The following is a 60,102-nucleotide window of genomic DNA, read 5'->3' on the forward strand; positions in this document are numbered from 1 at the left end:
CAGTACCCTGTTAAAATTGCTGTATTGTTAATTAAACAGGTGTAATCAGCAAAAAAAAAAAAAAAAAGAAAAAAAATCCCCTGCATTAGCAGGTGGATTCTTAACCACTGCGTCACCAGGGAAGTCACTGTGAGCAGTTAGTCCCTGTGCAAATTCCTGTCTGTCAAGGATCTTTCACTACTTTGGGGGAGAGACTCCAGCACTGGTAAAGGGAGCTAATCATTGGTGCTGGGAAGCAGGGGGACCTCAGGGTCTGTTGGGTGGGGCAGCCTGGAAGTAGTTAAGGCAGTTCTGGTAAAGATATGATGAGGCTTCTGGATGAGGGTGGGGGTGACAAACAGGCATCCAGGTCAGAATGGAAGGTGGGGGTAGATTCAGATGGATGGAAGGTGAGGGAGTGGGGATTGGGATCTTTTCATCTGAGTGAAGGTTTCTTAAGGGCCAGAGCTGGGAAGTAAGGCAGAGGGGCTGGGAAGGTAAGTGAGGAAGCCCTTGTCCCCTCCCACATATCTGTGCCCCACCTTCTGGGGTGGAAGGATGCTACCAGACTTACCCCTTCACCAAGTGAGGCTGCTGCTGGACCACGCAGCTGCAGGCTGCAGCCCCTTTCCTCCCCTCCTCCTCTTTAAGCCCCTTCTCCCTGTCCCCCCAGGATTCCCTTGGTCTGCGGCTGGGTGTGGAAGCAGGGTCCTGCCCGTGTGGGCCCCAGCTTCCAGGTACTCAGATGGCCCTGCAGGGATCCTCTGGACCAGGGAGGCCTGGGTACCAACCCCATTCCCAAACACAGGGCTCTGGGGGAGATTGGTCTCACCATCCCCCCTTTCCACCCCCTTCTACTCCAAGCAGAGGCCTCACCTCCTGGGCTCTCCTCATCAGCCATCAGTCCCATTCTCTCTCTTTGTGGCTTGGGCCATGTTTGAGGATGAGGAAGAACCCCTGCTGGGCCACCACCAGAAACCTCCCCATCTACCCCTGCTCTCCCACCCCAGGCCCTCCCTGGGGCTGCAGCAGGCCCCACGAAAAGCCAGAGCCCCTTCCCAGCCTGCAAGCTGGGTGCTTGCTCCCTCACATCCCCTCCCTCCCTCCCTCCCTCCCTCCCTCTCCCTGGGCTCTGAGCTGTGGAGAAGAATGATTTCCTGTAATTGGCCAGCAATCCGGCTGCCCGACTTGTTCTATCGACATGCTGGTTAGCTGGAAATTGTATTGGAATCTGAGCGATGGGGAGGGGAGGGTGGGGAGCAAAGGGAGGAGGCTCTTTGGGCCCCAGCTGGGTGCAGCCTCAGCTCTGCGGGTGGGACAGAGGAGCCACCAGCCACATCTCCCCTTCCCGGGGAAGGAGCAGGAGAGCAGCCCACAGAGCCTCAGCATCTCCTGCACTTTGCTCCTTTTCATCTGCCATCTCTGGGGTCTCCCCTGGCCACCCCATGTGGCCCCGAGGCCTCGGGTCATCACTGCCACCCTACTGCCTCTCCTGCTCCTGGGACTGGTTCCTCCTGACCTGGAGTGCCTTTGTGACAGCAGCCCTGGCTGTCCCTCTCCCATCCAATTTCTAGCCATGGTGGCCTGTTATGGAGTGTCCCAAACCTTCCCCTGCCCCTCCCTTCACCCTCCCAAGACAGAGAGAGACTGAACATCTGAAGAAGAGTTGACAATAACTCCTAGCTAAAGACCAGAGGCGTCATTAATGGGGACAGTGCAGGTAGTGGGAGGGGCATTGTACTGCGAGTCCAGAGCGTGGGATTATGCCTATTGGTTACTTGGGCCCCCGTGGCTCAACCTCTGAGGCTCCTGCACTCCTTCTCAGAGTTGAGGGACTTCAAGGAGATAGCTGCGGGATGTGCTTTGGAATCTGTAAGGCTCTGCTAGGTACCCTATGGCCAGCCTGGGCCTGGGGATGGGGATGGTTTTAGGGGCCCGCCTGTCCCCTTCATCCCCCCCGCCGCCGGGAGGCCGGTGCGCCTGCAGCCCTCGCTGGCGTCTTTACTGCTCCGCGCCGGGGCGGTGAGGCCCAGAGTGGGTGAACGGAGGGCAGGGCCCGAGCGCGCGGTTGCACGGTGGGAGGCCTGGGGAGCGTGCCGGTCGCCCTCGCACGGGGTGGAATGGGGACACATCCGTCCGCCCGGCGGCGCCAGCAAAGAGGACGCAGCGAGCCGCACGGCTTGTTAATTACCGCCCGGGCCGGGGCCTAGCGCACGCGCCGCGGCGGCACCGTAGGAGAGGCGGAAACGCCACCGGCGGAAAGTTAGTAACCGCTCGGCGAGCACCTGCCGCCGAGGCCCGACCCCAACCTGGGTGGGTGCTGCCACCTGCCGGCCGGAGGGGAGACCGCCCGCCCGGGCGCGGGGCCGGGGCTCCCGGGGTTCTGGCTCCTGCTGTATCCAAGGGGCTCCCGAGCGACCTAGACATGAAGCGACGCCCCAGGGGAAGTAGGATTCTTGTAAGGCCGTCTTGGGCCACCAAGCCTGGGAAAGGGAGGCCGTGGGGAGGGAGGCAAGAGGAGGTGAGTGGGAGCTGTAGCAGGACCTGGGCAAGGGGAGGACGGGATGGCATTTTCTCCACACCTTAACAGGCTGGCCATCCTCTGACATTCTGGCATCCAACTCAGTAGACTAGGTCCGGGAGGAAAATAACTCTGGAACTCTATAGTTTGCAAAGGGCTTTCGCTGTTCTCTGACATAAGCATCATGAAGTCAAGAGGTCATGTAAGTAGGAGACAAAGCCCGGTGGGCCAGAGCGATGCCAGGTCTGCTGCCCCTTCCAGGCAGGCCCAGGGACACAGCAGGCAGAGCTCTGAAGCCTGGCTCTGACACGAATAAGATCATCCCTCTGGGCCTGGAATCAGAATAATCCATGCTATGTTACCTCCGGGTGTCATACATCCAGCAGCGTCCGGCATGCCACGCCTTCACGAAGCACCATCTTCTCAGTGACTAGGGTCACAGGGCACTGGGAGGAGTCCGTACCTTTCCTCCCTTACCCGCTCTTGCCAGGTCTCAAGCCGGAGAAGCGGCTGCCCTCTGCCATTCTCATCCTGCCCTGGCCCTCACCCCACAGCCTGACACCACCTTACCAGCCCTTTGCCCCTCACGGGTTTGCAGTGAGTTAATGAGCTGCTCTGAAGTATGAGCAGCTCTGGGAAAGGGGGCACTGAGTATGGCCACCACAGCAATCGCATTTGTCACACTCATTTCTGGTCTTAATAGGCTGCTGGCCGCAGGATCAACACATCAGCAGGTCTGCCGGCTCTGGCAAGGGGAAGCTGATGTCTACATTGGTCTAATTGGGTTGGGGAAGGAAGATGGAGTATGTGGGTGTGAGGCTGCCCCAGCACCTCCACCCACCTCCCACACAGGTACATCTGGACCTGGCTGGAATCCTCCTGGGGCCCCAGAAGAAGTCAGAAGGCAACTGTACCTTCTGGGCCAGGGAAGTGAGGAGCACAGGTCTTAGTGTGGGAGGAGGCCAAGTCTAACCCCAATGGTACCAGCCAAGTCTGGGAACCTCGGTCAGTCGGTGATGCTGGGGGAACAACGGCAGCTCAGGGCATTTCAGATCAACACATTTTATTCAGCACCAATGGCGAGTCAGGCTCTGCACCAGGAACACGGATGAATAAGACACAGTTCCTGCCCTCAAAGGGCTTACAGTCTAGTAGGAGAGACTAACCAGTTTTTGGCTGATTATTATACTGTGGATTCAGGTAAAATGTGGGGCAGGGGGTAACCCAGAGCACCTAACCCAGCCTGGGGCTTCAGATGGTGCCTGAGCTGGAAGGTTGCCAGTTGTAGGGAAAAAAAAAAAGGTTTTCCAGATTGGGGAGCAGCAAGGTGAAGGCAAAGAGGCCAGAAACAGCCTGGTGCACCGCGTGCAGCCTAGCAAGAGCTCAGGGAGGTAGAGTGGTAGGAGGCGGGGAGCAGGGTGCGGAGAGTGCTAGGGAAATGCCACGGTGGGACAGTGGGTCATCCCAGAAGAGGCCTGGCCTCTGCCTCATTACAGCATCACGACAAGGGGATTGTTACTGCCTCCTGGCCAAGGGCTTCAATCTACAGGGGAATCCTGCTTGAAGGCAGCCCTTGGTCTAAACTGATTTCCCATGGTCCACACAGGGGGTTTTGGCCGTGACGGGGCACGTGCTAGGAAAGGGTTCAAGCCCAGGGACCCTCCCAGCTTTAAACACTGGTGACGTCCACTGAAGGTGCTCCTCACCCCCGCCCACAAGAAAGTTACAAGAGTCTACCACTGTTGCTTCCACAGCCCGTGATGGTCACTGTTCCAGAGGGAGGGGCACTGGGGGAGGTGGGAAGGAGCATCTGCTGACAGAGGGCTGCTTCTCTGCCTTGGACAGGATGTGCTCCGAGGAAGGGTCGGCCCAGTGCAGGGCTCCAGCCCAGATCCAGAGTGTGTGTGCTGAGGGGTTGGGAGGAAACCGGATGCATTCATTACCTGGTTTCAGCCTCTGAGGAGATGGAGACCCAGGAATTCCTGCCTTGCAGGGTCCCGCTAGGGGGAAGGCAGGAGGTAGTGGGTGAGCAGGTAGAGGAGACTGGCGATGCCGGCCAGCCCCGTGAGGACCCCGAGCCGCAGTGGCAGGTACTCCAGGGAGCGCTCCAGCTCGGCGTGCAGGAGGACCACCTGGCGTTTGGTGACGCTCCACTCGCCCGAGTTGTCTAGAACGTGGCGGGCCATGCGGGCCTTGTCCTTCAGGGGCAGCTGGGCCTTGATCCGGGCCTCTGCGTCATCGCGGTTCAGGTTGTTCCGCTGCATCAGCCGGGCCAGCTGCGTGTCTCGGTCACTAGGGACCGGGCAGAAGGGCTGCTCAGACATCGCAGGTCCTGGCCTCCCTCCCAATGGTGCGTGACAGGGGTGGACAGCCCTGGAAGCTCCTGGGCTCCCCCACCACACCCCACTCTTTGTGAGCACCCTGGTAGCACTGTGGGCTACCTGAGCCCCTTAGTGTAAATGTGGAGGGAAAGGGGCAGCTGCTGTTTCCTGCCACCAGGCCCGAGACTCCCCAGTTCTAAGATGGGAGGATTTGATCACCTGGAATCAGCTACATCCTGCATCCCTGGATGGATAAGCTTTACTGAAAGACCTGTGTCTGCAAGCTGAACACTCCCTTCAGCTCCCCTGTGGGCCTGGCCCTGCGGCCTCAAAAACAGCTTCCCGGTCCACCACAAAGAGCCCTCTCCTTGTCTCCCCACACCTAGTCCTGCACATTCAGAGCAAAAGGACTGGGCTGAGACGGTGGCCACTGGGCTTGATGCCACCGATGAAGTGGGATGCACAGAGCCCAAGAGGAGCAAGGACTTGAGAACTGGATCCCCTCGGTCCTTGGGACAGGACTGAGCACTGCACAGTAAGCCAGGCAACGCCCAGTCTCCCAACGCCACAGGAAATACAAAGGATGCCTCTCGCGCGCTCTGATGTTACCACCTGGGTCCTTCCTCGGCAAACTCCCTGTCCTGCTTTTGGCTACACAGGAACTGCCCAGCTGTCCTCTGGAATGGGGTCATCTCTGTGAATGCCTAAGCCCTCAATAGGAACAAGGCGGGAAAGGGCTGCAGCAGCTGTTTTCTGCCATCTGGGGTCTCTCTGCTTTGCCACTAGGCCTGAATTTTCCTGGTTATAAGATGGGAGGATTTGATGACTACAGTTTAGTCCCCTCCTACTTGTGGCCTAGACCCAAGGGCCTCCTGGGATGTGAAGGCAGACTTTCCAAGGACAGACATAACTGAACACTAGCCAATCCCAACGCCATTCAGAACTGAACGTGGCAGGAAGTCATTTCTGGCTGACTGATCAGGGAAGACCCTGTAGAAGGATGGCATTTGCACTAGCCTTGGAAAGTAGGTAGGACTTCTGATTTCCTTTGTTAGGAGGACAGCATACTGTCAAGGTCATGGGGCCAATCCCTGCCTGGCTAAGAACAAGGACTATAGCCAACCCTAGTCAGGGACACTGCAGATCTGTGGCTGGGAAAGTCTGGGTGAGAGAATGGAGATGGCCTGGGGCCACCAGTGAGCGCACACCCTTCAGACGGTGAGGCCGTGACCGGGGGCCTCCTGGGGTGTGAAGGCAGAACTCTCTGACAGCCCTTCCTGGAGCTCAGGGATAGTCCCAGATGGTTAAAAGACTGATGTTGTTTGTGGTAAGGGAACTTTTGCCCAAACATTTATCCCACAATTGGCAAGCTCCTTGAAAAAGTGAATAATCACATTTTGGTATAATCACACTTTGGTAAACGCCCATATTATTTCAAATGCCAATTAAAGGAGTCCATGAGGGGGTCCTTATTTTTGTAAAGCGTGGATCCCTTTTATGAAAAGCAAATAATCACTCATTCATCTCTTGGGCATCTCTCAAGAGCCATACAACCACATGTGGTAAAAGTGGGGCATGTATGGTACCCGAGACCCTGGGAAAGGCTGCTCTGGCTGGTGAGTGGGGCTGGAGGATCTCCTGGGGAGCAGGCAGAATCTACAAAGCTGCAATTATGTGCCAGGAGCCACAGCTATCTCTGCTCTTAGCAAAAGGAAAGCATAGGATGAGGAAGGTGGCAGGGAAAGCGTGGAGTCACCTGGTGACTGCAGACGCAACCAGCCCCTGTCTTGTTTACTCACCTACACTCTAATAAGACTTTTTTATTTTGAATCCCTTGGTACAAAGTTTCAATTGTATTAAAATTCCAAGGCAAAGAGAACTCTGTCCTCCTGGAGTTGGCTTGGCCTCAGTTGACAGTACTTCACAAACGGAGAACAAAGAACCCAGAGAGGCTGCAGGATTACAGGGCGAGACACGGGCCAGTGGGGGAGCGAAGAGGATGCCTGAGTCCCTGCACCAGGCTCAGCAGATTCAGGCTGCCTTTAAATGCCAACCCACAGCGGGGCGCTGGGGCAGAGGGCAGGGTGATGCTTAGGGCACTGAGCACTCCAGGCCCCGCCTCCAGTGTGCTCAGAGACTCCCCACCATTAGTCTCTTGCGAGCAACCCTGTGCCCTAAGTACCTGCAGAGCCAAGTGTCCACCTCTGTGTCTGCTGTACTTATGGGTGGCATCCAGGAAGTTTCTGGAAGGCAGACACACCCTGAAGCCTCATCTGCACTCTCACTCCGCTGGGACTACGACTCATTTTCTCTGACAGCTTGATCCTCCTCTGTTTGCCAAACCTGGATTCTGGTTTGCTTCATGTCCTGGGGGACATGAACAAAGCTCCTTCCTTAGCTGGGTTCTGACAACTCCTTCTCGGCAACTTTCTTTTCATAGATTTTGCCGATGGGTGATCCTGGACAAATTCTGTAACTCCCTGCCTTGAGTTTTCTATAACTCAGAAATATCAACTCCTGTCCTGACTACCTTATGTTGAGAGGTAAACTGAGGGAAGTAATAAATGTTTGGAAAGTTGAGAAGTGCTGCAGGAGGGAAAAGGGAACCAATGAATAAGAACACGGTCGCCCAGGGGAGGGCCCGGCATCTGGGCTGAAGTGCCTCCAAGAGCCAGCAGGGGGAGCCCTTCCCAAGCACTAGAGAGATCTGGGGGCCATCACTCCCCCACATCTACTCCCAGGCACATCTGGGTCAGGCACAGAGGTCAGTTTCTATAGGCTCTGGGCCCTGCTCCCCAAAACCTCTGGGCCTCCTGGCCACCCTGTGGGGAAAGGGCGAAATGCAGGGGGCCATTTTGCAGGTACATGCCTTCCCCCAGGGGTCCTCCCTTCCAGCCTCGGTCAGGCCAGGCCGTGCCTCACACTCACCAGTATACCACCACCGTGTGCTTCATGTACTTGAGCAGCTTCTTGGTCTCAAACAGCAGGGGGATATCCAGAATCACGTAGCGGTATCCTGGGGGGAGGCCAGGAAACCCACAAGTTCAATTCTGCAAGCACACACAGGACTATGTGCTCAGTGTGGGAACAGAGTCCAAGCCACCGCCCCCTACCATCAGGAGCTGCCCGGCAGAGGGGGAGACCTTCCGAGGAGAGGCGTAACCCGAATGCTAGCCAGTTCCAACGCCATTCAGAACACAAAGCTGCAGAAAGTCATTTTGGGGTGGATGATCCAAGAAGACCTTACAGAAGGGATGGCATCTGTATTGGCCTTGAAAAGCGGGTAGGACTTCTGATACTTGAAACTGAGCAGGTGGAGGTGAGGGTTCCGGGAAGGGGAAGAGCTCTGGCGGAAGTGGAGGCCTCGAGCAGAGTGAGGCGAAGCTGACAAGGTGGTCGGGGCAGTCACAAAGGGTTGAGTTCACTTGATCTTCAACCCAAAGAGTTGTTATTTCTGAACAGGGAGGTGACACAGCCAGAGCTGTAGGAGACTGGAGAGAGTTTCCAGGAATAAGTGGGCCTATTCTGCCCTACTTCACCCACTTTTCCTCAAAAAAAGAGAAAAAAAAAGATAGGTTCTCCACCAGGAGCCAGGTCCTGCACGGTGCTCTCTGCCGACTCTCCACGAGAAACTCCTATGGGGTGGTGGCCGCAGCAGCCCCAGAGGGAAAGCGGCTGCTTCTCGGCGTCAGAGGCCGCCTCCAGCCAAGGATTACAGGTACGACTCTGGGGGTTGGGAGCGGTTATGACTCATACTACAGAAGTAACTCCCGTGGGGTAAAAGGCACCGACTAGCCCTCCCACTGCAAGCCAAGGCCGGCCAAGTGGGTGCAGCCTCACCCACTGTGCATGGGCATGTCCCTGGGCTACTCGCCCAGCAACACCTGGGGCTCCTAGTTCTCTTTGGGCAAGTGACCGCTGTGTAAGTGTGGAAGAGCTGGCAGGGATCCAGGAGCAGTGAGAAGCAGGGGTGTGTGTGTGTGTGTGTGTGTGTGTGTGTGTCATGAGATGGGCTCAGATGACACGCCTTGGTTTGTCGCCACCACTGTCTCCCTTTGGGCCCCTTACCAAACCTCACCTGTGTGAATGAGTGAACAGATGGCCCGCTTCACAGGAAGACGGTAAGGATTACATGAGCAAATGCCTGTAAACCCCTCAGCAGCCCCTCACCCAGACCCTCACTCACTGCTCCACAGATGATGGCTGGCTGTTATTACTACAGCTCCCTGGAGGAAGGAGGCTGGCAGTGCTGGCTCCCCAACTCCTGTCCAGCCCAGAACAGGGGCCGAGACCAGGTCCTCACTGGGCCTCTTACCTCCCTTTTCTGCTCCACTCCCGTCCCTTCCTCTCCCTGCACTGTCCTTTCTCCTCGGCCCCTCTCGGGAGCTCACGGACAGCTCTATGCTTCGCTGGCAAAGGGCTATTCAGCTGTCACATCCCTCCTGCTTGATAAGCTCTGCAAACCACCCTGACTCTATTAAGACATCCGTCTGCCTACGCGGAGACCTCCCAACAGCTGGTGATCTTATCTGACGTTTGATTATACCAACTCTGACAGTTGTATTTGTTATACTCATCAGGGGAAAACTGGGACTGTGGAAGCCACAGCTGTCGTCCCCATTTTTCACCTTATCGAGCTGAAAAGAGCTTTCTAGCTTTTATTTAAGTGGTGGTGGCTGGGGAGAGGGGAAGTTGGGTGGATGACACAGCGGGAGAACTTTGGAGCGGGTGACATTATCCGATGCTTAATTTCAGAAGGGGAGAGCCACTGCTGCCTCAAAGCCCTGCAGATAGATGTACTCGCGCCTGGCCTGGGAACGAACGCGAAAGGGCAGAAATGAAAGGCAGAAGGTCTCGCTCCTGGCGGGGGTGGGCAGTGACGGGAGGGGTCTTGGCACAGATACAAGAGGCAGGACAAAGGTAGCAAGAGTCCTGAGACTGCCCTTGAGGGAGGAGGGAGGAGGCCTGCGGCAAGGTACTGAGATGGGGAGCAAAAGCTGGTCCAGCAGGGAGGATGCTGGGAGCCAGCTCCTGCCTGGCCAGAGCTGGGGGGCGGGGAAGGGAGGGTCAACATCAAGGATGTCTGTCAAGTCATCCCTTTCCTTCTGGAGGGAGGTACTGGCCAGAGGGGACAGGAGTGGAGAGAGGGTCCCCACTCTGTACATGAGAACTTGACGCATGGGAGAATTTGGCCATGATCACAGTGCAAAAGCCCGAAGAAAAGCAAGACGCCTCCCCCATACCCTCCAGGAAGCAAAGCCTCAGCCTCGTGACTGACGGGAGACAATCAGCCAGGCCTTCAACCCGGAGCCTGGGCTGGAGGCTCCAGGGCCCAGCGGCTGACAGGCCGCTCTGTAGGGGCCCTGGGCCAGCCTCTCGCCTGATCCTAAACCATTGCTCTCAGCTCTCCCCCTTCTCCTGGGGACTGACCCCATCCTGGACAGTAAAGATCAGGTCACCCCTGCCCAACGCCATCCTGAAGAACCATGCTTGGACTGTAGCGTACGGCTTGGGAAAGGCTGCCACAGACCCCTGCTTTTCAAACACTCTCCACTTCCTTCAGTCCTGCCGCATCACTTGGCCGTCCCTGAGCACGCCAGGCTAGCTCTCTCCACTGAGGCCCAGCCCCCAAGGATCATCCTCCACTTAGAACCCACCCCCGCCGGCCCTGGCCATCCCGGAGCCTCCCCACCTTACACTCTGCAAACTTACTTTCCCAGGCGGCTCAACCAGCACCAAACCTGACTGACTACGGTTTACATTGTCGTGGTGTTTGACAGTCACAGTGTAGACTTTTAGTCTCCCTAAGAACTTGCCCGGGTTGGCATTATTAACCTTACTATGCAGAGGAGGAAACAGGCGCGGGGGGGGGGGGGGGGGGGCGGTGCACTCCACAGTCACACCGCTGGAAACCGTGAGGGCCAGGACTTAAACTCAGGTCTTATGACTCCATTATTCGCCAGCTACTATGACTCCCACCCTATTAGAAAAATCAGCTTCCTGGGGTTCATGGCTCAAAAGCCTCAAGTGTCTCTTCTCATTAAACTGTCAGCCCCCTTAAGAGTTGAGGGACGTCACTTCTCTCTGGGGCTGGTACAGGGCTGCACGGAGGATGCCAATGAGCAGAGTGAACTCAACAGCCTGGATGATAACCAGCTCCTCCCCCCGCTCCCACCCCCACCCCCGCCAACCTTTCTGCAGAGGAGAAGGGCCTGGGCTCCACCCCATCCCAGGCCCCGGGTCTTACCCCGGAGGAAGAACTTGAAGGTCTCCTTCATCATTTCCTTGCAGATCTCGGGGTGGGTGATGGAGTTGAGCAGGTGCCGCCGGTCGGGCTGGTTAAAGATCAGGTCCCCCAGGACCTTTCGATCGATGTTGCCATTCTCCAGCAAGACCTCAGTGCCGAAGGCCTCCACGATACGCCGGTGGGCGGGGTACCCTGGCTGGACGACTGTGGCATGAAGAGGAGCCTGGGTCACTCGCTGGAGCCTCCAGTCCAGCCAGGGGACTCTGGGTGACCAGAGGCAAAATGATGGCGGAACCCAGGGGTTCTTCTTTCAGTTGCAGCAAAAACAAGATGAGGGGAGGGAAAGCAGAGAGGAGAGCAGAGTGCACAGAATCCCTGGTGTTGGTCATAGGGTGAGGGGAGCTGGAGGGAAGAGTGGGGGTGGGGCAGTAGGGGGCAGGAGACCAGGGCTGATGGGAAGGCCCCCCCCTCCTCTGAGGGCTTGAAGAGCCTTATAAAAAGGTGAGGCCTCATGGAAGGAAGGGAGCCCAGGGCATCTGCTGTGTACAACCCGCCCCCCCAACTCACCATGCCGGGCAATGACATCCACATCAATCACTGCACAACCCAGCTGCTGGAACACCTGGATCACCGAGCTCTTGCCTGAGGCAATGCCCCCTGTCAGGCCCACCAGGAACATCTTCCTAGGAAAGAGGGAGGTCACCGGAGGCCAAGCTCCCCGGTTGCGATGGTCCCGCACAGGAAAGCTGGAAGGACCTGCCTGTGGCACAGAGCAGGCCTGGTCAGTGTGGAGCCAAATGGCTGGGGGACAGCAAGGCAAAAGCGGGGGAGTGAGACACAGCTGGCCAGGTAGAGCCTCCCCTGAGCTCGGGAGGCTCAGGGTCCACCCAAGACAGAAAACTCTTTCAGGAGAGGCCTCCGGTGTTCTTTTAAAGACACGCATGAAGAAGGCAAACTAACACTGTATAAATTTAGCAATCAAAACGCTGAGCAGGCAGAGCAAGGTCGGGTGCTATTAAGCAAAGAGAGCTTTCTGGAGGCTGCCGTACCCCACTGCAGGCAAGCTCCCATAGGAAAGGGACACCTGTCCCTCTGGGGTGAACCCAAGGCGCTCGCCAGATGGCCCCAGCCTCCGCTTTCTAGTCTGGGACACTGAGGCTAACGGGGAGGAAATGGCCTGCCTGCCACACCCTAGCACCGGCACCAGGAGGCCTGGTGACTGGTGTACACTGAGAGTAATAATCCCTCCTTCTCATCTAAGCAGCAGCCCAGGTGGGGAGCTCAGTGAGAGGCAGTGGCTGAGTGGCCACTAAGCCTGAGGTTTAGAGAAGTGTGGATCATGCCAAGAAGGAACGAGGGAAGGAAAACAGGCTTGGTGGGGAGGTAGCCTTCAGCCTGGTGTGGTGATCTGCGGTTCTCAGACTGAGCAGTTGCAGTACAGCACAGAGGCTAGGAGCACAGACCCTTCAAATCCAGTTGCCCCACCTGCATGCTGTGCAACCCGGGGCAAGTCACTTGCCTCTCTCAACCTCAGTTTTTTTCATCCATAAAATGGGGGTAAAATGCAGATGACAGAACCTGCCTCCTAAGGCTGTTGTGCAGACTGACTGAGAAAATATATCTACAGCCCTTGGTGCACTGCCACTGACGTGGTAAATGCCCTGGAAAGGAGGTGAGGGTGCTCGTGCAGGACGGATGCTCTGAGTCAGTCATACTGCAAGGCATGGAAAGAAAAAAAAGACTTTCATGAGGTCAGGTCCCCATTCCTGCAGCCTCAGACGATCTCACAGTAGATTTTAAGCCGTGTTGCATTTTCAGTAAACATGGTTACCATGTCCTGGACTCTGTTCCCAAACTGGGAGAAATTAAATCAAAGGCCAGGTCTCTCCCATCCTTCCTTCAGCATCAAAGGAAGGATGTCCAGGACCCTGAAACCTGTCCTAGGACTTTTTTTTGTTGTTGTTGTTAAACAGCAGATTTACTGTCCTAATTACAGTTTGCTTGAGCTTATACTGAAATGAGTCTGCTTCCCCTGAGGACACACTAAACGACAGGGGGAGGCAGCCGCTCGGGTATGGGCTGAGTGGGTGGGTGGCTTGGGGCAGCGGGGGACCAACCTAGATGTTTAAATCTGCCCGCGCTCATTCTCACCCAGGGAAGCCAGGGAGGAGAGAGGAAAATATCCACCAGAATCATCATCCACATGGAGAGATCTAAATTATTAAACCGTTTACAAGGCATTTCTCTACAATCTCTCTGAGACTGGTTGCCCCCAGGTAGGTCTCCCTCCAGCTTACAAAAGAGGAATTAGGATAGGGTTCACTTGCGGGGGGAAAAAAAAATTCATCCACTCAGCTGAAGCTTTTTAAAATTTTTTTAATTAAAAAATTAAAAAAAATTTTTTTTGGCTGGGCCGCACGACTTGTGGGATCTTAGTTCCCTGACCAGGGATTGAACCTAGGCCCTCAGCAGTGAGATTGTGGAGTCTTATCCACTGGACCACCAGGGAATTCCTTATTTATTTATTTTTGGTGAAGCTTTGAAATGGGATATTCAGCACCAGCGTTTTAAATCCAAACTCTGTCCTATTGTCCCTAAAGCACTGGGTCCTCTTCTGCGGAAGACCCATCTTGAAAACAGGCCGCAGCTGAGGGAAGGGGCAAGGGCTGGTTCTCCACAAGGCCCTGACCCCTCATTGATGAAAGCAAGCCACTGTCACCTGGTCACCCAGGTTTGCCGAGTTGGGTAAGGGGGCCTGTAAGACCATGTGGCCGAACAGACCTCACCTCCTTCCTGTACACAGGACCAGGATCCGCCTCGAGACCTACTGAGTCAGATCTTGGTGTTGGGGGGTGGAGGTACCCAGGCAGTTCTGCTGTGCAACAGGGCTTGGGATGGACTCTTTGTTTACGATGGTAAAGACTGAGGACCAGAGAAGAAGGGACTTGCCCAGGACCACAACTAAAAGCAAAGCCTGGATGGAATTCAGGGCTCCTAACTCCAAGTCTAGACCCCTGCCTTAATGTACCCCGGGAATGGAAACTTAATTTACATTTAGATTAAGACAAAATAAGGATGGCACATCCGTCTGTAGGCAAATCAATTTGGGGCCAAAGAAAAATTATTTCTTGATGATCACACTGGTGTTTCCCCTCTGCAGAATAGGGGGCCGGATCTTATGGACAACCACCAGGGCACAGAGATAAATTCCAGGCTCAATTCTGCCCCAGCCTCCTTGGGTAACCCAGTGAAGAGCTTCCCTTCTCGGGGCCTTGGATGACCATCTGTGGAAACAGACTAACAGCTGCTTGGCCTCTGCCAGGAAGGCCAAGGGGATGGAGGAGCACATGCCCAGGGAAGCTGTGGGCCCCTGGCTTAAAGGGGCTGGACAAATAACAGCTGTTCCCATTTGACAAGCCCCTCCATCGCTCACTCCTTCATGAACCGCTGAACGAGTTCCTCTGGGCTTTGCAGCAACCAAAGGAAAACACAGGTCTTGCCCCACAGGAAAATTCTGAGAGACAGACAGTAACAAATGGAACCAACCAATAACAGAGCACTGACAGGTGAGCGAGAGCGATCACGTGGTACTCACCCTGGCCTGGGGAGGGTGGGGGATGGGTCTGCCCAAGAGCTGCACTGACCGAGAGCCCACTGTCCCCTTAAGGCTCATTAGGGTAACGAAGGTTTAGGTTCCCAGCTGCCTCAAAGTCAGGCACCCAGATCCACGCAGACCTGTCCCGTAGCTCCTCTGCAGGCACCTACCAGAAAAGTGACCACCTTTGATATCCTCTTCTTGATCTGGCTCAAAAATCATCGAAAAGCTCATGATATGTGTGGCGGTGCTGAGTGGGGGAGGGCATCAAGAGTGACGGGGGTCATTGTTTTAAACGAGGGACCAAAGCAGTCACGCTGAGGACCTGAAAGCAGCGAGGAAGCAGGCCACCTCTCCCGGTGCAGCCTCGTCCACCCCCCAAACCCAAATCAGGCCTCTGACATCTCTCACCACTTCATTTCCTCTCCTTCCCTTGTGCCCACTGTGCTTTGTACTTTTGTGTGACTACGTGTTAGATAAAATAAGCTCCACAAGGTCACAAGCTGTGTCCAGTTTGGACCCTTCTGTCTCTAGCATCTAGCCCGGTGTCTAGTGACTGTCAGTCGCTCACCAGGTGAGTGATATTGGTCACGTTATTTAAGCTTTCTTTGACTTAGTTTCTTCACCTGTAAAATGGAGCTAAGGACACCTACTCTGGGTTGCCATGAAGAGTAAATGTGTTAATACGTGCAAAGCACTTAGAACAGTACTTAGCACACAAGGAACCCTCAACCCTCAATGTTCCCTTCTTGTTCTGACAGAGTGTTTGATAACTATGCGTAGAATGAATGACTGAATGACTCCAGAAGCAGGAAAGGGAATGGGAAATACTTGGGGGTCACATTCTCCCCTCAGTGGCAAAGGGGAGGCTCCCACCCTGCTCCTCTTTCCATAAGAACATGCTGCTCACTGCCAGTAAATCCCTCCAGGAGAAAAGTGCAAACAAACAAAACACCCAATGGGTTCAAGCAGAATAAGGAACTGAGGGACTTCCCTGGTGCTCCAGTGATTAAGAATCTGCCTTCCAGTGCAGGGGATGTGGGTTCGATCCCTGGTCAGGGAACTAAGATCCCACATGGCACGCCACAACTAGAGAGAAGCCTGCGTGCTGCAACTAAGACCCGATGCAGCCAAAAATAAATAAATTAATTAATTAATTAAAAATGTGGGGTTTTTTACAAAAAAGAATAAGGAACTGATATGTGAATGGACACACTTTCTTTCCTCCCTCGGGAGAGCTCGGGACTTGGGTTGGAGGCGAGTTCTCTTGTTTTGCATCTCCCAGTCAACAGCCCCACACCAGCCTGCCCAGCCAGGGCCCGCTCCCTCATGAACTTCCAGCCTCTTTCCTCCTCCTTCTGCAGCCTCTCAGGATTTCACCCTGGGCATGTCTGACCAGCCACACGCTTCTCCTCTGAATTGCTTTCCAAAGGGGATGTATCCACGTTGCTCCAATGATCAATATAATCACTCATGAAAACGAGTTGTTCCCTGCCTTGGGACCCAATTATTTTCTTGTGGAAGCAGTGGTTGCAAAAATATATTCTTTTCCAATTAACTGATAAGTGCTATTTTTATCTACAGTTTCCTGGCTCCTGATCTTTCATTATTGGTGAGAGGCTGCTGTTCAAACCTGGGTCCAAGTTCTCTTCTCTTCGTCTGCTGGGCCTATTAAGTCACCACCTCCTTCTCCAGGCCGCCAATGACCTGGAGGGAGGCCCCAGAGCAGGTGCTGGCGGTCAGCCTCCCTCTCCCTCGGCCCTCACCAACACCAAGGGAAGGGAGGGAGGGAGGGAGGGAGGGAGCACGTCTTTCTTCTAGAGCCCTCTCCAGGCACACACCATCACTCCAGGGAGCTTTCATGGGTGGACAGGGAGGTCGTTTGGACTGGACTACAACACTGGCGTTGATGCAGAAAAAAGGATCACGGGGAATGCCAAATCCCAGGGGCTGTGAACGCAGCCACGTGGCCTAGGGCGATTTACTTCAGAGCTGTGGGCTTCTATTTCCTTGCATATAAAACGGGATTAATAATGACTACTCACAGGGGTTTCGTCAGGACTGAATGAGGTACCATATGCCCCCATCACCTCATCTTCCCCAACTCAACGTGTGACACGTCAGTGACTGCTGTCTACTCCCTTTCCCTGAAGGGCACCTCCGTCCTTTCAGCTGCTCAGGCCAAAACCCTCGGCACCCTCCTGGCTCCTCTCTCACAATCTTCATCCAACTCACCCGCGCCCCCTGCCAGCTCTACCTTCCAGCTTCGCCACCTAGACAGACACGCCCGCCACCCCGCCACCCCCACCCACCGTCTTGCTCCTGGATTACTGCAGCAGCCTGAGTGATCTGCTGCCACCTTCGCTCCCCGATAGTCTGTTCGTCATAACAGCAGCTAGTGTGGTTGGATAGTGTCATCCCTCTGCCAAAACCCTCCAAGGTCCCCGTCTCACTTCAAGCCCAGTCCTTAGAGTCCCGTAGGGGCCTCCTGACAGACACAGCTCCATTCTCTCCAGGCACCCACCACTCCCCCCCTCAAAGGAGACCCTCCAGCCACCCTGACTGCCTTGCTGCTCCTTGACCGTGCTGAGCACTCCCACCTCGGGCCTGTGGACACGCTGTTCCCTCCACACACAAGGTCCTTTCCCCCGAGGGTCGCACGGCTCACCCCCTTCTCCGCTCAGTTGTCACCCTATCAGAGACTGCCCTGAATATGTAAAATAGCACCGTTTCCCTCGTGTTCCACTTTTCTTCACTGCACTTATCACCCCTCAAATATTATGTCTATGTGATTATTTATTTTAATCTTCCTCTCTCCCTAGAATCTGAGCACTATTGAATTCAAGGTGCTCAAAACAGGGCCCGATGAGCAGCAGGGCCTCAGACAATATCGGCTGAATACTGCACATAAAGCACACAGCAAAATGTCCAGCTCATGGGTCAGCAGGAACTCAACAGTAACTATTTTAAAATAAGAACATATCTGTTCCAGAAAACGTACTGTGACCATCACAAAACCTCTTCCACATCACTTCCCACCCCCACATTCCTGGGCTGAGATATCTTGGGCTCACAAATGAGGAAACCGAGGCAAGGAGTGCCTAGGAAGCCGAGTGTCCCAGCAGGCAGGGACTGGAGTGTAAGAGCTGCCATCCACCGTCTGAGCTGCTCCCTGTGTGCCTGGACGTCGTGGATCCCATCTGATCAGCACAATGACCCAAAGAAGTCAGTTCTTACTTATTCCCATTCTAAAGGTGAGGAAATGGAAGGTAAAAAGTTAGGTATTTGCCCACCGTAGTTCCAAGTGGTCTTCGTACTGGAGGAGGCACGAAGATTTTCCAAGGGACACAAAAACATGGTTTAAGAGGAATAAATTTCAACTCAGTTTGCCAAGTGTCTCCCTATGAGAACAGATCAGACTTGGAACATGCTGCGGGCTGTCTTTCCCCAGGTTCCCAGAAAGGTGTAACTACCCACCCATGCCAAATTTTACTAAGGTGCATTGTTCCATGGTGCAAAATACCCCTGGCACCCCAAAGGGGTAATTCAAAATATAAGTATTCATGCCAAGAATGTGATTGTTTATAGTGACCATGTAACAAATTCTCCTGCTGAGTCCGGTGCTTTCTAAACCTTTGCCTTCAGTAAAGTTAAAGGAGGACCTAAAAGAACTGTCAGCTGACAAGTCATTAGTAATTGACATCACGGTGATTTTTTGGCCCCAACTCAAAAGATGTTCAAAGAGTTGAGTATTACTGCCACAACGAAATGTCTTCAACTCCTCTGTATTTATTTACAAGAACCAACTTTTTCAATGCTTACGGGCATGAGAGAAAAAAAAGCTCTGCTCTTTCTAGCAAATATACATGGATACGTATATGAATTTTTAAAAAAGTTCCATTTGGCTTATTAAGAGAAGCATTTTAAATAAAACTTATGTTTAACAATGATCAAAACTAGTTGTTGTGGTCAATTGGGTATTTTACAATTTTTGAACTCAATCCAAAAGAAAATGTTTAATATTATGACAATACAATTTTCAAAAGTGTTTTAATTTTTGTACGTATTTTTGTTGCAAAGAAGTAGGACAACAAACCAAAGACTTCGAGCATAAAATCGATTTTACTAGAAAAAAATTCTGTGGAGAAAATATAGTGCAAATACGAGTTCAAGGAGGAAAAAGGAACAATGTAAAATTTCAACCGTTAAATAAAAACTGGTGGAATTCCCTGGTGGCGCAGTGGTTAAGAATCTGCCTGACAATGCAAGGGACACAGGTTCAAGCCCTGGCCCAGGAAGATCCCACATGCCGCGGAGCAACTAAGCCCCGTGTGCCACAACTACTGAGCCTGCTCTCTAGAGCCTGCGAGCCACAACTACTGAGCCCACGTGCCACAACTACTGAAGCCTGCACGCCTAGAGCCCGTGCTCCGCAACAAGAGAAGCCATGACAATGAGAAGCCCACGAACCGCAATGAAGAGTAGCCCCGGCTCACGACAACTAGAGAAAGCCCGCGCACAGCAACAAAGACCTAACACAGCCAAAAATAAATAAATAAATAAATTAAAAAAAAAAAAAGAATCCGCCTACCCATGCAGGGGACACGGGTTCAAGCCCTGGTCCCTGGTCCGGGAAGATCCCACATGCCGCGGAGCAAGCTCGTGCGCCACAACTACTGAGCCCAAGCGCCACAACTACTGAGGCTGAGCTCTAGAGCCCATGAACCACAACTACTCAAGTGCGCGCACCACGATGAGAAGCCCGCGCACTGCAATGAAGAGTATCCCCCCTCGCCACAACTAGAGAAAGCCCCCCGCGCAGCAACGAAGAGCCAACGCAGCCAAAAGTAAATAAATAAATAAGTAAATTTATATATTAAAAAAACCCCTATATATAAAAAAAACTGGTTCATGTATTCTTTTCAAAGGATGAGGGAAATCAAATCACTATGGTATTTAGATTCCACTGCAGATTTAATTGCCTAATGTAACAGTTTTATTTTTTAAATGTCCATATTTACAATTAACCAAAAATCATATCCTTTGAAACTTTCAGAGAAAAATTTTTGCAATCTAAAAATGGGAGAGTGGGTAGTTTTCAAAACAAAGCTAAGCTCACTGCTACTGCTGGCCTGCCTTCAGCCCTAAAGGCACAGGTACTAAGTGAGGTTCTGAACCCTTTAACCAGATTACCCAGGAGGACACATTCAGACCTTGCTCGAAAGACAGAAGAGGATCTGGTGGGAATTTAGGGCTCGAAGGAAGAACCACCCCAACTGGCCTGTCCACTTTCTATCATCAGCCAGATCTCTAGCATTTCATCGTGTCCCCAGGCCTGTCTGCACCCTGCCAAATCCATCTGATTCATTTAGGCAAAATCTGCACAGCTGGCCCCCAAAGAAACCATATGCAAAGGCTTCCATTTCCTCAACTTTAAATCTAGGACTTAACGTCAAAGTTCATTCGGGTGACAATTTCTGCATAACTGGGAGAGAAACATCTTTGAAAACTTCGTAAACAAACTCAGCTCCAGAGGCGCCAAAGCCTCCGTTTGCGAAGCTGGGAGGCGGAGAAAAGCAGGGGGTCAGGCTGCCCTCTTCATCAATGCATAAGTGGGAACTCCATGCCTCCAATTTTTCACATGAGCAGAGTCGGAAAGGTACCCAAGATCACACAACTATAAGTGGCAGACGCTGGATTCAAAAATCAAACTTATATCTGACCACAAAGGTCTGAAGTGCAGTAGCTTTGGACTGAACCAGAGTTTGAATTCAATTTCCACCGCCTTCTAGCTGTAAACCTTTCTCGGTTTCCACAGCTGTAAAACAGGGAAAACATCACCTTACTTAGTAGGGCTGCTGTCAAGGCAATGAGCCATGGAGGTAAAATAGTATATGCTCAATAAACTGTAACCAAGGCTTGAAAGGAAGGCGCGTACTCTACGCTACACCACGCAGCACGACTGGTGCGCCCAGAGCCCGGCACCGGGACACAATACCGCCGGGGTGGACCCAGCTCTCCGGGGTGGCCTGAGCGCCCAAGAGAGCAATGCAACCCCGGGAGCCGCCGCCCGGCCCGCCCCTCCCCGGGCCCGGCGGCTCCCACTTGCCCGTGCGGCGCTCTACGTACCCGGGGCCTCTGACCCGACCTCGGAAGCCGCGTTTCGCCCAGTCCCACAGGCGTTCACTGGGTGGCTCCCGGAGGGCAGTCGAGGCCTCAGGAGCGCGCGCACGCGGACCGGACGTCCGGCCAGCGGAAGGGGGCGGGACCGGGGAGGCGGGGCGGGACCGGGGAGGCGGGGCGGGACCGGGGAGGCGGGGCGGGACCGGGGAGGCGGGGCGGGACCGGGGAGGCGGGGCGGGACCGGGGAGGCGGGGCGGGACCGGGGAGAGGAGAATCGGGAAAATGCACAGCCCTAGAGCGCTGGGCTGCTGGGGACCGCAGGGTTACTCCTCTCTCCGAGCCAAAGCCTTTCCAAGCTGGGGGAGAAAATCCGGAGAGTCCTAGCTTCGAATTCAGGACTGGCCATCACTAGCTGTGCAGCCTCTAAGCACATGGTACCTGCCAGGTCTTAAGAGCACTCTGTAGGCATTAATTATCTCATTGAATCCTCACAGTCCTTGAGGCAGATACCGTCATCCCCATTTTACACAAAAGGAAACTGACATTTAAAGGTTAATCCGTTTGCCCTCTCTTAAAATGTACGTTGGCCGCAGAGCTCATTATGTCCATACAAGCCTAGTAAGTCACTTTACCTCTCACCCTCTCTCCTCAATCAAAGTGCAAATAATCGCTACTGTGCTGCTTGTTGAAAGAATTGGAAATACATAAAAGCATCTAATGGTGCCTCACATATAGTAGGTGGTCCTTAATTAACTCCTACTCTACCTCCTTTCCCTCTCCCTTAACTGTACTTCTGCTTTCCGCTTCCTTTAAGGTAGGAATCTTGTCTATCTTCACCACTAGTATCCTCAGTGCCTAGAACAGTGCCCATCATAGTAGGGATCCAATACACTGAAGGATGAAGTAATCCAACATCTTTCTCTGATCCCTCCAGTCCCTGAAACCCTTCTCCTTGATATCAACAGCACTGGGTGACATCACCCAATAAATAGGATTGCATCTCATGATCAAAGGGACCATTTGGTCCAAACACCTGTCTAGATCATCTCTGCTACCTCTACTTGCACATGTCCAGAGTCAGCAAACTCACTGTCTTTCGAGACACCTTCATGCTATCTTTGAAGTCCAGTCCTGGCAGTTAGAAAGTTTTTCCTTAGGTAACATCTCTCCTAATTCTAATCCATAGGGTCATACTAAAACATTTCTAATTCCTATTCCATAGCGCCAGATCTAATGGCCCAGTTCCCTTCCTGGACGAAACAACTTTCAGATAACCTCGATTTGTGGTTCTCCACCTTTTCCCTACTCCTGACACATCAGAGGGGTACTCAGACTCCCATCAGTAACCATGGCTGGCCATGGCAGTGATAGGCATAGGAAGATGCCTGCCTCTCCCCCAAGGTATAAAGCTCTTCCTGGGGTACATTGTTGGAAAACCCTGCAAGATGATCCTGCTTTTCCCGGATTCTGCCTTACAGTATTGTGAGCTACTGATGTACAAGTGGGGGCTCTGTTTTCTAAGTAGGCATCCTTGTGGTCCAATCTGCCAACAGCAGATGCCTCTCTGCTCTGGGATGATCCGGGAAGAAAGGCTGAAGGGCTGCTGCAGGGGCTTCAACCCAAAAACCTCCTCTGAACTGAAGTTCCACCTTTGCAGTTTTTTTTTTTTTTTTTGGCGGTACGCGGGTCTCTCACTGTTGTGGCCTCTCCCGTTGCGGAGCACAGGCTCCAGACGCGCAGGCTCAGCAGCCATGGCTCACGGGCCTAGCTGCTCCGCGGCATGTGGGATCTTCCCGGACTGGGGCACGAACCCACGTCCCCTGCATCGGCAGGCGGACTCTCAACCACTGTGCCACCAGGGAAGCCCCCACCTTCGCAGTTTTAAGGTGTTGCCATCAAGGGCTTTTTTGGCTCAAACACATATCCTCTGTTATTCGGGATGGCAATAATAAACTTTGAACTGGCTCTGGCTGCTTACACAATCTCACTTCATCCTGACAATGACCTGCATCTCAGTCACCCCTGTGTCCTTAGCATCTAGCGTAGTGGCTGGACTACAGAGTTGCATCAAGTTGTGTTTGGTGAACAACCTTATGAGTCCAATAGAGATGACTCCTTTGACTCCTGGGTCTTTGACTCGCTTCTTAAAATTAAACTTACTTTCCATATGTTTATTTTAAATAAATATTAATATGCAATTAAATTTATACCATCCCTCACAAATATCATTAATATTTATCCTTTATTAAACAGCTTAAGAAAAGAAGTTTCTCAGCTGGGAGATAAAGTCCAAACTCTGAAGATAAGCCTGAAACTTAAGGCCTTCTGTAACCTGGCCCCTGATCACCTCTCCAGACATATGTCTCACCATATGTCTCACCATATGTTCCCCCCCTGGGAAAGGCAAAGGAGGAAGGCAATTTAGTTACTACACCAGACTTTGTGTTAAAACACCAGGTTCAAGTCCAAACTCATCCTAAGTAGCAGTGAAACTTTGGACAAATCATTGCACTTCTTGTTTTCTGACTGTAAAACAGGAATAAAACCAGCCCTGCTGGGGTTTCCCTGGTGGCGCAGTGGTTAAGAATCCACCTGCCAATGCAGGGGACGGGTTCGAGACCTGGTCCAGGAAGATCCCACATGCCGCGGAGCACCTAAGCCCGTGCGCCAAAACTACTGAGTCTGCACTCTAGAGCCCTTTTGGTCACAACAGTCACATTGCCTGCCTACCTCCCAGAAAGGCTCTCCACTGAGCAAAAACTGCTCAGTTTGCAGTGAAATACAATGCAGAGTGTCTTACTTAAGCTTCGAATTGCAAGAATGGCAGGGGCCACAGACACCAGCACCGTCATCCTCTACAATCACTCTTCATCAGTCATGTTTCATTAGCCTTTGTTTAACCTCTACGAATCTGTGGGAAAAGAAAATATAGGGCTGGGAATTAGAATAACAGAAGTGGGTTCTGACCCAAGGTCTGCAACTAGGTATTACTGTGATTTTTTTTTTTTTTTTGCAAGCACGATTTTCTTCAAGTCTCCTTCACAAAGTCGCATGAGCTATAACAGGTGAAACACTTAGAAAAGTTAAATCCATCTGACACATGTAAGGCTTTATTATTATCTCTGACCTCCTCCCTTTGCCTTCACTGCATATAAGGCATCGCAGCAGTCTTGGCCCTGGAGAGATGAGTGTGGGTAACAGCTCTCAGCCTGAGTGGGTGTCTTTGCCTCCCAAAGTTAAATATAAATGATTGGGGGCTATCTGCTGCTTTGGATCATATTTACTTCTGCTCTTGCCACTGATATAAAAACCAAAAGTTAACTATATTTAGCTGTTTTATTTGTTTTGTTTCCCTGAGTCAGATGGGAACTATTTCTTCCTACTCTATTCCTCTTCCCACGTTGAGAGTTTCCCAAAGGCAAAGATTATTTCCCTTTTTGGCCATTGGAGCTCTCTGATGATAAGAATTTGTCCTTCCCTCACCACCCACCATAACCCAACCTGAATGGGAAATCTCTAGGAATGCGACCCTTGTCTTTGGGCTTTGCTTCAAGAATCAGGTGCGATTATTCAGTCACAGGAGTGAGACCCAAGGGAGTGGACCACTCAGTCAAGGGTAAAAATAGCTTAAGATGTCAAAATTACCTTCTAATAACTGATTTCCTTGGGTAGATGTATCAGACAATGGGACTCTTGTGGTGGTGAAAAATTCAGAGGGCCTAAGACAGATCCATATTTGTACACTGATTTTGCCACTTATTAGCTATGTGATTGTGCAATTTACCGACCAATCTGGGCCACATTTCTTGTCTGTGAATAACGGGAACAGTGCCCACATTCTAGGCTTGTTGACAGGATTAAATGAGATGTACTAAAAGCCTTACCACAGAGCCTGGCATGTAAGTGCTCATTAAGATTAATTGTGAAGGGTTGCTGCGGAGAATGAAAGGACTGTGGGTGTGTAAGAGCTTCAGTACCTTCCGGCCAATTAAGCAGCAAGGCCTGACAGAGCAGTCAGATGTCCTTGCTGAGGATCACTGTTCCGCACATCACAATTCACCGCCTCTCAAGAGGCCTCGAGCTACCAACGACCATGGGCTGCCCAGAGTCCCGAGTGAGGAAACGCGGCCAGGAGCCAACCTGGCTTCTTGCAGTAAGGGCTCTTCAAGAAGGCCCTATGCATTTGGGATCCCAGTGGGGCACTGCCGCGGGCTTCAAGGCCTCTTACTTACCCGGGAATGGTAACAGTCCTTAACGGCAGCCAATAACGGCTCACCTGCGGCCCAGACACTAGCAAGGGCGGGATGAGGTCAAACCTTGGATTTTGGAGCCCACGCCCCAAACCCTAGACCTGCATTGAACTACAATTCCCAGCATGCCACGCGGCCGCCCGGGTGGCGGAGCATGGGCCTCGCCAACCTTGGGCCGTTCTTTCTTCCCGCGCGGCCGAACTCCCAGAACTTCCGGGTAGTGCTGTCTTCCCACCCACGACAGCCTCCCCTCTTGATTTCTGGGTATTGTAGTCCATCTTGTTCCGGTTTCCTGGGAATGACCTTCTCCTAGCTACGGATACCTTCGCCACAAAAACTACAAAACCCAGAGTGTCGCGCGAGTTCCCCTCGTCCAATAGGAACCCCCCATGTAGTGAGGCGCGGAGGCCGGCTCTCGCAACTCAAGATGGCGGACGAGAGTGATACAGCAGTGAAGCCGCCGGTACCTCCGCTGCCGCAGATGATGGAAGGGAACGGAAACGGCCATGAGCATTGCAGCGATTGCGAGAACGAGGAGGACAACAGCTACAACCGGGGGTAACAAGATCCTCGGAGTCCAATTCCCATCCAGTCCCCCACAACCTGGGTCTCTGGGGTGCGGGGAAGTCATCGGGAGCTTAGTGTATCCCCACCCCCACCTTCTTATTGGCTGAGACATTGGAATCCTGCCTGGCGATTCGTTGCTGTCTTTGTCATTTATCAGGGGTGGGTGGTTAGTATATTAAGACCCAGAGACATTCAATACTTTTATTATATAAAAGTTCTTCTGTGTAATGTTCCACTCGTGTGGCTCAGGCGCGTCCGAGGAAAAGAGCATGTTGGACGATGGTCTTCAGTGGCACAACACAGGTCAATCTAACAGTGCAGTTCAAAAGGAACGTTTCTTATAAGGTGTGTGAACAACGTGATTAGCAGTAAACGAATAATAAAACGTTTCACTGCAGTTCACCTTCAATGAGGAAATTCATCAGGCTATACCAACCATAATTATGTTGTAAAATATCACTACTAGAGAATCCCAGGATATAAACTCACCTTATAAACCCTGCGTTATTACTGTATGATAATGTTTGGATGTGTACCGTGTGTGTTGCTCCAAATAATCCATAAGTTTCCTGAACAGCACATAATTAGGTCTTCCAGTATCTTTGCTCTGTTAACTTTGCGAAGTAGCCTGGCGCTTCTAGAAATTGAGTGATGGTGCTTCCTTGGACAGTGTTTGGAAGTGGGTTTAATACTGCATCTCCTGTACTTGAGGGTCTTGCCTACTGGTAACTGTTCCTCGGGTAGAAGAAATGCATCAGGCGTTTGAGTGTTGAGCTTTCAAATCAGTGTTCAGTCTTGCAAGCCACACCCTATCATTTCTCTTTCTCCATATTGTTAACAGTGGCTGGCGCTGACGCTTGCTCTCCCTATCTATATTTACATATGTGTTTTCTAACGGAAAGTCATGAGAGACTGTTTTGGATGTATAACTTTGGCTGAGACTTTGGTAGTCTGATTTTCATAGCCATCCTGTCATTTGCTGTATCGGTTGGTGGTAGTTCTGGAGGAAAAAGTAGAAGGTTGAGACCTTTGGATAAACTTTAAAGAGAAATTCTGCTACCTTAAGGCAGCGGGAGAACAAAGGATTATTTAAGTGGTTTATAAGTGGCTTGTGATGAAATCTTAGGTTAAAAGATCTAGCTTTATGTTCTTCAATCAGCTTTAAAAACCACAAGAAGAATGTAGGGGAAAAGGAAGCTTGTCAAATTTGGTTTTTATAGGACTGTGTTCTTTTGCACACAGATCTCATGTAATGAAAGCCTTGTTTGGAAGTGTGAGATTCCTGAGAAAGGAAGAGCTGAGAAAGAGGAAGTAGGAACAGGAAGGAGGGAAAGTGCAGCCCTTCTGAGTAGAGATTCCAGTCATGTGAGAGTTCTTGAATTTGAAATTCGTTTCAGAAGTGAAAGTATGGCTTCATCTTTGCTGTGTGTGTAGTTGCTTTTAGTTTTCAATGCTAAACTGTCGCCTTAACCAGTGTCTGTAGCTCGTTAATTGGTTTATAGTCTATGAATCACTTTGCAAGACTGTTTGGCGGAAAGTTCTGTGTTTTATTTAAAGTACAACAAAGTGGTAACCTAAAAAAAAACCCTTGGAGGTGTGTTGTTGTTGTACATGGTTATGGTCTGGGTGAACAAATTCAGTTTTTTAGCAGCCTGAATCTAGATATCTGTATAAATAAGTTTGGAGGTGGCAGGTGAAGAACAGAGGACCCAGCCTGGAGGACAGGGTCTAGTTCTGACACTTAGAATCTGGGATGGAGTCAACATTTTTCCATCAGTTGTCAGAGGAGACAGTTTTGGGAAGAAGCTGTGTGGTATGATGGGAAAAGCATAGACTTTGGAATCATTCAAACCTGAGTTCAAAGCCTGGTTCTGACACTTAATAGTCCTGTGACCTTGGGAAAGTTAGTTAGCCTCCAGTTGTAAAGATTAAATGACATAATATCTGAAGCAGCCTTCCCCTTTCCTTTTATTCTTCAAATCTTCCCTGTTCTCCTTCCCCCAGCTTGCCCCCCCCATCACAAACTGTATTTTTTTTGTAGATTTTATCATGACAGTAGTTAAATAACATTCATGTCCAGTCCATGTCTTACCTACTGTAGGTCTCAGCACAGGGATCCTGTCTTTGAGATGCCTGGCAGTTAGTGGGTGTTAATGAGTGTTTGCTGGATGAATGAATGACAAATGTTGAAGTTCGTAGCCCAGTGTTAGTGGAGCTTCATTTCTCCTCACTGAGGGGAAGGAAGGATGTCATATTTTCTTACATGTACACTTCCTTTTCGCAAATAAGTCTCGTAAGCCTTACTACAGTTTTTATGAAATAATCCACAGATATCAAGGATCCTTCAATTTTTCGTGGTAGTTTTCCACTGTTTTTTGGCTTCTTGAAATTTTTCTTGCCTTTACTTAATATTAGTTTAAATGTTTTCAAAAGTGATAAAAGAATTGAAGGGGAATATCTCCTTTTCATGCTAACAGTTCTAAAAGACAGTATGCAATAAAAGTTAATGATAGTTCAGACTAACCCTGGTTCTCTTGGGCCTTTCAGGATGGGCTCAAGTGCTTTACACTAATGAAGTGAAATGCGTTCATGTACTGGAATAATAGGAAATACAGTTCTGCTAGTTCTTACATCCCTTCTTTGTGTAGAAGTTTAGTTATTGATTTTTTTAGTCATGTGTTTCTTCCATAATGAAATATTTGGTGAGTATAAATTTCATGTATACATATAAGCATACATGTGCACATGTGTGCACATATAGTATATAGGTGTGTGTGTGTGTGTGTGTGTATGTATCTGCCTGCAGTTTTTCTATCTGCTATTTTTTTTTTAAATCCACTCAACAGAGGAAAGAAAGAGGGGTAGCGTTCCACCCCTCCTCCCTCCCCAGTAACTTGCCTGGCATAAGTTACCGTGAGCAATTGAGTGGAGAGTCAGACTAAGATCATCTTTATGCTGTATCTCCCTGCAGGTCATGATTCACCTATGGGTTTAATTTGCTTGTTTGGTTTTTCCCCTTTTTAAAATTAAAAAAAATTTTTTTCTTTTATTGGAGTATAGTTGCTTTACAGTGTTGTGTTAGTTTCTGCTTCTTGTTTGTTTTTAGTGAGAAACTTATCGCTAAAGGATAAATCTTATCAGCTGGCAGTAGATTTTAATTGTGCGATAACAAACAAGTAAAGTTTATCTGGGTGTTTTGGAAAGGGAAAACTTTTAGACTATTTTGTTTGTAGGATTCGTTCCTAGAATTTATTCTGCAGTGTCATTGATACCACTGAGATGCTGGGAAGCCATGGATCAAGAATGCTTTGCTAAGGGATGTCTGTTTCCCATTCTGTTCTCTTACTCCATGGGGACAGGTTAATATGGGTTCTTAAAAGTTTTCTTCACTTCTTAATCATGAGATATTATCCTTTATGAAGAAACTTAAGAGAAAAGAAAGGTCTTTTTGAATGGAATTCCATAAAGCTATCCTTACTTGCTTCTGTTTTATTCTTCAGATTCTCCAAGAGTGGCTCTTTCCACATTTATTTGACGGCTTATAGCTGTATCTGGCTCTTAGAAGAAGAAATCTTTTTAGTTTCTTTTTCTTAATTTCTCTCTTCAGCTTTTGGTTTTTCAAAACTAGATCAAAGCAGAAATGAAAAGAGAGACCTCATCACTGATATCAAATAAGTGTTCTAATTTTATTTCCCAATTAAGTGGCAATTAAAAAGAAACTAATCAAGAGCTGCTTCAGAGAGAAGGGACTGGAGAGCAGAAGAAATGAAAAGTAAATGAGAGCCTATTTCAGGGAGACTGCTGTTCATGGCAAACCAGTTTTGCTGATTTTTCACATTGTTTAATGTGCTCACTCTAAAATTTCCCAGCTTTACTAAGTCTGCCATTAACCCTTTCCCCGCAGAGTCCATAAGTTTTGGGACCATAAATTTAGTAACTTTAGGAGGATGCTGCTTTAGCTCTTCCTTTTAACCTTTTATCTGAAATCTCTGCCCTGCAAGCCTCTCTTCCAGTTCCCCAAGGACGGTGCTCTTGTGATTGTTGCATTTAAGGCACACAAACACTATGTTCTCTCTTGAGAGCACAAAACAAAACGAAACTAATATTCTTCAACAGGGTCGGTACTTGCTTCAGAATTTTTTCTACTGCTGCTTTCTTTGAGAGGGAGCTAAGGAGGGTTCACTGTTGTTAAGTGTTCAATAAATGTTCTCTCTTGCTAGCATTACTATGTGCTGGGCACTGTGCTAAGCCCTTTACATGGATTATCTCATGTAGACTTCCCTTATAAAGACTGATTTAGCTTTTGTAATGAGGCTTGGGATTTGCAAATCCACCTCTCCCTTTGACACCCAGGAGGATCCATTCTGAACTTGCTGGATTTCTTTTCCCTCCTACATTGACTCCTTCCTCCTCACTCTGCCAGCAGTGTGAGTCCTGTCTTTGGATGCATTCAATAACCCACGGACTTTCCCAAACTAGGGAGCCCGTTGGCGATGGAGGTGACTGGCCCCTTTAAACCGTCCTTGATAGACTGATATCTTTTTCAGAGTTCATTCCAGTGTGTGAAATGGCTGCCAGCATTGAGTCACTGCTCTGAAAATTACTGAAAATGGTCTCTGAACCGCATTTGACTTGACCTAGGAGTTGCCAGGTTACAGTCTAGCTCACCAAACCAACCCAGAGTATGTAGAATTTACATTTCTGTCTCATTCCCACTGTAAACTACTTAGTGTATCAGAGCTTTTGTGACCCGCAAAAACCAATTTTCCTTCATGACAGGAATTGGCTTGTGCGCGCTCAACGTTCTGGCTAACCATCCCCGGGAGGGCGGAGGGTGGCAGTAAAAGCAGCAATCCTTGCCACAAACTGCCGTTCTGTTCACGGGCCTCCTGGGTACCTTGATGGCAGTAGTAGAGTGTTTTTGTTTTTACAGTAATTTAGGACTCACTAGCAGCTTTTTATAAGAATAACTGATTGGTGGGAGTTTGCAAAGTTTGGGGGATTGCGTTAAGGGATCCTGCAGTCTCAGCACGAGGACCGGCAGCTGATACAGATTCATGCCATGTGGTTTCTACCTGGGCCCCCTTGTAAATGCCATTGCATTCACCTGGCTTTGGGCCTTCTGAATACTGTACCGATAGGATTGCTGGTAAATCATACCTCATGAATAAATTGATTTGCAGAAGGGGAGTTCCCTGGCGGTCCAGTGGTTCGGACTTGGTGCTTTCACTGCTGTGACCCCGGGTTCAGTCCCTGGTCCAGGAACTAAGATCCTGCAAGCCACTGGCATGGCCAAAAAAAAAAAAAAAATTGATTTGCAGAAGGATTTCCTGATGTCTACAAGTAGAATCAAAAGGATGTTAGAGGCTAGGATTTATTAAGTTTCTCTGGAAATTTTGAATTTTAGCCTAAAAAGTTAACTTCCAGATTTTAGGGGTAGAAAACAGGTAACCAAAAGTCGTGAATTTTATTTTCTGAACTCTTTTTTTCTTTTGATCTCATAATCAAAAGTAAACCATGGGGCTTCCCTGGTGGCGCAGTGGTTGAGAGTCCGCCTGCCGATGCAGGGGACACGGGTTCGTGCCCCGATCCGGGAGGATCCCACATGCCGCGGAGCGGCTGGGCCCGTGAGCCATGGCCACTGAGCTTGCGCATCGGGACTCCGCAACAGGAGAGGCCACAACAGTGAGAGGCCCACGTGCCACAAACAAACAAACAAAAAACTAAACCATGGTCTGTGTTTAAGACATTGGAACCGTTTGAAGTCGTTAAAGTGGAGCTTTTCTGTTTTAACTCTTATAGAAATAGAACAGGTCCTAAGGAGGGAGAAGACAATGAATAAGAAAGTTGATAATTTCATAAGAAATTTGATAATTTAAAATCTCAAACAGTGGCTCAAAAGAGCACAGCATCGCCACTGCTTTCATAGAATGTTAACACAGCTGTCCTATGGAAACATTGCTAAAGATGTTTTGCTGACCCTCTTTTGGGTTCTAGCTTTTCAGGGTTTTATTTTAGTCTATTATGCCTGGAAAGCATCAGTCAGGCACATATTTGTTGAACTGTCAACTGTGTGCTCAGCATAACTAGGGATGCTGTGGGAAACAGCTGTGAAAGATATGGTCCCTATACCAGGAAAATTTTTATCTCATTGGGAAGCCAGGCAGCAACACATTATATATATAAAGTATTAAATTGTGTGGGAGATCATAATCTTAAAACAGGTAGACATCAATGAGAATGAGAGCTGGAGGAGTCAGGGAGGCTTTCTGGATAAAACATGGCTCCCTCTCCTCACTGCCTTTACTGTCTGCTCCTCTGATACGCAAGAATTTGTTTTAGGGCTTTCGAAGGTTCTCAGATAAATTCTCACAGGGAATGAGACTTCAGTGTTTGGGGAGGAATGGGCCTCCCCCATTTGGTGAGGGCCTCCTCCCCTCACCAATCTAATGGTGGTTAGATTGGTGACTTGTCCCTGGGTACTAGTTGGTTAGTTGATGCCTCATGTCCCTGGGCCTTGGTTTCCTCTTCTGTAAACAACAGGTTAAGCCAGATGGCCCTGAGATTCCTTCCAGCTCTGGTGGTTTAGCTCCCAGGAAAACAACTTCTGTCCCTCAGCCACGCACCTTTGAGTGGATTTTGTTATCAGTAGGATTAAGAGGAGGCCTGTGTCATGGACCTGCGCTGCTGCTGTTATCTGGAGGTTGGCAGCTCGAGCTGCTCTCTGTCAGCTTGCCCTTCCCTCCCACCAGCACACACTCTGGTGCTGCATTCTATTTCTAGAAATAAGTACTGAAGTTCATTTTCCATCTCCTCCCCCAGCCCTGACTTTATTTTATTATTTATTTATTTACATTTTATTTTTGGCAGCGTTGCGTCTTCATCGCTGCACACAGGCTTTCTCTAGTTGCGGCGAGCGGGGCGCTGCTGTTTGTTGCGGTGCGCAGGCTTCTCATCGCGGTGGCTTCTCTTGTTGCAGAGCACGGGCCCTAGGCGTGCGGGCTTCAGTAGTTGTGGCACGCAGGCTCAGTAGTTGTGGCTCGCGGGCTCTAGAGCGTAGGCTCAGTAGTTGTGGCACACGGGCTTAGTTACTCTGCGGCATGTGGGATCTTCCTGGACCAGGGCTCGAACCCGTGTCCCTGCACTGGCAGGCAGATTCTTAACCACTCTGCCACCAGGGAAGTCCCCAGCCCTGACTATATACCAGAGCATCCATAGGATTTCTTATATGTTTGAACTTAGAATATTTTGACCTTCATTTAAAAATGACATTTCTTGATTACTTTACTTCTCTGTTCCTGGTTTGTCATTCTGCTCATTCATCCCATATTCACTAGGTTGGTCGTTAGTGACTTGAGTTGATCAACTTTAGAATGTACATTTCAAAATTTTTATGTGAATTCCCATCTCCCTTTCCACTGCAGGCAACCCCTCCCCCCCCAAAAAGGGGGCAAGTTTCACTAATTCTCTGCTCATTATTTTGGAACCAAATGAACCAAAGTTAGACTTTGATTTGCTGTATTCCAAGGTTTTGGCCAGTCCCTTTGAAGTATGTTAAGGTGACTGGCAGGTTTAGAGAGATCTCTGAGAGATTTCTGTTTTAATTTGCGGAGTCCCAGCATGCCCAGGGATACTCACCCAGTGGGTATGGACTCCAGGTCCCTTTAAAAATGAAGCCAAATTCTTTTGAGAAGGACCAGCCTAGCTTCCATGGGGTCGTTTGGTTTGGTTCTTCCCAAATCCAGATTGAAGCCATCCTGTGAAATGGTATTGGCTTCCTAAAGACCTGCTCTCAAGGCCTCTGAGCTTGGTTTCTTATGGATAATTAACGGTATTATAATCACCTGGAGAGCTAACCCTACTGTGCTCCTTGGAAGTCTCTTCTCCGAGTCAGTTGTCTTCCTGTTTGGGTTGTTGACTGTCAAACCATGTTGAGCTCATAGTGTTCTCATGAATATGGCTCAATACCTGGTAGCTCAGTGACAGTGACTTTTTTTAAACTTTCCTTTGTTCTTCAGGTGTCTCCGTATTTTTGATGTACAAATTGAGACAGGATTGTTGCTCAGTAGCTGCATGTGCAAATTCAAGCCAATCCAAGGAAAATGAAAGTAGCTCTTTGGTTTTAGTTTGGGTCTTGGAGTTTGCTGGGCACTTTTATTAATAATGCATAAAACAGAACAAGAGTTCTACCCAGGGTCTGTCCACAAAAATGGGGTCCAGAAAGAGATGGCTACACGGAAGTGGCTCCACTGAATTGCAAGAGCAAAGGCAGGAAGGGAGTTTTTAGCGATTTTGCCTATTTGTGAAGATGTCTACAGTCGGAGGAAGTAATTTCTTCTATTTTCCTTATGTGAAATTGTGTTTAGTAAGTATTCAGTTAGTTAATATGCAGCAGTTCTTCACTTTAACCTTTTTGATTCTTTTTTCCATAAAAACAGTTCTTATGGTAATTCATATACAGGGACCAGATAATTCATTCCATAAGCTGAAATGAATAAGGACTTATAAATTGTATCAACAGTGGAATGCTGCTTTGTCTCCTACCATCAACCAGCTTTTTGTTTTTTTAAATTTATTTATTTTTGGCTGCTTTGGGTCTTCATTGCTGCGCACAGGCTTTCTCTGGTTGCGGTGAGTGGGGGCTACTCTTCGTTGTGGTGCGTGGGCTTCTCATTGCGGTGGCTTCTCTTGTGGAGCACGGGCTCTAGGCATGCGGGCTTCAGTAGTTGCAGCACGCAGGCTCAGTAGTTGTGGCACACGGGCTTAGTTGCTCTGTGGCATGTGAGATCTATCTAGACCAGGGATCGAACCCGTGTCCCCTGTATTGGTAGGTGGATTCTTAACCACTGAGCCACCATGGAAGTCCCCATCAACCAGCTTTTAAACCTTATAATGCTGCATACAATCCGGAGACTGAAGTGAGACTGTCTCTGGAATCAGAAAACCACACAGGCTTGTCATAGGCTGCGAACAGGCCTGTGCATAATAACAAAATTGAGATAATAAGAGGAAAGCTTTATCTTCAGTCTGTAAATGGCTTTATGGTTCCTATTCTTTGCCATGGCCTTGGGGGTTTTGCTGAGCATCTGGTTTTAAGGTGTTTACCTTATTCCCCCTCTGAATGTTATCGGTCTTCCTTCCGTGTTATGCCTTGTGTGTCCCATTAATATGGTATCTAGGAGGTGCACTTGCATCTGGATGTCAGAACCTTACACTTCGACTAAAGTCAGGACCTTACTTGCTCTCCCTGGCTTTAGTCTTTCTGCAACAGGGGCCTGGTGAGAGGCCTGGCCCCACGGGTGCAGGCACAGTTATTCCCGAGCAGGGGAAGTAAGGATGGATGAGCTAGATGGGAACTGAATGTGATGGGCCGAGGGGAAAGCGGGGCTTGATACCTTCCAGAATAAGAAGCTGCTGTCACTGTAGGCTTTCAAGCGTGGGAGGGACTCATGGAAAGCCATTTTCACAGAGGTGAGTCCCACTGTTATGTAGCGTTTAGGAGGAGGCAGAGAAGTTGTGATGTCAGGGAGATCCAGGAAAGGCTGGAGATAACTTTAGTCCAAGTGCAAGGTTGTGAAGTCTGGATGCAAGCACTCCTAACCAGACTAGGACAAGAGAAATCTTAGGACATTCTGCAACGGGAAATAGCAGCACGTTGCCTTCTCCCTATACAGTACCACGTGCTATGAGATGATAATTAATATTCATAATAACTCCAAGGCACTTTAAGACCATGAAGCCTTTCTGAATTATAAAATAAAGCTTAAATGATACTTACCATATGGTATGTAAAATGCATTTTATACTGTTTGAATTCTTTGAAAAATTGATTATCTAGACTGTACAGCTAAAATAAAACCCTGCACTTAGCTGATTCTGCAGATTAGGGTTCACTGTACCCTTGTGTTCGACTCCTAATTTAGACTTTTTAATGGAAGATTTCAAGGGAGGATGGCAGAGTAATAGTCCGGCATTACTCCCAGTCTGACAATGCCCAAATCAATTTAGACATGGCAAAAACCAACTACAACAGTAAATTAGGGGGCTTCCCTGGTGGCGCAGTGGTTAAGAATCTGCCTGCCAATGCAGGGGACACGGGTTCAAGCCCTGGTCCAGGAAGATCCCACATGCCGCGGAGCAACTAAGCCCGTGCGCCACAACTACTGAGCCTGTGCTCTAGAGCCCATGCGCCACAACTACTGAGCCTGTGCTCTAGAGCCCATGCGCCACAACTACTGAGCCTGCCCTCTAGAGCCTGTGAGCCACAACTACTGAAGCCCGTGCACCTAGAGCCCGTGCTCTGCAACAAGAGAAGCCACCGCAATGAGAAGCACGCGCACCTCAATGAAGAGTAGCCCCCACTCGCCGCAACTAGAGAAAACCCACACGCAGCAATGGAGACCCAACACAGCCATAAATACATACATACATAAATCTATTAAAAAACCAGTAATTAGGAAAGCAGCCTGCAAGCTGAACCTTAAAATTCATCAATAAAATGAAGGAAACCCAGAATCAAAACTATTATCCTAAAATCAACAGGAATTGGTAAAAAACATTTGGGAGCAAATTAATGGAAAATGTTAGCAAAACGCAGTATAATATATGATTTGTGTCTCAAAAATATTGGGAGACAATACAGAAAACGATAATGAAAGCCTGTAGGAAACTGTTAAATGTGGCTAAGAAACTGTTTTTGCTGCCTTCATTGGGTGACTCATGCAGAGGGAAAGCAGCATGAGAAATCCCCATTACTGTGGTTCACAGGCACACACGTTTCATGTAAATCTCCTCTTAGCAGGGGTGGCTGGGTGTTCATTGTTGTTGTTTTCCCAAGATTCCTAGTGCCGTGTTTTGCTGGTGGTGATCACCCAGTCTGAGCCGGCTGGTGGTTGTTCTCAGTCCTACAGGCCTGATTTAGGCATTTCTCATGAGCGTTTGACTATTTGGACACAGATCACAGCAACATTAAACTACCTTTTTCCTTGTTCCTTCCTCCCTTTCCAGTACTGCTTTGTGCTTTAGGTCCAGATGGGGCAACTCAGAAAACCTAATGCGTCAGGAGGGTGGGAGCAGAAGTGAGGGAGAGTTTCCAGAAGACCACTTTGGGCTGTCATCCCTTTAAATTCCAGGCTCTAAGGAAGTGTTGGTGGTATGAATGCCCTGTTAACAATTATCATTTGCCTTTGCTACCAGCAACCTGGCAATCTAAAGAAAATAACCATTGGAATTCCCTGACTGTCCAGTGGTTGGGACTCCACGCTTTCACTGTTGTGGGCCCGGGTTTGATCCCTGCGGGGAACTAGGATCCCACAAGCCACGTGGCGCGGCCAAAAATGAAAGAAAATAAACCGCATAAAATAAAAGCAAGAACAGAAAAGGTCCTTTCAAACAAATAGGCCATCCTTTGCACATTGCTCCCTCCCTGGGCTCTGGTGGGAGTGGAGAGGAGAGCTGTGTCTGCGGGTGTCCTCCAAGTGCCCCTTCTGGGGACTGGATTCTCTGGTCTGCTTCTGAAGCCAACAGGCTTGATTAAGGAGGGTCTGGCTCTACAGAAAGCTCTTTGTCAGTGTAGCTCAAAACAGATGATTTTTTAAAAACCCTGCATCAGTATTTACTTTGTCTTACAGTGGTTTGAGTCCAGCCAATGACACTGGAGCCAAAAAGAAGAAAAAGAAACAAAAAAAGAAGAAAGAGAAAGGCAGTGAGACAGATTCAGCCCAGGATCAGCCTGTGAAGGTAACAAGGAGGCTCTGTTTTCTGTTGACAGAGTCGCTTTTTCAGATGAGAGGGTGTTGGGGTAAATGTATAGGAACAGTGTGGATTGACAGTCTCCACTGGTATTACTTCGAGAGGGAGGAGTTGGATCCCTCTGCTGCCCTCTGCTGCCCTAGACCTAGGTGATGAAACTGCTGTCCTACCTTAAAAGGCACAGCACGTTAGACATTGACTCCCAAGCCTGGTGCCCCCTCAGAATTTATAGGTGCGTACCTGCATGGGGTGTTGTGCCACGTGCCACAGAGCGATTCCCTTGTGACCGCCCCTGTGGCCTAGAGCAGTGGTTCTCGGCCTTTTCTGTCTTCAGTCCCCACCACTATGAGAATGAAAGGCCTGTTCCTATTAAGGCGGACCTTTATATATTGCAAGCATTCTGTTGATGCTATAGTTATTGTAATGAGAACTGAGACTCCCACAGAGCCCATTTCTGAGTTCCATAGTTGAGAACCATTGGCCTAGAGCTTACCTCTGAGACTGACACACCGACACAAAACCCAGAAGTACGGGTAAGGATTGTTTTGTTTCTTAAATAAAGCCACATTAAAAAAAGAAAACCTTTTATTTCAGGTAAGTGCTGTCCTCTTCCAAGTAGGCCCTGGAGGAAGCTCGAAACATACCCATAATTCTTTCAGAATTGCCTCAGTTTACAGGCCTCACAGGAAGTCCAGTCTCATTATTCCAGTGTACCCGCCCCTTGCTTTTTGCCTCGAAAGTCATACTCCAACTTGAATCTCCTACCTTATTGAGATATGGCTTCAAGTCATTTTTTTGATATTTTCAATACCAAACCCACTGTGAAAAAAAAAATACTACCGTTATTGACCACCATGCTGGCCAGCTGGGTTCTTGCCAGGCACATGGTTTAAATTAACCCCAACCTTCAATTTCTCTACAGGGTAGGTGGGGGTCTTCCCATTTTAAAGACGAGAGGCGGTGGTTTACCCAGGTCTTTCAGTCAGGAATCCTAGCCCAAGCCCATGCTTTGGCTTTAGGGATTCTTGTTTGTTTCTTTGTTTGTCTGGCGGTGGGTGTTTGGATGACTCCAGGGGGGTTTGAACTGAAACCTTTATCAAAATGGTTCACTTTGAGATTAGAAAATCTCAACAAAACACCATTTATATAGCCGTTCTGTTTTTCTCTTTATGAGAGTGTTGGAATACATAGTAAAGAAATTAGAAAAAAACATAGCAAGAGGAAGAAAATGAAAATCATTTCCAGTTCTACCTCCCAGGAATAAGCAATGTAAATATATTGGTTTATATTCTCTCTTTCCTTCACAATTTAGATGAAAAAAAGATGTAGGAAAGTAGAAGTATTAGAAGTTATGGGTATTTGTATAATCTTAAGCTTGGACATAAGATCCAGAAGCCATAAAAGAAAAAGTGACAAATTTCAAACTTCTCTGTAAAAGTCAAGAGGTAAACAACAAACTGGGCAAATACTTGCAATACATGAATCAGTAAATTTAAGATAACGAAATGAGTAGGCCATTCACAGAGAAAAAAATAAAGGTTTTTATATGAAAAGATGGTTAAATTTGAAATGAAAATTAAAGCAACATTTTTTTCCCCTAGATTGGCAGAGATTAAGATTTGGTAAATCTGATGATGAGGGTCTTCAGAAACACACGCCCACACACTGTTCACTGGGTTAACTAATATTCTCTTTTTAGAGAGTAAGTTGACAATATATATAATCTCAAACGTGCATCTCCTTTTACCCAGCAAGCCTCCTTTCTTAAACTTTATCCTGTAGAAATACGTATTCAGTGAGCAAAAATAGATGTAGAAGAAAGTTCATTGCAGCATTTTCTGTAAAACTGAAGACCCAAATCACCAAAATGCCATTGGTAGGGGGTTGGCCAGATATATTGTAGTCTGTGCACGCAGGGGACTCAGTTGTTGGAATGGGCAGGTCCATGTGACTGCGTGGAATGGTCTCTAAGACATAGTGTTTAAAGAAGAACAGTCAGTAAAATAATACTGTACAATCCAATTTGAGTTTTTGAAAATTGTGTGTGTGTTTGGAACTTGCATGCAAAAAAGTCTGAAATTATATTTGCCTCTTCTCACCCTACCTCCCAAATTTAAGACTGTTGATGACAAGGATTATATTTGAGGGATGGGACTGTTGGGTTTTTTATCTTCTGTGTGTTTTTACATTTCTGCATTGTTTGAAATTTTACGCTAAGCCATGTTTTGCCGTCAACCATAGTAAGACTAAGAAGAGGAGAAACCCTGTAGGAAGCACCTCCCTATCATACTGCTCGTCGTCAACTACTCCTTCTCCACTTGTACTTCAACAGCTGGTCTCTCAGGAACCACACCGCTTCTTTGAGTTGTACCCCCTTAACTCTTGGACTTGAATGAATCAAAAGTGTTTATTAAGATAATGGGCCTTTTCTCTCCCCAACTTTGTCTTGTTCAGATGAACTCTTTGCCAGCAGAGAGGATCCAGGAAATACAGAAGGCCATTGAACTCTTTTCAGTAGGTCAGGGACCTGCGAAAACCATGGAGGAGGCTAGCAAACGAAGCTACCAGTTCTGGGACACGCAGCCCGTCCCCAAACTGGGTATGTATTTGCTTTCTTCCCCAGGCGAAGGCAAAGGCAAGGGCAAGGGCAGGGGCGAGGGATGTGCCTCAGCCATGCTGAGGGTTCTATGCTGGATTTGTGAGGGAGGACGAGAGTTCTGTTGTTCCTTGGTGGTTGTTTTTAGAGGATAGTCTTTACAGTGCAGTTCAGAGAAGACTGTTGTCCAGGGACCTTATCATTTCACAGTAACACATATTGAGAACAAATAATGGTCCTTGTAGTGCATCATTATCCAGTATAAATCTGCAAAGAAAAACAGGGCGTTGGCACATGGTGAGTGGGGATGTGTGCTCATGGACCTGTCTTCCCACATGGATTTTATGGAGAGACTTGTTTATCTGGGCAGTGTTTAATCTGGAGTGGGCCAGTCCCCAGCCTCTTCCCCTTGTCTCTCAGACAGTGCGTGCTTCATAGATGCGAAATAATTTGACATTTTGCTTCACAGTGATAGTTTAATTCCACCTGGAATACCATATGCAGGTTTGGTCGGCACCTCTTTGAAAAGCTATGATGAACTCTCGAAGGAGTGGGGCAGGCAGAAAATAAAAGGATTCTGGAAGAGACTGGTCGTAGCAGAGTTAGAGATGCCTGCTGAGACTGAGCCACAGCTCACCTTGACGGCTGACTTCAGAGGGTGTTACTGACAGAACGTTTTTGCAGTGGGTTGCATCATGCCCCTAGACCCATTGATAGCCCAGTTCCTATTTTCTATGTGACTGGGAAAGTAGGTATGTTGAGAAAAACGTGTGTTAACAACAAACATGAGTGACCTTCAGGCTGTCCATGTTACTGCTCCCCTCCAGTGACACAGTGAGATTTGACGGTGTGTTTGGGGAAGAGCGGGGTGAGGGCAGAATGAAAGCCTGGTGAGGGGAGAGGGGCAGCTGTGCCCAAGGAGAGTCGTCTACTCCAGAGTGTGCCCCTCTGGCCAGCAGGATGGACATTGCTTAAGAGCTTGTAGAAATGCAGAATCTCGAGCCCCAGACCTGCAGAATCAGAACGTGCAGGGGATTTGTGTCCACTCTGAAAGTTTGAGAAGCTCTGCTCTGGAGCAGATGCAGTTTGTAGACAGCTTAGTCCCAATCCAGAAGCAAGCTGAGACGTGCCCCCCAGAGGGTGCAAAGCAAGGCAGTGCCTGGATGGTTGTGAGTCGTGAATCAGCAGCAGGCACTGTTCTAGAACCCTGCCCTCACCCATCCACCAGGTCTGTTGAGCTGTCCCGGTCAGCCAGGTCCCAGGCCACTGGCTAAGCCCTCCAGCAAGGCTTTGGGTCACAGCAGTACTATTCTTAGGGTATTACAGGTAACGGGCTCCGGCGACCACTCCCCCACGAAGCAGCAGGAAGAATCGAGAGCCACACGCTCCACCTCTGAGTGAATTGCACGAAGAGGCATCCGGGGTGGGGGGCTGCTGTGCACCTTGGCTGTTTTCAGATGGGGTCTTGGTTTGGTTTTATTTTTCATTAAGAATTTGCAAATGGGTGACTTTGCTCCATTCTTCATAGACGTGGAGCCTGGTGAAGAGGCCAGGTGGGATTAATGGGCTTCTCTTCTGCTTTAGCTCATTTACTCTTTGATGTTTGCCTCAGTTTCTCCACCTGTATGTAGACAGTACTCCCGTTTTGTTCTCAGAAAGCTCGTGACAAAGCCACACTATTGCTCACAGGGACCTAAATGGCCTCGGGAAGGTGGAAGGAGGCTGTTTTGTTTCTTCTCGATGTGCCTTCTGGGCAGTGTGTGGTGTGGGACTCTGGGGAAGAGTGATCACTCCAGGCTTCTGGCCAGTCTGCCTTTCAGGTCCGCGGTCAGTCAGGTCCAAATAAAGGATTCCTTTGTGTCTGTGAGTCAGCACATAGAAAGTAGCACATTATAGGCATCAGTTGGTCCACGTGGCTGAGGTGTCACCCCAGTTCTGCTTCTGACTGTCCTTAGGGTAGAGTGATTTACAGCTTCTTGCTTTAATTTTTTTCCACTTAACTGGGGGCTAATAATTGTGAGACTCAAGCATATAAAGTGTACTGTGTTTGCAGCACTCCCCAACTTGTGGTGAGAGTTAGATTGCATTTCACTCAAAAGACTTAGAATTCTTTAGGAGTTTAAAATCATCTGGGACTTCCCTGGTGGTGCAGTGGTTAAGAATCCTCCTGCCAATGCAGGGAACACGGGTTCAAGCCCTGGTCCGGGAAGATCCCACATGCCACGGAGCAGCTAAGCCCGTGTGCCACAACTACTGAGCCTGTGCTCCAGAGCTCGTGAGCCACAACTACTGAGCCCGCGTGCCACAGCTACTGAAGCCTGCGTGCCTAGAGCCCATGCTCCACAGCAAGAGAAGCCACCGCAATGAGAAGCCTGCGCACTGCAACGAAGAGTAGCCCCTGCTCTCTGCAACTGGAGAATGCCTGCACGTAGCAACGAAGACCCAACACAGCCACAAATAAATAAATAAATGTATTTTTTTAAAAAAAATCATCCTAAGTTCACCATTGAAAGGCCTGTAAACAGCCAGTGTCTTCAGCTGTATAACAATTCTTTGTGCTCCCAGATCAACTTTTGATCTCCCTTTTCAGACCATGTCCTTCTCCTTTTTCAGTCACCCCTTTTCCTGCGCTAGAGGGGGTGAGGAATCCTTTTACTTTGCCTGACCTTAGTGGGGTGGAATCTGGCCACTGTTAGATTAGTTTAAAAAGTAACTCTCCCGAAGAAAGGGAGAAGGCGGACTCGTACTTGGTTGCCCCGGGCCCTGAGAGAGAAGCTTCCCCACTTTGTTCCTTGTCCTGCTCGTTAGGCTTAAGGTCTCCCAGATCTCACATTCTTTTCTCCCAAGTCCTTCACAGGTGCACCGTGGCGCTTAGTTTTGGATCTCGGTGTCGGAAGGCAGAGAGAGCATTTGGGGGTAGAGTGTACAGAAAGAAACCCGTTGAAAGTCCAGGGTTTTCTTTCAGAGTTCCCAGTGTCCTCCTCAGCTGCTCGCTGGCTCATGGTGGCCTAGAGACAGTTGGCTGCATTCCTGCCGTGCTCTGCAGAGCAGCCCGCGCCGACTCAGCCAGAGGCGCTCAGGAGCCATTGGAAGGTGGCAGGCAGGAGCCCTGGGCCGCTCTCAGCCTTACTGGCGCCCCGGGCCGCGAGTCCGCTCAGAGTGCTTCTTTTCGCGGTGTTTGCTCTGACTCTGCCTCGCCAGCTATGTCTCACAGATGGCACACAGCCTTGAGATAACCTGTGAGAGCTGGTTTGTCAACACATAGATGAAGACTTACCAATTGAATATTGTATAAAAGTTCACTCAGTAATGTCACTTGACAAGCACTTATTGAGTGCTCTTTGTAAAATTCAAATCTAAGGATGTCACTCCTCCCTCCCCTTGCCCTTAAAGACCCGTTCAGGATGTCCCACAGCCTTGAGGATGAAGTCCAGCCTCGGTAGTAGCTCGCAGGGTCCTCCACGATCGGTCCCCGCTCTCCTCTTCAGCCTCCTCTCCTAGTTTCCTTCCTTCCCCCCACTTCATCTCCAGGCCTTGACTGTGCTCTTCCCTCAGTGTATCCACCCTCCCTGCCCCACCCAGTCCACTCCTGCCTAATTCCTAATTATCCTTGAGATCACATCTTTAGATATTTCTTCTGAGAGGTCTTTCCTGACCCCTCCCACCATACTTCATTGTCGTGGACTCTCATTATACTGAGTGACAGGTGCCTGCTTGCTTGTCTCTTTGGTACACATGATGATGAGGACCTACGTCCATTTCATTCGCCAGCTCCTGCCCCAGAGCTGGAGCATTCTAGGATTCTGTGAACACATGGTGAAGGTGCAAATGGAAATGCTTGGTGCATGCAGGACCTAGTAACCAGCCTAAATGAAATGATTTGGCCTTGAGACTATTGTCACGTAGTGGCAAAGACCACCAGTGTCTTGTCCATGAAATCATTTAGGGGAAAAAAATTGATAAAGTTCTGAAGTTTAAAAATGTCTTTTGGGGAAAAAAAAATGTCTTTTGGAGGGCTTCCCTGATGCTGCAGTGGTTAAGAATCCACCTGCCCATGCAGGGGACATGGGTTTGAACCCTGGTCCAGGGAGATCCCACATGCCGCGAAGCACCCTAAGCCTGTGCGCCACAGCTGCTGAGCTTGTGCTGTAGATCCCACGAGCCACAACTGCTGAGCCCGCATGCCACAACTACTGAAGCCCGCGCACCTAGAGCCTGTGCTCTGCAACAAGAGAAGCCACTGCAACGAGAAGCCCACGCACCGCAACGAAGAGTAGCCCCTGCTCGCCGCAACTAGAGAAAGCTCGTGTGCAGTAATGAAGACCCAACACTACCATAGATAGATAAGTGAAAACGTCTTTTGCAAAGGGTATAAGTTCAAAACAAGATAGGGAAAATTGATTAGCACCTAGACTAGAGTAGAAATCCTTGGTACTTTCCAAGGGTCCAGCCCTTGGCTTGGTAGGCTCAAAAAGTTATACGTGGCAGGGAATTGAAAGTGGATTGACTTATATTAAACCAATTCACAAGGGCTGCTTTATGAATTAATCAAAAGGCCAATTTCTAAACCAGGGAAAAAATATATATAACCGCTCTCCCAAGGAAACCTATTTGGGAGCAGCTTATAAATAAGAGTTAGCTGGATTCTTCCCTGCTGTGTCCCCATTGTTGCCTGTACTTTGCAATTTGTGACCCTTAGCACGTTGGTAATGACTCATTTCTTGAATATTTCCCCAGAAGATGGTGTATCTTGTGAGGCCAGGGACCTTGTCTTTTCCCAGCTCTGTCCTGGTACGCCGTGTCTGACTGGTGTTCAGTAAATGTGCCGGGCGAGAGTTAGACGGTCAGTCCTGATGGTGTTGTGCTCAGCTCACGGCTGGATGCAGCCGTTTCCACTACACCTGCCCCACAGATCCGTCACTGGGAGGGTCCACAGCTTCCTGTTACGCGTTAGAATGGTGTGTTTGGGCCAGGAGTCCGAATGTCAGTAAAAGCATGAACTGAGTGCCTAGAGCCTTGTGCTGGGAGCCGTGTACTGAGTGGTCCCCTGAAAAGACTGTTTTCAAAATGTACTAAACATTTCGTTCTTCTAAGTTGTGAACATGAATGAGCTCTGAATTGTAGAATCTGCCAGGGCCAAATAATTCCAGGGGCCAAAGTTAAGTGGCTGATTTGTCTGAGTTTATCAGATAGGTCTGATTTGGCAGGGGTTGGGAATCAGGGCTCTGTCTTCTCAGTACCCCCCTCACTTCTTATGTACTCCACAGGGGAAGGGTGTCCGTCCCGGGTGGAGATGTCCCATTGGAGGGTAACTTCCCAGCAGCGTGGTGTAGACTCAGTGATTCAGCCTGAAGGCGCTCACAGGGCTCTGTAAACACCGAGGGCCTGAGCTGGCAGCAGCAGTTAACTGGCCCACGTTGTTCAAAGCCAAGGCTGGCGGGGCCCATAGTGAGCCTGGCGCCTGGACGCCATTGTCTAGCTCAGGAATAGGCCCAGTACGTTGTTGTTGCTGTTGACACAAAAGCGGCCTTGTTGCAACTCCTTACAAATCCATCCAGGTCGATGGGCCTGGGCCAGGGCCATGACAGCACTCTACACCAACCAGGAGGCAGGGAGCCAAACTAGTCAAGATAAATGTTTGTCATTCAGGAACCAAAGGGAGATTTAAAAGAATGTCCAAGAAACCAACCACCTTGGATCCCGCTGATTGTTCTTAAGCTTGGCCATGAATTGGCCCTCAGCTAGGGGCCAAGGGCAGCTGGAGAGATGGTCTGCAGTTGCCAGGAACAGAGTGTCCTTGAGATGGAGGGCTCCTAGGGATAGGAGGAATTTGCTGAGGTCAGTCTTTGAGCTGAGCCCCTTCCTTCCCTAGGAAGCCGAGGGTGAGGCTTATGGCTGTGCTCTTCTTCCAGGGGAAGTCGTGAACACACATGGTCCCGTGGAACCTGACAAAGACAGCATCCGCCAGGAGCCCTACACGCTGCCCCAGGACTTCGCCTGGGATGCCTTGGACCTGGGGGACCGTGGTGTGGTGAGTAGGCCTGGGTGGGCCAGGAGTGTGGACCGGCTGCCACTTTCACTAACAGGCCTGCAGTCACATCGAGACGGCTTCTACTCAGGCCTTCCTCAAGGGCTGTCTTAAGAGCTGAGCCAAGCAGGTCTGAGCAGAGCCCCCATCTGTTGCCCCTGGGGCCTGCCCACGACTCCACATAAATAGCTCTTGGCTTCTCTGGCAGGTTGAGAGTTAACCCCTGCCACTCCCCGAGGCAGATACATTTCCTTCATGCTTTCATTTTTCTTGTTCATCCATTTATTCAGTCCCTTGTCTTAACGATGGAGTGGTTGGTTAGTTGGATGACATTCTTGGTCTGCCCCTTCATGTACTTAAGTCTGCCACTCTACCCTTGGTGGCTCAGTTTCCTGTTAAGCACTAGGGTGCTTGTTCCAGGAGTCCCTGCCATGAAAAGGATTTGGGAGATGGAACATAATTTTTGGTAGTTTGCCTTGTCCTGAAAGGCTTGGAGCCCCAGGGTACTGGAGTTCGTCCCCACCCCTGGCAGAATACCTCTAAGGCAGCTCCTCCTCTCTGCAGCTGAAAGAACTCTACACCCTCCTGAATGAGAATTATGTGGAAGATGATGACAACATGTTCCGATTTGATTATTCTCCCGAATTTCTTTTGTGGTGAGTTGTAAGGGCTTTCTTATTAAGGTTCCAGAGCCAGGCATAGAGCAGAACAACGACAGGGCACCAGATTTTTCATCCCTGCTAAGAGCCATCCTTTTAATGACAAATTAGTATGCGATTTTTGAGTTTCTGCATCTGAAGGAGACTTGCTTCTCGTGGAGCTTAGAATCAAAACCTTATTTAAGACAGAATGACTGGGTGAGGGATTCCTTTATGGAATTGGTACCCAGAAGAAAAGATCGTCTACTGTATAGTGACTTTATGTAAGAAGGGAGGGAGGGATGAGACCTGCTAAGATTTAAAAGAAAAGAGGTCGTTTTCTATCCATGTCCTGAGCATGCTCAGTAGTATGAAAATGACCTCGCCTGGCTGGGCCACCCACCCTCCCGGGCCTCGTTTAATATCCGGGAAGGTAGAGGCATGAGGCCAGCACGGTGGGGGCCTGCCTGAAATGGGAGGGAAAGGAAGACTGGCCAAGCGGAAAGAGAGGAGGTGATGGTGCTTTGGGGAGGTGGAGCCCAGAGCTCCAGAGGCGCCACAGTCAGCTCCCGACCATGGGACCCACTGGACTCGAAGCCAGGGAGGCCGGTGCTCCGGCTCGGGCGGTCAGAGTAAGTGAGCACAAAGAAACCGGATCAGGATGAAATCTTCACTGTGACAGCCCTGGGTTGGATGAGCAAGTAGGCCAAGTGGACTGAGCAGAAAGAAAGAGCTGTGGCTCGATCCCATTGGTGTCCAGGAGGGTTTGGCCCTAAAGAGAATTAGGAGAATTGAGCTGTTCACCCCCACTCAGGGAGGTGGTAGCACGAGCTTAGAACCAGACTCGGCGGCGGAGCCCAGACAGTCCCCCAAGGCCACTGGCGAGCAGCACCACGGCTACAGCCCCCGTCTCTCCTCTAGGGCTCTCCGGCCGCCTGGCTGGCTCCCCCAGTGGCACTGTGGGGTTCGAGTGGTCTCGAGTCGGAAACTGGTTGGGTTCATCAGCGCCATCCCGGCAAACATCCATATCTATGACACGTAAGCACCAGCGCCACTCCTACCCCCCGCATCCTCACCATCCTGCTTGGTCTGGGAAGGTGGGGGGGGAAACACGCACATACTTTCCGTAGAAGAAAGAGGGAAGTTCCCACGAAGGGAGGGAACTTGGGTCATGGGAAGAAATTCATCATAGGAACCACCTGTCTGGCTCTGAATTGTTGCTGGTGCTCTTGTCTGTGACCTGGGCTGGAAGGAGTCCACCCTGAGGGCCGGTGCACTCCCTGACCAGCAGTTCAGCATTTGCATTTGTGCCACTCACGGATTGACACACTCAAGCCGCCGCTTCAGAAGTGGCGGGTGTGACTCACCACCACACGGTCACGGGGCCTTCAAGCTCTGCTCTTTGCTTTCCCTGGAAATGTCAGAACCATCTACCACAGCCTTCTGGGCTTAGAGGCTGTGGGTTCTTGGGGGAGTCAGAACCCCTGCAATCCTAGAATAACCCTTGACTTACTCTGTGGGGTTCCTGACGGCTAAAGGTGGGACCCCGCCAGCCTACTATTGGGGCTTCACCAGGGAGATGCTGTGGTGCCTTAAATAAAGGAGTTTGCTTGAGTCCCACTTACCTTTGGAGGCAGAGTCCTTAGAGAGTGGGCCCCTTGCCTGGTGCAGCAGAGCAGGGCAGTGGGAGGGCGTCCGAGTCCCGACTGCTGAGTGCAGGCAGAGGCAGAACACAAGCCTGTGCTGAGGGCCCCAGTCTCTGCAGGGCGCTCCATGTGCTGGACAGGATTACCTTGCCTGTTAAAAGCCTTGTCCCTGGGTTTTTTCCTTCCTCTTCAGAGAGAAGAAGATGGTAGAGATCAACTTCTTGTGTGTCCACAAGAAGCTGCGTTCCAAGAGGGTGGCCCCAGTCCTGATCCGTGAGATAACCCGGCGGGTGCACCTGGAGGGCATCTTCCAAGCTGTTTACACTGCCGGGGTCGTATTACCAAAGCCTGTTGGCACCTGCAGGTAAAAAAATCTCTTCTTTGCAAGGTCCTAGAAACGGCGACATGCCTGCTCTAGTTTGAGGAGCTTGTGTCACTGTGAGTCACAGTTCTGCCCCTCCGCGTGTGCCCTAGAGCGTCTCCTGCTCTGGTGTCTGATGAGGTGGGCGGTGGTCCCCACAGGAGCCGGGTGGGAGGCTGTAGGAACAGCAGTGTGCACAGAGCGTGCCCTGCCCAAAGGGGTTAGGCTTTCTTAGGTCCCCCCGATTCCTTCCACTTGGAAATGGTGGGGGTCAGTCTGCTGGGGTTTTGTTCTCGTTTTTAAGAATGAGGCCAAATCTGGATTTTTATGGTAAATGTCCTAAAGTTTTAAATGGTTGGCTCAATTTTGTTTTGAATATTATGTGGGCCGAAAGAGCCTGTCTGATCCCTGTGTGCACCAAGCACAACCTCTGCCTTCGAAAGTTCTTTGAAACAATTGAATACTCTGCCTTAAGAACTTCAAAAGTGAAAACACCAGACAAATGCTGGAAAGGAGGAGGCAGAGGCTAAACATTCAGAGAACTAGAAGTCTTTTCCATTGACTTGATTCCAGGAGTGGTGATCGCTGTTCCCAGACAAATACTGTTACAGAGGAGTGGCTTGTGAACTTGACAAAGAAAATAGAGGAAGCGCTGTGGCCACTCTGCGCTCACTGTGGGGAGGTTGGCGATCTGGGGCGACGCCACTGGCTTAAGTGGGGCCCGACGGGTCTCTTACGCCACCTGCCGGCCATCTTGAGATCCCTGTGCAATTGTCCTTTTTTTTTTAATATTTATTTATTTGGTTGTGCTGGTTCTTAGTTGCGGCACGTGGGCTCCTTAGTTGCGGCATGCGAACTGTTAGTTGCGGCGTGCATGTGGGATCTAGTTCCCTGACCAGGGATCAAACCCAGGCCCCCTGCATTGGGAGCGCGGAGTCTTAACCACTGTGCCACCAGGGAAGTTCCGCCGTTGTCCTTTTAATGAGACTTGCCATAGTCCTCTGAGGACAGGACATTGTGTCCCCACAGGTACTGGCATCGGTCCCTAAACCCACGGAAGCTGATTGAAGTGAAGTTCTCCCACTTGAGCAGAAATATGACCATGCAACGCACCATGAAGCTCTACCGACTTCCAGAGGCCAGTGGTGCTTCGGGGCCCTGGGCAGGGGCAGGAGGGAGGCCAAGGAGAGCCTTGCCCTCAGCAGGAAAGGAGCGGGGCCTGGGGGGGGGCGTGGAGGGGGCTCTTACCAGAAAAGCAACTCAACCCGTAGTTTCCGGGTTCCTAGCCTTTCCATCCTGTCGTTCTGTTATCTGTAGCAAGGTTTTTATTTTAGTTGGACTTCCTCTGTTCTCCTGAGCCTACACCTGGGCTAGTTTCTCTGCCATCTGTTGGCAGACTCAGAGAACACCTATTCCGTGTAATTTTAGCCTAAGTGAAGCATAATGGAGAGAGGAATCCACTCACTGGTACGCAGCACATCCCAGGACCCAGCGGAAATGAGCCACAGAGCATCTGCTGCTCCCTCTGCCGAGTCAGGTGGAGGAGAGGTGGCTTGAGGTTGTGAGGGGAGCCCAGATTTCCAGTCCCAATCCTCCCGCCCAGATTTTGCCGCCGAAGGACTAGGCAGCCTGCAGTGAGCTGGTTTTCTCCTCTGGGCCTCGGTTTGCCTAGTTTGCCAGTGAGACAGACGCTCCTTGTTCTCCTGTTGTGCCTGTCTTCAGGAGCCTAATGGATCTTAAAATCCCTTCTCTTCCCTCAGAGCTCTTCCGGGCAGTGTCAGCACAGTTATTGGATGCCTGCTGATCAGAGGGCTGCCCGCCTGGACTCATCAGCCACCAAACTGGATTAATCGCCCTGGGATTGGGCTGATCCACCCCTGGATTGGGGTCATTAGTGCCCTGCTTTGAGAGCCCGCTGCAGCATAGTTAGGCACTGCCCAGGAAACCAGCTTAGGGAGCCATGATGAGTGTCCCCTTGGGCCACTGGAGAGTGTTCTTAAAGTGTAGCAGCTGGAAGAATGTCTTTGGATCTCCCCGCCTGTGGGTGAGAACCCCAGCATGGCTGCTTTTTCAGTCCAGGATTTGAGGTGTCATTTGGGGAGCTACCATGTAGAAACAAGGTCACTAAGTGTTCCCTAGAGACATCAGGATTAGCAAGGAATTATGGCAGCTAGAGGTCCTGGAACTGCAGTTTTAAATTTATTTATTTACTTATTTATTTTTGGCTGCTTTGGGTCTTTGTTGCTGTGCTCAGGCTTTCTTTAGTTGTGGCCAGCTGGGGCTACTGTTCGTTGCAGTGCGCGGGCTTCTCATTGCAGTGGCTTCTCCTGTTGCGGAGCACGGGCTCTAGGTGCACAGGCTTCAGTAGTTGTGGTGCCAGGGCTCAGTAGTTGTGGCGCACGGGCTTAGTTGCTCCGTGGCATGTGGGATCTTTCCGGACCAGGGCTCGAACTCATGTCCCCTGCATTGGCAGGCGGATTCTTTTCTTTTCTTTTTTTTTTTTTTTTTTTCTTTCTTAGCGGTACGCGGGCCTCTCACTGTTGTGGCCTCTCCCGTTGCGTGCTCCGGACGCGCAGGCTCAGCAGCCATGGCTCACGGGCCCAGCCGCTCCGCGGCATATGGGATCTTCCCGGACCGGGGCACGAACCCATGTCCCCTGCATCGGCAGGCAGACTCTCAACCACTGCGCCACCAGGGAAGCCCGGCAGGCGGATTCTTAACCACTGTGCCACCAGGGAAGTCCCCTGGAACTGCAGGGTTTTTTTTGGTTTTTTTGCGGTATGCGGGCCTCTCACTGTTGTGGCCTCTCCCATTGTGGAGCACAGGCTCTGGACGCTCAGGCTCAGCGGCCATGGCTCACGTGCCTAGCCGCTCTGCGGCATGTGGGATCTTCCCGGACCGGGGCACGAACCCATGTCCCCTGCATTGGCAGGCGGACTCTCAACCACTGCACCACCAGGGAAGCCCGGAACTGCAGTTTTAAGAGCAATTCCTGTCCCCAATAAAGATGTTAAAAAAAAAAAAAAGGCAGCAATTCCTGTACACCTGAAACTAACACAACATTGTTAATCAACTATACTCTGATATAAAATTTAAAAAAAAAGAAGAAGAAGCAATTCCTGCATTAGGAAGCAGTTGTGTCAGGCAGTGACTGAGGTATATAAACTAACTCTACCCTGATTTCAGACTCGGCTGACCCCACCTTTGTGTATTAAGCCTTTGGGAATGTTCCCTCAGCCCCAGTATTTACTCCAGAGCATCACATGGGTTCATTCCACTGAAGCATTTTCTAAGGAGAAGCAGCTGTGGGGTGGGATTCTGGCATGAGATTAAATCCTGGGAGTTCTGTGCTTTTCTTCTGAATTTTACTTGCAGCAGTGTCCTGCCAGGGGCAGTACTGGGGTAGTGGTGTCCAAGTGGATAGGCAAGGCGGGCATCCAGTGTAGGCTCTACCAGGCCCGGGCTTCCATGGTGCCTGTGGCTGGGAGGCTGTCTGTGAAGTGCTCTAAGTCTATAGGAGAGTGAGCAGTGTAGGAAGAGATGAGCTGCAGTTCAGTGGGAAAAGGTTGTGAGGCTTGGAGGAGAGGGGCCAAGAAAGGCTTTACTGAGGCCCAGGAGTAGCACCGGGCTGGGCCTACCCCAGCACATCCATGGGGTGGTCAGGGTTTCTCCACCATGGCACCATTGACATTTTGGGTTGGGTAATTCTTTTTTTTTTTAATAAATAAATAAATTTATTTATTTATTTTTGGCTGCATTGGGTTTTCGTTGCTGCATGCGGGCTTTCTTTAGTTGCAGCGAGCAGGGGCTACTCTTCATTGCGGTGCGCAGGCTTCTCATTGCGGTGGCTTCTCTTGTTGTGGCGCACGGGCTCTAGGTGTGTGGGCTTCAGTAGTTGTGGCTCACGGGCTCCAGAGCGCAGGCTCAGTAGTCGTGGCGCATGGGCTCAGCTGCTTTGCAGCATGTGGGATCTTCCCGCACCAGGGCTCGAACCCGTGTCCCCTGCATTGGTAGGCGGATTCTTAATCACTGCGCCACCAGGGAAGTCCCTGGGTTGGGTAATTCTTCATCACGGAGACCGTCCTGTGCGTTGTAGGATGTTTAGCAGCATCCCTGGCTTCTACCCACTAGATGCCATCGCACCCCTCCCTCTAGTTGTGACAACCAAAACTGTCTCTGAATATTGTCAGATGTCCCCTGGGGACAAAATTGCTCCTGCTGAGAGCCACTGGGCTAGAGAGACAGAAGATCACAGCCAGAACAGCCACTGGTCCCGAGGGTGGAAGGTCTTGTGTTCTGTGTTAGGGAGTTTGGAACAGGGAGGGGTGTGACGGGCTGTGTTTTCTTAGGAAGCCGGCCTGGGCCATGTGGATAAGAGATTGACGCAGCCTTAGTCAAGGATGGCAGCCTTAACCACGAGGGAAAGGGCCAAAGACACTGCAGGGGCAGGACTTGTGCCGGAGTGGATGTGGACAGTGGGTGAGAGGGAGCTGCCTGGGATAACTGAGGAGTCTCTCTCGAGGGCCTGGGTGGATAGACTCAGGGTCGGGGTAGGAAGGGAGACAGTGTGAGGTTTTTGGTTCATGTAGGACTTGAGAGGGAGCCAAGGTGCTCATGGTCAGCACACCTGATGCTCTCTGGTTCTTTCTTCCAGACTCCCAAGACAGCTGGTCTGCGACCAATGGAAAAAAAGGACATTGCAGTAGTGCACAAGCTCCTCACCCAGTACCTGAAGCAGTTTCACCTCACGCCAGTCATGAGCCAAGAGGAGGTGGAACACTGGTTCTACCCCCAGGAGAATATCATCGACACTTTTGTGGTGGAGGTGAGTGGGGAGGGGTGTTCTGGGCCTCTGCCCCGTTGGCGGGGAGGCGTCCTCCCTAAGTGGCTGGAGTCCCCAGCCTCGGTGACTGAAGAGCGATTGATGGGAGTGTTGGCACCGTAGACTTCCTTGACCATCCGTGCTTGGTCCCCACTAAAGACAGGAAGTTGTAGCTTGCGTTGGCTAAGATGAGCCCTTCCTCTCCCCCTCCCCCACCCCCACTGGTGACTCCCAGTAGAGAGAGCTGAGCCCCTCTCGGTCAGGTGAGCCTTCAACTCCCTGCCTGTCCCCGCTTGGTCTGGTGCCGGCCAGGTGTGCTGGGTCCTGGGAGCTGTGAGAAGGCCCTGGCACCACAGGCGGGGAAGGATCATGGCAGGTTCAGCCCATAGCCCCCCCTGGATTTTCCTTCCAGTTCTGTCCTCAAGTTCCCCCGGCCATGTGTTTTCTCCTCCGTGCATATCCTGTTTCAGTTTCCACCCATTCATCTAGAGCGGCAGAGCTGCCTGAGGGTGGTGGAGTGCAGTAGAAAACATTTTATTCCCAGGTTGCAGGAACCCTGTGCCCATGTGACACTGCCTTCTTCCTATTGTCTGCCCTTCAGAATGCAAACGGTGAGGTGACCGATTTCCTGAGCTTTTATACACTTCCGTCCACCATCATGAATCACCCGACCCACAAGAGTCTAAAGGCTGCTTATTCTTTCTACAACGTTCACACCCAGACCCCTCTTCTAGACCTCATGAGCGACGCCCTCGTTCTCGCCAAAATGGTAAGCAGCAGATCAGAGGGAAGGGGCCGTGGGGCGGTGGTGAGCACGGCTCGCAGGTAGCTGCCCACAGGCTGGGAGCTTTGAGGCCTCCTCCTCCTCGTGCTCCACCAGCCTAGCACTTTTCAGCCAGCAGCTCAAAACTAGGAGGGAGCAAGGAGCGCCCACACTAAGTGAAGGCATTGAACTCCTTCTGATTTATTTCAGTGAGTTTTGTTCTCACGGTAGGCACTGCCAAGGAGCCTGAATAGCCAGGCCTGCTCGGGGAGTAGAGGTGTTCTCCTTACGACCTCCCCAGGGTGGGAATGGGGAGATCGGTGTCTGTTGCGGTGAGTCATTGGAGCGGCTGACAGTAGAGCATGGGGGGAGGGGCCCGGGCTTCTCTTACACTGGAGAGGTCTCCAGGCAGTCCTGCCCCATGGGTTCTGCCTGCGCCTGGCCCAGCCCACTGTGCGCCAGCTGAACAATGACAGGCCAGTCGCTGCCCTGGGAGAGCTTCTGATCAAGCTGGTGAGATTTAGGAAGTGTCTGTTGCAGCCTCAAAGCAGCGTATCAAATGTCGTAAAATCCCTCGGTGCACAGAGGCCTCGGAATTGGAATGTCAGGGAGTGAGGGAGCAGTGCAAATGCCCAGTGGCTCATGGGAGTCAGCTTTTCAGAGGAAAAGGTTCAGGGCTTGGTCTCCAGAGAGGGCTGTGGAAATTACGAGAGTGTTTCAGGGAAGTGTAACAAGGAACAGTGGGAGCGGTGGCCTGGACACTGAGTACACAAGTGTGTACTGAGGCGCACGCCGAGGAGAGGCCGGGCAGGGTGCTCAGAGCATCATAAGAACCACCCCCAGGGAGCGGGGTGCTGGCCGCAGTCTGGATGTAACATGGAAGCAGCAGGAGCTTCTGAAGGAAGATTGCTCCCCTGGCCGCCTGTGGATGGTTTTGATATGATAGAAAAGGGCAGGAAGGTGAGGTAGCTTTCACCTGTCTTCACCTGTTCTTGTCTCTCCCTGCTGCCATGCAGAAAGGGTTTGACGTATTCAATGCACTGGATCTCATGGAGAACAAAACCTTCCTGGAGAAGCTCAAGTTTGGCATAGGGGACGGCAACCTACAGTATTACCTTTACAATTGGAAGTGCCCCAGCATGGGGGCAGAGAAGGTACGTACGCGCTAGGTGCCGCCTCCCACCGAGCTCCCTCGCGGTCAGGCCCACGGCTGGGCCTGTGTGGGTCAGGGAATTGGCGTCTCCAACGGAACCAGGACCTCGGGTCTGGGATCCAGCATCAGTCTGGACCCTTGAAAAGTCCCTCCCTCTGGTGACCAGACTAGGAGGGTCCGTATTCTCCTTTCAGCAGCTGATGTGAGGGTGGCGGAGGGCATGGGCCCTAGAGCCGCGCAGAAGCAGGAAGGTAGTCTCCAGCCTCTCCTCCCACCCGGTGAGCTGCCGCATCCAACTGGGGGCAGGGCTTCAGGACCGTCTCAGGACACTGTGCGAGTCGTGTGCCCCCAGTCAGGCAGGAAGGGAGAGTCTGAGGCCCTGAGGGGGTTTTCCTCTGCTGGGCTGCTGCCCTTATCCCAGTGTGGCCCTCCCTCCCCCGCCAGCTCCAAAAGGTGGCTCAGGGCCATGGGGGTAGCTGGCGTTTACGGGATGACTGACAGGTGAGGGCACCCTTGTGCCCAGTAGTCCTCAGGCTGCCGCAGCTGCTTTCATTAAAAGATCTGGTGTATAAAGCATCAGAGGAGGTTGGGTGAGAGCCCCGGGCTCGCTGTGAGCCTGCTCACTGAGCACGGTGGCGCTCTGCGGGCTCCACCAGTCATTGGGACTGCAGGACTGGGCGGGGGAGTGGGAGAGGCTTTGGACAGCTGTCACCTCAACTCTGCCTCTCCCCCCTTGGCTCTCCTAGGTTGGGCTGGTGTTACAGTAACCAGTTGCCAGTGAGATTCTGGATAAAGCCACTGAGAATTCAAACCAGGAAATGGAGCCCCACCACTTGTTGGTCCAGTTTTCACAAACGTGAGAATCCCTGGCAAAGGGACCAGAACTGAACTGGTTTTACAAACCGCCACTGAACTTGATGATTGTATTGCAATGGCGTAGGCTGCGTGATGTCACCTCTGGCCGTGTCTCTGGTCTCCCTGTTTTCCAATTAATCACATTATTATGCAGCCATGGTCAAGGGAATGTAACTGCTGAAAACTAGCTCGTGATTGGCATATTATGGAATTAACGGGTGAATAATAAAAGTATATATATATTATATATATATATATAAATATTTTAAATATCTTTCATGTTCCAAATGTACAAGGATGTTTGGTCTCTAATGAAAAACTGAATCCAGATCATTCCTCAAAATTAGAATCTCAGGCCAGTGCCAGACAAACACGTTGGTACAGTGAATTGTTTCCTTCTGAAAGCAGGCATTGACTTTTCTTGGGGGAGCAGGAGAAAGAGGATGTGGGGAATATTATCCAGTTCCCCTCTGAATCAGCTGGAACACTGGCTTCGAGAAGGCGGGCTGGGGTGGAAGGGCTGTGCAAGCTTTGGGGAGAGCTCGGCTCTCTTAGGACGGCAGGTGGAGTCCTGGCTGGGGCTGACTCAACTCGGAGCTTTTCCTGCAGGGGCCGCGCCTTTTCTGCATCCTGAACCTGGGCAGCGGGGATGAGCTGTGGAAGTGGGTTTCATGAATCAAGTCCCTCTTGCAATCCTCTTGGCCTGCTCCCTGTAGGAAGTCATCCTGCCAACTGAGTTTTAAATCAGGGCTCATTAGCCAGCTGTTGCCAACCGTATGTTACGGGGATCAGTCCCCTGTGAGATGATGTTTTTCCACTGCCTGGGGTGACTGGCAGTTTGAAGGGGACCTTTGACCTCCTTGTAGCATCTGGATCGTTGTGGAGACCACATCAGTGCAAATCCTGCTTAGCTCATCTTAGAGCAAAGAGCCAGGAGGACCCTGATGCCCCCAGGGTGGTTGGGCAAGGATGGCGTGGGGCCGATACCCAGACCTCCAGCCACCAGCCCTTGGCCTGTGCCTTCCAACCCATTAGCCATCTCTCATGCTCCTTTCCGAGACACACAGCCTGCGAGTAACGGCAAGGAGTGGTGGCTAGACGCTGATCTGGACTTGGCGACAGAAATGATTTCCTGTTGTCGTTGTCTGAGTCTGATTTTCACTGATGGTGTTTTGTGGATTTTTGTGGTGGTGGTGATGGTTGCTGATGCTGCTGGTGGCCCCCGGAATAATGGAGCTTCTGGTCGCACGGCTGTCGTGTAGGCATCCCTCGGTTGTGCTCAGCCCAGTGGCTTGGGGAGGATCGGGCTGTGAACTGTCGGCAGCAACCCATGTCCAGGCTTGTATGTAAGTTTTGCTCTAGGAGGAGGTAAATGGTGTGGGGTGGGGTGCTTCCACCTGGCTGCTTTCACCTCTCAGCTACTTGTAGAGGGGAGGAAGCCTTAGCTCGCAGGCCTGTAGGGCCGTGTTGCAGGCTGTGGGTTTTGGTGAGCTATGCCAGAGGCTGATTCTGCAGGGTCCCCAGAGCTGGAGGGAATCGTGTGCCTGGGATGGGGCTGTTCTGCCCCTGCACACGCAGGGGTGCTGCCAGCTTCCCGCAGATGGCTGCTGGAGCCAGCAACTCCACTGATTGGCTTTTCATCAGAGGCCTCTAGGGGCCTCCCTTCTCCTTGTCGTCCCCGTGCTGCAAACTGCAGGCACTGATCATGGCTGACCTTTGACTCCTTGACTCCGAGATGCCCAGACCAAAGAAGCTGCTGTTCTTAGCAAGGTGTGCACTGCATTCCACGGACGGTGGGAGTCGGAGAGGCAGGGCTCGCCCCACAGCCATCGGACACACCCCAAGGCCCAGAGCAGCCCGCCCTGTGCAGGCTTCTAAGGATGTCAAAGAACAGAGTGCCCAACTCTCCTACCTTGGGCAGGACCTGGAACTTGGAAAAGCTCCCTGTCACAGGCTTGGTCAGCTCGGGGCCAGGTCCCAGCCCGAGCTGCCTCTGAAATTTGAGGTGCACGACAGCGCCGGGAGTGAGCTTTGCCTTGGTGACTGAAGTCACGGAATGGAAACTGTGAGGCCCGTGCCTGTTCTGGAAGAAACAGATTTCCTGGAGAGGCCCCAGTGTCTCCCTCCAAAACCCTGCGACTGCTCCTTGGACTCTGCCGTTGTCTCCTGGTAGGGACCCTGCCGCCTTCAGCGCCGCCGCCGCCCAGGTCTGCGGGAGTCGGCTCGGTGGTTGCTGTTAGTCTCCTTTTTGCCCGAACAGCCCCTGGGTTCTTCACGCGACTCGTTCCAGGACTTCAGGTCAGAGAGCTCAGAGAGAACCAGTGCTTGGGGTTTGGGGCCTTGCAGGATGGTGGACCCGTGGCTGGCTTGAACCCAATGAGGGAAAGGCCCGGGGCCTCCATACTCATCCGTGGGGACCTGCCTTGGGCAGCTCCTCTTGGTGGGCTTCCCGGGTGTGGCCCTTAACCTCTGCCTCCAGCGCTGGGCTCTCGGACTCCATGTTCCAGATGTTCACTCCTGCCTTTGGATTGACTCTGCATTTGACCCCTGACCCTGTGGCACATTCCCACGGCCTCCTCACTCTGTAAGGAGAGAGCTGGGGAGAAAGGAGGCCTCAGCTCTGGACTGAGGTCAACTACATAGGGCTCGTTTCCCCCATGCGTGCCCACTTCCGAAGACGCGGACATCTGGTTTGAAGGCCGGCCCACACCAAGCCACTTCAACGCCTCAGTTTATGGAAAATTTCAGGCCTTGCTGCAGCTCCCTTCTAACTGCCGTCACATACTTGCTGAAGCCCGGGGTGGGTGTCTTGAATTCTTTGCCCAAAGATGACCCAAAGGCCTGGATAGCTTCACAGAGCTACAGCCAGGGAGAGGGTGGTGGCAGGCCGGGGTGGGGTGTGGGGCAGGAGCGTATTTCTGGCCGGTGCCTCCTCACCCAGGGGCAGCCTTCCTGAGGCCTGGCCCGCCTGCCCCAGAACCAGAGGAGAGCCGGGGCTGTGGTTTACTACTGCAAGGTGACGGCAGGCCTGCAAACAGACCGTCCCTAGGGACGCCGTGGGGGCAATTTCACTCAATTCAGTGCAAAAATATTGACTGCCGGCCGGCAGGGTGCCACATCGGGGAACAGGGAAGTGGGAAGCTTCACCTTTCTGTCTTGGCTTTTCTCCAGGCTGTGGGAGGGGCATCCATTTCCGGGGTGGGGGGAGAAATGCCAAATGCATTGTTGTTCTGCTTGGTACATCTCACTTGTTTCTAATAAAGGAAGCAGCTGAACAAAACCCTCCCGCCCTCCTGTATTCCTCTGGTCAGCAGGTGGCAGTGGAACCGATGCAGCCCCCGGCCTGGGCTGGAGCCCTCTCGCTCTGCAGGGAAGGCCCTCGTGACCACAGCACCGGGCAACTTCTGAACACCTTCCTTTGACAAGGCTGCCCTTTCAGGGCCAGCTTGGCTCTTTGCCCCTAACCTCTCCCACCCGCCAGCAAGGAGCCGGTACTGACTCAGGTTCCTCTGTGTAAGAGGAGCAACCAGGCTCAGCGCCAGCACCCTCGGTCCGGGTCAGCGTGGCTCCTCTGACGGAGGGCGCAGGCACCGCCCCTCCCACTTGTCCAGATGTCACACCTCCCCTTGCAGGCCAGGGGCCGGGTGGTTCTGTTGAGACACCGGGGGTGCTTTTAATGCTGCAGGCCGGCAGGTCCCACTGAACCAGAAAGGTTCCCAGGAAGGGCCTGAGAAACCGCATCTAGACTTCCTGTGTGTCGTGTGTGTCCCCCCGCCCACCCCCTCTTCTCTTCCTCTGGACCTTTTCATCCATTCCCCGCATGGCTGGTGCTTCCGAGCCCCTTCCCGGGGAACCTGGGCCCTGAGCGGCACCCTGAGAGGACACA

At 50.8% G+C, this 60,102-nt stretch overlaps 2 protein-coding genes across 13 annotated transcripts; one reads left to right on the top strand and one right to left on the bottom strand.

Annotated features, from left to right (window-relative positions):
• Window positions 1-3,546: 3,546 nt before the first annotated feature.
• Window positions 3,547-20,910, bottom strand: DCAKD (dephospho-CoA kinase domain containing). Of its 12 annotated transcripts, none has more exons than XM_060133041.1 (6): window positions 20,793-20,910; window positions 17,738-17,911; window positions 11,636-11,747; window positions 11,069-11,272; window positions 7,750-7,837; window positions 3,547-4,792 (listed from the first exon to the last, which is right to left on the bottom strand). In XM_060133041.1, exons 3-6 carry the CDS (start codon window positions 11,745-11,747, stop codon window positions 4,501-4,503), a joined length of 696 nt encoding a protein of 231 aa, XP_059989024.1. In that variant the 5' UTR covers window positions 17,738-17,911; window positions 20,793-20,910; the 3' UTR covers window positions 3,547-4,500. The 12 variants fall into 12 exon arrangements, with proteins under 12 accessions (XP_059989024.1, XP_059989023.1, XP_059989020.1 ...); XM_060133040.1 differs by having other exon boundaries at window positions 11,636-11,751; XM_060133037.1 differs by having other exon boundaries at window positions 11,636-11,828.
• A 4,539-nt stretch (window positions 20,911-25,449) lies between these two features.
• Window positions 25,450-56,486, top strand: NMT1 (N-myristoyltransferase 1). Its single transcript, XM_060133102.1, has 12 exons — window positions 25,450-25,594; window positions 37,234-37,342; window positions 39,809-39,953; window positions 45,863-45,981; window positions 46,543-46,634; window positions 47,538-47,654; window positions 48,456-48,626; window positions 49,653-49,761; window positions 53,278-53,448; window positions 54,047-54,214; window positions 55,225-55,362; window positions 56,108-56,486. Exons 1-12 carry the CDS (start codon window positions 25,464-25,466, stop codon window positions 56,126-56,128), a joined length of 1,491 nt encoding a protein of 496 aa, XP_059989085.1. The 5' UTR covers window positions 25,450-25,463; the 3' UTR covers window positions 56,129-56,486.
• Window positions 56,487-60,102: the final 3,616 nt, after the last annotated feature.

Source organism: Lagenorhynchus albirostris, chromosome 20 (genome assembly GCF_949774975.1).
Source record: "Lagenorhynchus albirostris chromosome 20, mLagAlb1.1, whole genome shotgun sequence".
Lineage (NCBI taxonomy): Eukaryota > Metazoa > Chordata > Mammalia > Artiodactyla > Delphinidae > Lagenorhynchus > Lagenorhynchus albirostris.

What these genes read in the sequence shown, in the direction of transcription:
- DCAKD (XM_060133035.1), bottom strand. Translation starts at nt 12,011, where the DNA reads ATGCGTGTCTTTAAAAGAACACCGGAGGCCTCTCCTGAAAGAGTTTTC. An exon ending in GGATGTCATTGCCCGGCATG is followed by an intron (nt 11,273 to 11,635) that starts GTGAGTTGGGGG and finishes TTCATGCCACAG; the next exon opens with TCGTCCAGCCAGGGTACCCC. An exon ending in CACACGGTGGTGGTATACTG is followed by an intron (nt 4,793 to 7,749) that starts GTGAGTGTGAGG and finishes CCCGGTCCCTAG; the next exon opens with TGACCGAGACACGCAGCTGG.
- NMT1 (XM_060133102.1), top strand. Translation starts at nt 25,464, where the DNA reads ATGGCGGACGAGAGTGATACAGCAGTGAAGCCGCCGGTACCTCCGCTG. An exon ending in AGCTCTACCGACTTCCAGAG is followed by an intron (nt 49,762 to 53,277) that starts GCCAGTGGTGCT and finishes TCTTTCTTCCAG; the next exon opens with ACTCCCAAGACAGCTGGTCT. An exon ending in TCGACACTTTTGTGGTGGAG is followed by an intron (nt 53,449 to 54,046) that starts GTGAGTGGGGAG and finishes TCTGCCCTTCAG; the next exon opens with AATGCAAACGGTGAGGTGAC.